The 63835-nt window shown below is 44.4% G+C and overlaps 1 protein-coding gene and 2 pseudogenes across 5 annotated transcripts; 2 read left to right on the top strand and 1 right to left on the bottom strand.

Moving 5' to 3' along the window:
* Positions 1–27400: 27400 nt before the first annotated feature.
* Positions 27401–31017, top strand: LOC140597759 (sialic acid-binding Ig-like lectin 14; annotated as a pseudogene).
* Positions 31018–31144: 127 nt separating this feature from the next.
* LOC140597756 (syntaxin-12 pseudogene) lies at positions 31145–41617 on the bottom strand (annotated as a pseudogene).
* SIGLEC5 (sialic acid binding Ig like lectin 5) lies at positions 41306–61659 on the top strand. Of its 5 annotated transcripts, none has more exons than XM_072757953.1 (9): positions 41306–41775; positions 42090–42470; positions 42696–42977; positions 43179–43226; positions 43776–44033; positions 44117–44401; positions 44619–44718; positions 45518–45599; positions 54164–55787. In XM_072757953.1, exons 1-9 carry the CDS (start codon positions 41724–41726, stop codon positions 54353–54355), a joined length of 1680 nt encoding a protein of 559 aa, XP_072614054.1. In that variant the 5' UTR covers positions 41306–41723; the 3' UTR covers positions 54356–55787. The 5 variants fall into 5 exon arrangements, with proteins under 5 accessions (XP_072614054.1, XP_025869997.2, XP_072614063.1 ...); XM_026014212.2 differs by lacking the exon at positions 41306–41775 and adding an exon at positions 41898–42011; XM_072757962.1 differs by lacking the exons at positions 41306–41775; positions 54164–55787 and adding an exon at positions 61409–61659 and having other exon boundaries at positions 41954–42470.
* The last annotated feature ends 2176 nt before the right edge of the window (positions 61660–63835 follow it).

Here is a 63835-nt window from a genome sequence, read left to right as displayed (position 1 = left end):
AAGTGTGCAGGTGTTAATGAAAACAGTATAGAGGGATACTTGGGTGGCTCAGTCAGTTGAGCATCTGACTTTTATTTCAGCTCAGGTCATGACCTCAGGGTCTTGGGATCGAGTCCCACATCAGGCTTCACAGTCAGAGGGGAGTCTGCTTGAGATTCTCTCTCCCTCTGCCCCTTCTCCTGCTCAGGGTCTCTTGTTTCTCTCTCAAATAAGCAAATAAATCTTTAAAAGAAAATGAAAGAAAACAATATGGAACTTTCTTGACAAATTAGAAGTAGAATTATCTGTGATCCAGCAATCTCACTTCTAGATATTTATCCAAAAATATTGAAATTGGGATCTTGAAGAGTTATACACTCCCATGTGCACTGCAGCATTATTAATAGTCAAAATGTGTTAACGTCCATTGACAGGTAGATGGATTTAAAAAAAACAACTGTGGTATGTACATATGATGTAAAATTATTTGGCTTTAAAGAAAGGAAATCCTACAATATGCAACAACATAGATGAACCTTGAGGACATCATGCCAACTGAAATAAGCCAGTCGTAGAAAGAGAAATACTGAATGATTCCACTTATATGAAGTATCTAAAATAGTCAAATTCATAAAATCAAAGAGGGGAATGATGGTTTCCAGGAGATGAGGAAGGAGGAAATGGAAAGTTATCAACTGACATAAATTTCAGTCAAGCAAGATGAATGAATTCTAGAGTTCCATGGTACAACACTACCTATAGTCAACACCACTGTATTGCACACTTAAAAATTTAAGAGGGTAGTAGATCTCATGTTCAGTTTATTGCAATAAAATAAAAATTTTCAAAACTCAGGAAATTAGCATTGGTACAATACTACCAACATTATTATATATTTAAATAATAATTTTTTCTTTTTTTAAAATATTTATTTATCTGAGAGAAAGAGAGAGCACATGTGTGCACAAGAGGGGGGAGGGGCAGAGAGAGAGAGGGAGAGACTCTCAAGTAGACTCCTCACTGAGTGTGGAGCTGAAGCAGGGTTTGATTTCATGACTGTGAGGTCACAACTTGAGCCAAAACTAAGAGTCAGATGCTTACCCAATTGTACCATCCATCTCTATATACCATCTTTTTTTTTTTTTAAGATTTTATTTATTTATTCATGAGAGACACAGAGAGAGAGAGGCAGAGACACAGGCAGAGGGAGAAGCAGGCTCCCTGTGGGGAGCCCGATGCAGGACTCGATCCCAGGACCCCTAGATCATGACTTGAGCCAAAGGCAAGATACTCAACCATTGAGCCACCCAGGGGTCCAGTACCATCTTATTTTTAAAATTAAAATGTAAAAAAAAATTTTTTTAGAGGTGGATAGGGCAGATGGAGAGGAAAAATGTTAAGCAGGCCCCATGCCCAATGCGGAGCCCTACATGGGGCTTGATCTCAAGACTCTGAGATCATGACCTGAGCTGAAATCAAGAGTCAACCTTCAACCAACTAAGCCACTTCTAAGGCACACTCTAATTCTTTTTCTTTCTTTCTTTCTTTCTTTCTTTCTTTCTTTCTTTCTTTCTTTTCTTCTTTCTTTTAAAGATTTACTTATTTATGATAAAATTTTTTAAATTATTTTATTTTATTTTATTTTATTTATTTATGATAGGCACACAGTGAGAGAGAGAGAGGCAGAGACACAGGAAGAGGGAGAAGCAGGCTTCATGCCGGGAGCCCGACATGGGACTCGATCCAGGGACTCGATCCAGGGACTCGATCCAGGGACTCCAGGATCGCGCCCTGGGCCAAAGGCAGGCGCTAAACCACTGAGCCACCCAGGGATCCCTCTAATTCTTTTTCTAATTAAGTTTGTAGTTTCTTTATAATACTCATCCAATAAGAATCATTATCAAAGCATTAATATATTTAAAATAACAATGAAAAACCCATACACGTCTAGTTAATATATTTAATGAAAAACACATTTTCAAAAATAAAAATCAATGTAAAGAGATGTTTTACATTTTTGCAAGTCTCTTTAATATCTGGCTTAATGAGAGATAACTGAATTTTCATACCTGCTTCTTTATTCAATTTGTTGTGATATGTTTTTTTTTTATTTGCCTTGTATTCAGTGGTATCAGTGTATATATAGTTTATGCAGGTATTATTCAGTTGATGAACATTCCATTTATCTCCAGTTTTGTGGGTTTTGTTTTGTTTGCTACCATGAGTAATGCTACCATAAACATCCTTATATGATCATCCTTATGTATTCCTATTTCTGTCTCAGTGGGATTGAGTCTCTGGAATAGGATGATTGAGATTAAGTGAATGTGTAAATGTAATGCTAATGGATGATGCTGTATTGCTTCCATACGTAAGGGTACTTTTCCTCACATTCATGTCAGCTGAGGGTGTTCAAATTCTTTGTATTTTGCCATCTAAAGTGACATCTTGATTTTACTTAGATATATATTTTTTAAACTTCTGGTTAATTTGAGCAGTTCTTTCATATTTAGCCTTTTGGATTTGCTTTTCTATGAATTCTCTATTCTCATTTTTTAAATTTTTAAATTTTTATTTATTTTTTTACATATTTTTATTGGAGTTCGATTTGCCAACATACAGTACAACACTCAATGCTCATCCAGTCAAGTGCCCCCCTCAGTGCCGGTCACCCAGTCACCCCATCCTCCCCTCCCCCGTCCACCTCCTCTTCCACTACCCCTTGTTCATTTCCCAGAGTTAGGAATCCCTCATGTTTTGTCACCCTCTCTGATATTTCCCACTCATTTTCTCTCCTTTCCCCTAAATGTCTTTCACCTTTCACTATTTTTTATATTCCCTGTATGAGTGAAATCATACAATGGTTGTCCTTCTCCGATTGACTTACTTCACCCAGCATAATACCCTCCAGTTCCATCCACATCAAAGCAAATGGTGGGTATTCGTCATTTCTAATGACTAAATAATATTCCATTGCATACATATGCCACATCTTTATCCATTCATCTTTCGATGGACCCCAAGGCTCCTTCCACAGTTTGGCTATTGTGGACATTGCTGCTATAAACATTGGGCTGCACACTGCACACAGGTGTCCTGCCATTTCACTGCATCTGTATCTTTAGGGTAAATCCCCAGTAGTGCAATTGCTGGGTCATAGGGTAGCTCTATTTTTAACTCTTTGAGGAACCTCCACCCAGTTTTCCAGAGTGGCTGCACCAGTTCACATTCCCACCAACAGTGCAAGAGGGTTCCCCTTTCTCCACATCCTCTCCAACATTTGTTGTTTCCTGTCTTGTTAATTTTCCCCATTCTCACTGGTGTGAGGTGGTATCTCATTGTGGTTTTGATTTGTATTTCCCTGATGGCAAGTGATGCAGAACACTTTCTCTTGTGCTTGTTGGCCATGTGTATGTCTTCTTTGGTGAAATTTCTGTTCATGTCTTTTGCCCATTTCAGATCGGACTGTTTGTTTCTTCAGTGTTGAGTTTAATAAGTTCTTTATAGATCTTGGGTGCTAGCCCTTTATCTGATACGTCATTTGCAAATATCTTCTCCCATTCTGTAGGTTGTCTTTTAGTTTTGTTGACTGTTTCTTTTGCTGTGCAGAGCTTTTTATCTTGATTAAGTCCCAGTATTTCATTTTTACTTTTGTTTCCCTTGCCTTCATAGATGTATCTTGCAAGAAGTTGCTGTGGCCAAGTTCAAAAAGGGTGTTGCCTATGTTCTCCTCTAGGATTTTGATGGATTCTTGTCTCACATTTAGATATTTTATCCATTTTGAGTTTATCTTTGTGTATGGTGTAAGAGAATGGTCAGTTTCATTCTTCTGCATGTGGCTGTCAATTTTCCCAGCACCATTTATTGAAGAGACTGTCCTTTTTCCAGTGGATAATCTTTCTTGCTTTGTCAAACATTAGTTGACCATAGAGTTGAGGGCCCATTTCTGGGTTCTCTATCCTGTTCCATTGATATATGTGTCTGTTTTTGTGCTGTACCACACTGTCTTGATGATCACAGCTTTGTAGTACAACTTGAAAACCGGCATTGTGATGCCCCCGGCTCTGGTTTCTTTTTCAATATTCCCCTGGATATTTGGGGTCTTTTCTGATTCCACACAAATCTTAAGATTATTTGTTCCAACTCTCTGAAGAAAGTCCATAGTATTTTGATAGGGATTGCATAGAACGTGTAAATTGCCCTGGGTAGCATAGACATTTTCACAATATTAGTTTTTCTAATCCATGAGCATAGAATATTTTTCCATCTTTTTGTGCTTCCTCAATTTCTTTCAAAAGTGTTCTGTAGTTTTTAGGGTATAGATCCTTTACCTCTTTGGTTAAGTTTATTCCTAGGTATCTTATGCTTTTGGGTGCAATTGTAAATGGGATTGACTCCTTAATTTCTCTTTCTTCAGTCTCATTGTTAGTGCATAGAAATGCCACTGATTTCTGGGCATTGATTTTGTATTCTGCCACATTGACAAATTGCTGTATGAATTCTAGCGATTTTGGGGTGGAGGCTTTTGGGTTTTCTATGTACAGTATCATATCATCTATGAAGAGGGAGAGTTTGACTTCTTCTTTGGCAATTTGAATGTCTTTTATTTCTTTCTGTTGTCTGATTGCTGAGGCTAGGAGTTCTAGTACTACATTGAATAACAGTGGTGAGAGTGGACATCTCTGTCATGTTCCTGATCTTAGGGGAAAGGCTCCCAGTGTTTCCCCATTGAGAATTATATTTGCTGTGGGCTTTTCTTAGATGGCTTTTAAGATACTAAGGAATGTTCCCTCTATCCCTACACTCTGAAGAGTTTTGATCAGGAATGGTTGCTGTATTTTGGTTCTTGTTTTTTCTCTTGTTGATGTGATCTATCATGTTGGTTTTTTTAAGACTGTTGAACCAACCTCGCATCCCGGGGATAAATCTCACTTGGTCATGATGAATAATCTTCTTAATGTACTATTGGATCCTGTTGGCTAGTATCTTGTTGAGAAGTTTTACATCTGTATTCATCAGGGATATTGGTCTATAATTCTCCTTTTTGGTGGGGTCTCTGGTTTTGGAATTAAGGTGATGCTGGCCTCATAAAACGAGTTTGGAAGTATTCCTTCCCTTTCTATCTTTTGGAACAGCTTTAGTAGAATAGGTATTATTTCTTCTTTAAACATTTGATAGAATTCCACTGGGAAGCCATCTGGCCCTGGACTTTTGTGTCTTGGGAAGTTTTTGGTGACTGCTTCAATTTCCTCCCTGGTTATTGTCCTGTTAAGGTTTTCTATTTCTTCCTGTTCCAGTTCTGGTAGTTTGTGGTTTTCCAGAAATGCATCCATTTCTTCTAGATTGCCTAATTTATTGGCATATAGCTGCTCATAACACATTTTTATTTTTTATTTTTTAAAATTATTTATTTATTCATCAGAGAGAGAGAGAGGCAGAGACACAGGCAGAGGGAGAAACAGGCTCCATGCTGGGAGTCTGACGTGGGACTCGATCCCAGGTCTCCAAGATCACACCCTGGGCTGAAGGCAGCGCTAAACCGCTGAGCCACCAGGGCTGCTCTCATAATACATTTTTAAAATCATTTGCATTTCCTTGATATTGGTTGTGATCTCTCCTCTTTCATTCATGATTTTATCAGTTTGAGTCTGTTCTCTTTTCTTTTTAATAAGGCTAGCTAATGGCTTATCTATCTTATTAATTCTTTCAAAGAACCAACTCCTGGTTTTGTTGATCTGTTCTATAGTTCTTCTGGTCTCTATTTCATTGAGTTCTGCTTGAATCTTTATTATCTCTCTTCTTCTGCTTGGTGTAAGTTTTATTTGCTGTTCTGTCTCCAGTTCCTTTAGGTGTGAGCTTACCTTGTGTATGTGTTTTTTCCAATTATTTGAGGGATGCTTGTATTGCAATGTATTTCCCTCTTAGGACTGCTTTTGCTGTATCCCAAAGATTTTGAACGATGTATCTTCATTTTCATTAGTTTCCATGAATCTTTTTAATTCTTTTCTAATTTCCTGGTTGACCCATTCATCTTTTAGTAGGATACTCTTTAACCTCCACGTATTTGAGTTTCTTCCAAATTTCTTCTTGTGATTGAGTTCTAGTTTCAAAGCATTGTAGTCTGAAAATATGCAGGGGACAATCCCAATTTTTGGTATCAGTTGAGACCTGATTTGTGACCCAGTATGTGGTCTATTCTGGAGAAAGTTCCATGTGCACTTGAGAAAAATGTGTATTCAGTTGCATTTGGATGGAAAGTTCTGTATATCTGTGAAATCCATCTGGTCCAGTGTATCATTTAAAGCCTTTGTTTCTTTGGTGATGTTGTGCTTAGAATATCTGTCATTTGCAGAAAGTATCATGTTGAAGTCTCCTACTATTAGTGTATTATTATCTAAGTATGTCTTTACTTTGGTTATTAATTGATTGATATACTTGGCAGCTCCCACATTAGGAGCATAAATATTCATGATTGTTAGGTCTTCTTGTTGGATAGACCCTTCAAGTATGATATAGTGTCCCTCTTCACCTCTTACTACAGTCTTTGGGATAAAGTTTAATTTATCTGATATGAGGATTGCTACCCCAGCTTTCTTTTGAGAATCATTTGAATGGTAAATAGCTCTCCACCCTTTCATTTACAGGCTGGAGGTATCCTTAGGTCTAAAATAAGACTCTTGTAGACAGCAAATAGATGGGTCTTGCTTTTTTATCCAGTTGGAAACCCTGTCTTTTGATGGGATCATTTAGCCCATTCACATTCAGAGTAACTGTTGAAAGATATGAATTTAGTGTCATTGTAATACCTATTTAGTCCCTGTTTTTGTGGATTATTTCTTTGGGCTTCCTCTTTCTTTTACAGGGTCCCCCTTAATATTTCTTGAAGAGCTGTTTTGGTGATCAAATATTCTTTCAATTTCTGCCTATCTTGGAAGCTCTTTATCTCTCCTTCTATTCTGAATGAGAGCCTTGCTGAATAAAGTATTTTTGGCTGCATGTTCTTCTCATATAGTACCCTAAATATATCCTGCCAGTCCTTTCTGGCCTCCCAGGTCTCTGTGGAGAGATCTGCTGTTAATCTAATATTTCTCCCCATATAAGTTAAGAATCTCTTATCTCTCACTGCTTTAGGATTTTCTCTTTATCTTTGGAATTTGCTACTTTCACTATTAAATGTTGAGGTGTTGAACAGTTTTTATTGATTTGGGGAGGGGGTGACTTCTCTATCTCCTGGATCTGAATGCCTGTTTCCCTCCCCAAATCAGGGAAGTTCTCAGCTATGACTTGTTCAAATATACTCTCTGGTCCTCTGTCCCTCTTGGCATTTTCTGGAACCCCAATTATACATAGATTCTTCCTTCTGAGGCTATCATTTATTTCCCTTAACCTTTCCTCATCGTCTTTTTATTGTTTTTCTCTTTTTTCCTCAGCTTTCTTCTTTGCCATCAACTTGTCTTCTATGTCGCTCACTCTTTTTCCCCACTTCATTAACCCTAGTTGTTAGGACATCCAGTTTGGATTGCTTCTCATTTAACTGATTTTTAATTTTGGCCCGATTAGATCTAAATTCTGTAGTAACAAAGTCTCTAGAATCCTTTATGCTTTTTTCCAGAGCCACCTGTAGCTTTATAATTGTGCTACTAAATTGGCTTTCTGACATTAAATTGTAATTCATATTCTGTATATCTTGGCAGAGAGTACTGTTTCTGCTTCTTTCTTTTGTGGTGAATTCTTCCTTCTAGTCATTTTGCTCAGTGCAGAGTGGCTGTATGAGTGGGCTGAGTCAAGAATATCAACCATGACCTAAGTAAAACCTTTCTCTCTGTAGCGTTCCAGCTGTCCTCTCTTTAAATCTAGGTAGGTTGGTGGGACCAGGTGAGCTGAGGACCCCTACTCTTCTGCCATCTTCCCCTGCCCCTTGGCATTGTTCTTTATTCTCATTCTTAGTCCATTTTCTATTAGATCATCTTTTTTTTTTTTTCATCTGGTAGGAATGTAGATCTTGATTGTTTATCAGCCATCAGTACTGAAAAATCTACTATCCTTGACCCTTAATATACTGATTATGGTTTTGGTACATTTTACCATACAAAAGTTTTAATTTTTTTTAAGTTTTAAGTTTTTTAATTTATTTTTTATTTTTTCAAAGTTTTTATTTAAATACAGTTAGTTAACATACAGTGTAATATTAGCTTCAAGTGTGGAATTGAATTATTCAGGGATGCCTGGGTGGCTCAGCAGTTGAGTGTCTGCCTTCAGCACAGGGTATGGTCCTAGAGTTCCAGGATCAAGTCCCACATTGGGCTCCCTGCATGGAGCCTGCTCTTCCCTCTGCCTATGTCTCTGTTTCTCTGTGTGTGTCTCTCATGAATAAATAAATAAATAATCTTAAAAAAAAGAATGGAATAATGCAATACTTCCATAGAACACCTGGTGCTCATCATGAGTGCCATCCTTAATCCCCATCCTCTATTTAATCCATCTCTCCAATCCCTCCCATCTGGTAACTGTCAGTTTGTTGTCTATAGCTAAGAGTCTGTTTCTTGGCAAAAGTTTTGGGGGTTTTAAAAAATACATTTTACTTGTTTACTTGAGAGAGAATGAAGGAGATCACAGAGAGAAAGGGAGAGGGACAAGCAGACTCTCCACTAAGCAGGGAGTCTGGTGCGGGGTTCTATCCAAAGACCCAGAGATCATGACCTGAGTTGAAAATAGATGCTTAACCAACTGAATCACCCAGGTGTCCCCTGGCAAAAGTTTTTATATCCATATAGCCACATGACTATTTTTCAGGGCTTTGGGTTTCCTTTTTTAAAAAATATTTTATTTATTTATTCATGAGAGACACAGAAAGAGAGAGAGGCAGAGACACAGGCAGAAGGAGAAGCAGGCTCCATGTAGGGAGCCTGATGTGGGACTCGATCCCGGGATTCCAGGATCACACCCTGGGCCAAAGGCAGGCACTAAACTGCTGTGCCATCCAGGGATCCTGAGTTTCCTGCTTAAGAAAGTTATCTCCACACCCACATGATTGCCTTGATTTTCTTCTAATACTCTTATGACTTTTAAAAAATGTTTAAATCCGGCATGCCTGTTTGTATATGATGTGAGCTGCGATGGGAGTCCAGCTTTAGTATATTTTCAGATAGGTCTGTTTAGCCAAGGCATGTTTGTTAAATAAACTACTTTTTCCTATTTGAATAGGACTGTTACAACTGTCATATTTAAAATTCTCATGCCAACTTGGATCTGCTGTGGATACTTTACTGTGTCCTTTGATCTATTTTTCTATTCCTATTCCAATATTATACTAATTTGATAACACTAGATTTATAGTATATTCTTATACCACATTAAAACAAACAAATAAACACACTTTATTACTTTTCTAAGAGATTTGGTAAATGAATGACAGGAAAGAGAAAGGATCCTACTTGCTCTGTCATTGTAGAGTATAAGAACCATATATGCCTAGACCAGGCTGTGACCACCTCCTTGAGCTTCAGTGGAAGAAAATGTCTATATAGTGAATTGAAGATCATTTAAATAAATATGGAGAACTAGGTTCTTGCCATTTCAGTCTCTACAGCAGGAGGTAAGAACAGTAAAGAGAGCAGAGAACAGCTGTGGGGCAGCCAGCCAAGTGTACCAGCCCCACTACAAAACTATGAATTTGAACCCAGTAGTCACCAATCTACTTACCTGTTGGACTCAGAGTAAAGCAATGATGGGGATTGTTGTCACAGAACAGAAGTATTATAAGCCATTTGCCTATAAGAATAATATACTGACAAAAATGGAAAGAATGAAAGATGGAAAGTGGTAGAAGAAAGGATTTCTTAAGTTTTCACAGGAAGAGTAAAATAAAACATTAAAGTAGATCAATCAAACAACAGGAGGATGAGTATTTTAAGATACTCATCTGGTGTCTTTTACTGGTTTAAAAGTAAAAACCAGAAGCACTAAGAAAAACAGTAAAGGGGCAGCCCGGGTGGCTCAGCGGTTTAGCGCTGCCTTCAGTCCAGGTCGTGATCCTGGAGACCCAGGATTGAGTCCCATGTCAGGCTTCCTGCATGGAGCCTGCTTCTCCCTCTGCCTGTGTTTCTGCCTCTCTCTCTCTTTCTGTGTCTCTCATGAATAAATAAATAAAATCTTAAAAAAAAAAAAGAAAAACAGTAAAATCAACTAAAATTGGGTTTGGAGGGAATGAGAGGAAGTGGAAAGATTCTAATTCTGTCATAACTCATAGTGGAGAAAGACCACACAATCACACACACACACACACACGCACACACACACACACGCACACACACACACATCTCAATGCAAAGAAAACATAGACCATATTGTGAAATATAATTTCAAAAGAAGCAATAAAACCAGAAAGCATAACACTAAAATGCTGATAAAACTAAGGTCAAATGTATCTGTCATAGGAATGAATTTAAATGTGCTTATTCTACATATTTTTTTAAAAAGCAATTATCACATCAGATCACACAGTAAAACCCAACTATTTCCTGGCTTTACAAGAGACATGTTTAAACAAATTGACTCTAAAGGTTTGCAAATGAAAAGATGAGCCAAGGCAAATTAGACCAATGGAAAAAAAAAGAAAGCAGGGCTTCAATTTTAATATACAACAAAGTTGAATTTAGGACAAAAAGCCATAAACAGGATGATGAGAGACACTTTATAAGGATAAGAGATGTATTACATAAGAATGATCTAACGGCCATGATATTCTACATACTGTATAACATAGCATCACAACTTAAAGAGTAAAAACTGGACATCTGGGTGGCGCAGTGGTTGAGTGTCTGCCTTTGACTCAGGCCGTGATCCTGGAGTCCTGGGATCAAGTCCTGCATCCGGCTCCCTGCAGGGAGCCTGCTTCTCCCTCTGCCTATGTCTCTGCCTTTCTCTCTGTGTGTCTCTCCTGAATGAATGAATGAATGAATGAATCTTTTTAAAAAATAAATAGCAAAAACCACAGAACATGAGAAATACACAAATATTGACTTGTACTAAAATTTTAATTCAGCTCTCTTGGCCAGGGTAGATTCAATAAATGGGTAGATAAAAATAAATGAAATTTTAGAGCTGTCCTGTCTAATGTGGTAGCCAGTAGCCACCTATGGCTATGTGCATTTAAATTATTTAAAGTGAGAGGTGGCTGGCTGACTCAGTTGGTAGACCATGTAACTCTTGATTTCAGGGTTGTGAGTTTGAACTCCAGGTTAGGTGTAGGGATTACTTAAAAAAATTTTTTTAAAATTAATTTTAAAGTGAAATAAAATTGAATAGTAATTGAGACACAACTAGCCATATTTCAGGTGCTCTATAGCTACATAGAGGACCTATTTCATATATAATGAGTTATTGTATCTATCACAAAATGGTAAAAATCACACATACACACAGCAAAAATGGAAGAAAAACATTCTTTGACAGTAAGCCAAAGAAAAAAGTCAAAATCACTATTTCAGAATATCTAGAAAATAATTATATCAAATCCAGCAGAGCTCAGCCATCCCAAGTGCTAAAGAAATTTAAGAGTCATTAGTGATAATGGTGAAATTCCTTTTTTTTAAAAAAGGTTTTATTTATTTATTCATGAAACACACACACAGAGAGAGAGAGAGAGAGAGAGAGAGAGGCAGAGACATAAGCAGAGGGAGAAGCAGGCTGCATGCAGGAAGCCTGAAGTGGGACTCGACCCCGGGACTTCGGGATCATGCCCTGAGCCAAAGGCAGACACTCAACCACTGAGCCATCCAGGCATCCCAGTGATAATAGTGAAATTCTAAAGTCTTCCCATTTATGCCAGTAACAAGGCAAATCTCACTATTAACATACTTATAATTGCTTCTGAAGTGCTAGGGAAGATAGCTAGATAGGAAATTGAAAGAAACAATGTAAATATGAGAAATGAAAAGACAAAATGGTCTTTTGCAAGTGATATGATGCTTTATCTAGAAAACCTAAGAGACTTCACAGAGAAACAGAACTCATTATCAAGTTCTTTGACTTGGCAAGATATAAGATAAATATACTAATCAAGATCTTATGAAGAATCAACAAGTAAAATTAAATCTGTATCTCACACCAAACACAATGCTATTCTAGCTGGATTTAATATGATTTTAAGGTGATTTGTGTATAAACAGAAAATATTTTCTGATTATCATTTTTGACTGGTTGTTTTTTAGTGTAAAAAAGTTAATGATTTTTATAAATTAACAACCCAATCCAAGTGGAGACAATTTTGCTCTCCCTCCTGGGGACATTTGGCAACATCTGGAGACATTTGTTTGTCCTGAATGCCGGGAGGCTTGCTACTGGCATCTAGTGAGTGGAAGATAGAGATTTTCTAAACATGCTTCAGGGTGTCCTCTCTCCCCACAGCAAGGGATTATCCAGTTCCAAATGTCAATAGTGCTGAAATTGAAAAATTGTAATGTGACACCTTGATGGGTTATCATATTGTTTCTAATAGTTTTTTCAGTTAACCTTGGATTTCCCAGTACACAATCACACTAATTGCAAAAAATAAGGATATATCCTTCCTGGCATTTATACTTCTTATTTGGTTCTGTTTTGTAACTGTGTTTGGCTGGCACCATCAGAACCATGTTTGCACTGAGCAGCTGATTTCTCTCTGTCTCTCTCTCTCTCTCTCTCTCTCTTTGGGAAATCCATTGTTGTTGAGGTCCCATTTCCTACTGTTAAGGACCTAAATGCTAGACATTAGCTTTCCCTGAAACCTCATGGCCAGCATGCAGGTGTCTGACTAAACTCACACTGAGACTTTAAAAAGACATCAAGAATGGGTCAGTGCTCATTTGGATGGCCTTGACACTAAACCAGGCTGTCCCTAGGCAAACTTAGTGATGATTCTCTTTTCATTGTTTCCTTGGGTTCTGACCCATTTTCTAAATGTGGTACTTTAGCTTTCTCATCCAAATTGTCAGCTGCCTCATGTCCTATGAATGAATTCCTTTTTTTTTTTTTTCATTTTAGTTAACTGAAATTGGTTTCCTTTGCAACCAAGAGCCCCACTGTTAGAATGTTAAATAATAATTGTGGTAACAGGTGTTATGCTCTTATTCCTGACTTTGTTGGAACATGTTTTTTGTCCGCACACATTCATTAATTCATTTGCAAAATAAATATTGAAATCCATGTATTCAGTCCTTTACCTGCAGTTCCAATGCATAAAACCATATGCATCATTCTAGTTTCTGCTTTCTGTATATGTAAATCCCTTCTATGAAATTGAGAAATCTGTTTCCCGTTATTCATAATATATTTACTTATATTATGTGGAACTAGCTCTCCCTCTCAGCCACCATTCCTACCCAGTATGGTTGCCCTCCTTATCCTACTTGGTTCTGCTTTCCCTGCTGGGATGTTCCCACCCTATTCCACCTAGGATTCTCTCATCATCCTGCTTAGTTGTTTCAGAGGGCAAACACATGCCCTCCTCATCTTGCTCAGGTCCTGACATTCCTCTATGACATTCTTGAGTGGACACCCTCCTCACTATGTTTGAGATACTCCATTCCCAGCCACCTCTCTGCACAGGTATCCATCTTTCTCTGTCACACCTGAGCCCTACCAATCAGAAGGGAAAGAGAAAAGAAGAGAAGAGAAGGAGAGGAGACAAAAGGAGATGAATCCTGGATATATTCTGAATGCAGAACTGAGGTGATTTCTGACAGGATGTAGGGTGAATGAGGAGAGGAGACAGGGAGGACTTCAAGATCTTTGACCTGAACACCTGCAAAGTGGAGTTAACTTCTCCTGAGATGGGGAAGACTGTGGGAAGAGAGGGAAAGGAGCAGAAATCTAGAGTAAGGCTTGGGCATGGTGAGTTTAAGGTTCATATTAGATACCCAAGCAGGCAATTAAATAGATGAATCTGGAGCTTTGGGGACAGGACCAGAAGAAGGTTACACATTTGGGAGTTATCAATATATTTGATAGTATTTGAAGACTTTGGACTGGAATAAATTGCTTTGGGAATGAGTAAAGATGGCAGAGAGAAGTGGTCCAGGTGATGTGATTTTATGTGTTGTCCAAGAGTGAATGGTCACAAAAGAATTCTTGAGATGTTTTGGTGCAAGAAAGGTGGTTTTGGGATCCCTGGGTGGCGCAGCGGTTTAGCGCCTGCCTTTGGCCCAGGGCGCGATCCTGGAGACCCGAGATCGAGTCCCACGTCGGGCTCCCGGTGCATGGAGCCTGCTTCTCCCTCTGCCTGTGTCTCTGCCTCTCTCTCTCTCTCTCTCTCACTGTGTGCCTATCATAAATAAATAAAAATTAAAAAAAATTTAAAAAAAGAAAGGTGGTTTTATGAAAGTATGGGGACAAGACTTACCGGCAGAAAGAGCTGCACCAGGGTTGTGAGGAGCAACTGATTATATACTTTTTATTTTAAGGTTTTATTTTTATTTTATTTTTTATTTTTAGAGAGCGAGAAAGAGAGCCTTAGATTAGGGCAGGGACAAAGGGAGAGAGAATCTCAAGCAGGCTCCACACCCAGTGCAGAGCCTGATATAGGGCTCAAATTCCTGACCCTGAGATCATGACAGGAGCAGAAATCAAGAGTCAGACTTCTAACCAACTGAGCCACCCACTGAGCCCTAATTGTGTATTTTTAAGTTGCAAGGGGTAGAGATAAAGCAAGTTTCCAAAAGGATTTTCATATGTTAAAGACTTTTATATGTTAAAGACTCCAGAATCCTGGAGGCCTAGCTATTGTCAAGCCAAGGTTGCTTTTTGCCTCCAGCAAAGTATTAACATTAAAACAGTTGGAAGTTCTTGGAGGAAGGTCATTCTCTGCCTACCTCAAGTGTTTGTCAATGGCTTGCAAGTTATAAGGAAATTTAATTTATCTACATTTCCTTTTGTCTTTGTTCTCCTTACCCACAAGGAATAGGCATTAGGGTAGGCCAATGCAGTGTTTTAGAAGGAAGCATTTAAGTTGGTTTTGGTTTTATGTTCCTGACAGGTAAGTAGGTAAGTAGAATTCAAAAGTTTTTTGTTTTTTTTTTTTAAGATTTTATTTATTTATTCATGAGAGACACACAGAGAGGCAGAGACATAGTCAGAGGGAGAAGCAGGCTCCATGCAGGGAGCCCAATGTGGGACTCAATCCCGGGATTCCAGATTCATGCCCTGAGCCAAAGGCAGATGCTCAACTGCTGAGCCACCTAGACATCCCCTAAAGATTTTTTTTAACTTTGCTTATTATTTTTAGTAATCTCTGTACCCAACATGGAACTTGAACTCATGATCCTGAGATCAAGTCACTGCTCTTCCCTCTGAGTTAGCCAGGCACCCCAAAAACATATTTTATCATATACTCTGCAATGATAGTACTAACATAACAAGACTTTCATGAACCACCCCCCCAAAAAACAAAATCATAGGCTGTAGCAGCTTTCCCCTTATAAGGAAATTAAAGAAAACATATAAGCAATGATAAGAAAACAATACAAATGGAACTAATAAATCTAGGGGTAATTATTATTTTTTAAAATATTTTATTTATTTGAGAGAGAGCACACACTTGAGAGAGCGCATGCAAGCACAAGTGGGGGGAGGGGTAGAGGGAGAGGGAGAGGCAGATTCCCCATTGAGCAGAGAGGCTCAGGTGGGCCTCAATCCCAGGACCCTGAGGTCATGACCTGTTCTGAAGGCATATGCTCAACCAACTGAGCTACCCAGGCACCCCTCTCGGGAAATTATTAAAGAGAAAATGATGACAATGAAAAATTAAAATGGGACTTAGAAGCATAAAATATAATACTTGGCCCACAGAAAGTAAAAACTAGTGGAATAGATTCCAAGTTCAGCAAAATCACACAGGATGCAGGGGAAAGAACCAAAAGGTGAAATGAATAATAAATTAAAATACTGGGCAGCCCCAGTGGCACAGCAGTTTGGCGCCGCCTGCAGCCCAGGGCATGATCCTGGAGACCCTGGATGGAGTCCCACGGCAGGCTCTCTGTATGATGCCTGCTTCTCCCTCTGCCTGTGTCTCTGCCCCTCTCTCTCTCTCTCTCTGTCTCTATGAATAAATAAATAAAATCTTTTTTAAAAAATAAAAATACTATTTAAAAGGGGGCACCTGGGTGGCTCAGTTGGTTATGTGTCTGCCTTTGGCTTCCTGGGATCAAGCCCCACATAAGACTCTTCTGCTCAGGGGGCAGCTTGCTTCTCTCTTTCCCAATGCCTGCTGCTCTGCCTACTTGTGCTCTGTGTGTGTGTGTGTCAAATAAATAAATAAAATATTTTTTAAAAAAGATTTTATTTTTAAGTAATTTCTACACCCAAGGTGGGGCCCAAACTCACTCCCAAGATCAAGAGTTACATGCTCCACTGACTGAGCCAGCTGAGCACTTCTCTTTATAATTTTTCCATGCTCTCTTCTTTTTCTCCTTTATTATTTGTAAAAATTGTGTTGAAAGTGAGGGTTAGAGTATTGTTAGCCATCTAAATCGGGAATCCTGTTCACTCCATAATTTACCCACCAAGCATGGTAAGTGCATTTTTTTCCAGCAGGGGGCACGCTTGGGCTTTGAGTGCCTCCCTGCCTCAGGTTGAACAGGATCCACTGTTGAGAAATGAAATTAAATCTCTGGCTAAAGGAATTTTTTGCTTGATGAGACAGTGCTTATATTTTCCCAACAGATGCAAAATTAAACCTCTACAATAGAAAGGCAAGTATAGAAAATGAGTGTAGGAGACATGGGGTAAAGGACAATAATGGGACACATATTCTGACAAGCAGTACCCAGGCTTTGGCCTCATTTCCAGGGAAACCACAGCAATTGCTGGGAGAATGCCCCACAATAAAGCCATACATATCTTGCTCAGCTTCAGCAGGTTGCGGTCTTATGGGAATGTTAGATCATGAACAGTTTCAAGAGAGGGTGGACATTCCAATTATTATGAAAGATCTCCAAATATTAAACTGTGACTAATGAATTAAAACTGTTTTTTTTAAGATTTTATTTATTTATTTGAAAGAGAGAGAGAGAGAGAGAGAGAGCGCGAGCACAACCAGAGGGAGTGGCAGAAGTAGTGTCCTCCTGAACAGGGAGCCTGATGCAGGACTTGATCCTAGGACCCTAAGATCATGATCTAAGCTGAAGGCAGCTGCTTAACTGGCTGAGCTGCCCAGGTGCCCCTTAAGATTATTTTAGAAGCCTGTGTGTAAACTAAATGCAAACTATCATCTGGAATGTTTTGGTGAGTGGCATTGGATCTTCCATACTTACATGGCACTGGTTTCAGTTATGCTGAATAGTGAAATATTGACTGCTATTCCCCTAAGGCCGAGAAAGACAAAGATGTCTATTTTCACCACTTTTTCTTCTTCCTCTTTTTAAAAGTACATTTTTTAAAAAGTAAATGTAGGGGGATCCCTGGGTGGCTCAGCAGTTTAGCACCTGCCTTTGACCCAGGGAGTGATCCTGGAGTCCCGGGATCGAGTCCCAGGTCTGGCTCCCTGCATGGAGCCTGCTTCTCCCTCTGCCTGTGTCTCTGCCTCTCTCTCCCTGTGTCTCTCATGAATAAATAAATAAAATATTTTTTAAAAAAGTAAATGTAATCTCCACACCCCATATGGGGCTTGAACTCACAACCCCAAGATCAAGAGTCACATTGAGCCAGTCAGGGGGTCTCTATGGCTGGATGAAATGATGGGAGGCTGCAGTGAAGCAGAGAGGAGAAGCATTGTGACTGGAAAGGAAGAAGTAATGCCATTGTTTCCAATGACAAGATCATTTACGTAGAAAATCCAAAACAGGGCAGCCCTGGTGGCTCAAGCCGTTTGGCGCAGCCTTCAGCCCAGGGTGTGATCCTGGAGACCTGGAATCTAGTCCCACGTCGGGCTCCCTGGACTGAGCCTGCTTCTCCTTTTGCTTGTGTCTCTGCCCCCGCCCCCGTGTCTCTCATGAATAAATAAATAAAATCTTAAAAAAAAATCCAAAACAGACAAACTACTGGATTAATATGTAGTGCACTAGAGTTACTATATCCAAGGTTAACATACAGAAATGATTTCTGCATCTCTATTATCAAATATCAGAAAGTTAAATAAAAAATACAGTATCATTAAAAAATTTATTTTTCAATATCGTTTTAAAAACACCCCAAAATCACAAATATTCCTATAAGTAAGATTAACAAAATAGTTTCAAGACCTCTAGACCCAAAACTGAAAGTGTTGCTGAGAGAAATTAAAGAAGTCTTCAGGGATCCCTGGGTGGCGCAGTGGTTTGGCGCCTGCCTTTGGCCCAGGGTGCGATCCTGGAGACCAGGGACTGAGTCCCACGTTGGGCTCCCTGCATGGAGCCTGCTTCTTCCTCTGCCTGTGTCTCTGCCTCTCTCTCTCTTTCTCTGTGTGTGTCTATCATAAATAAATAAAATCTTAAAAAAAATTAAAATAAAGAAGTCTTCAGTAAGAGATATGTTATACTCATGAATTTGAATACTTGATATTTTAAGGGTATTAATACTTCCTTAAACCAGGGCCACAGATGCCAAGGGCTTTTCCCCAAAATCAAATCCCTACACAACAAGGCAATGTGGTAAATAACTGGAGCAGACTAGCATAAGGAAAGTATCTGGGTAAGTTTCTGACAAGTAGTACCTGGATCTGGCGTTAGTGGAAAGAGGCAATTGTGCATGGTGGGGTATAAAGGGAGCCAGTTCATGTGCAGCTCCAGCTGATTGCTACCATGAAAGAATACCAGATATTTCAATTTTTCAAGAAATATCTTGAGGGGTACCTGGATAGCTCAGTTGGTTAAATGGCTGACTCTTGATCTCGACTCAGGTCTCGATATCAGGGTCTTGAATTCAAGCCCTGCATTGGGAATCCATGCTAGGCATGGAGACTACTTAAAGAATAGACAAGGAAAGAAATATCTTGAAATAACTCCCAGTATTTAGGTGTCATAAGTTTTTTGTTAAAATATTTCCAAACCAGGAACACCTGGTTGGCTCAGTGGTTGAACATCTGCCTTCGGCTCAGGTGGTGATTCCCAGGTCCTGGGATTGAGTTCCACATCTGGCTTTCTGCAGGGAGCCTACTTCTCCCTCTGCCTGTGTCTCTGTCTCTCTCTGTGTGTCTCTCATGATAAATAAATAAAATCTTAAAAAATAAAATTCCAAATTGGTCCAGCCAAAAAAAAAAAAAAATACAAATACGAACTAGAGCAAGCCTATTCATTAGAAGCTGAGTCAAGGGAAAACTCTTCACAGATGCCTGGTTTTACTCTTAACCCTGGAACCACACTGCTGGTCAAGTGTGGACTCTTGTCATTCCTGTGTTTAATATCTGTGCTAGGTGGAATCTCACAACATTTCCTCCCTGTGCTTCACTTCACTGCATTGGGACACCAATGCAGAGGTTATATCTTTATTCTTGGCCCTTTTGTCCACCTTCAATTATATCCAAATTTCGTTATCAGATTGATATCTTCAGGGATTTTAGCCATCACACATAGCACAAGCCAAAGGTCCCCCAAATCCTGCAGCATCCCAGGACTTTGATATCTAGAGAATATAACTGGAGCCCCCATGCCATAAAAGTACAGTAAATACAAAATTGCCTGCTCTGCATACTATTTAGGAGGATTACTGGGGATGCCATTCTCCTAATTGTCACACACATTGTGATGTCCTTTCTCCCAATATGGGGGAAAAAACCCAACCAAACTTCTTTCTTGCAATCTTTAGCACTTTAATACGAAAGTATTATGCATAACATACCAAACATTTGGAGACAACAGTGGGGAATGGCCCCACAACAAAGGAAGCAAGTAAATGGGACATTAATCCTCACTGTCCATGGGGGCCTCATATCAGCTGCATCTCCTGCCACATGAGAAGTCCAGCTTCAGTCCCCACAACCTCCATGGCCACCACCTCCAGTGCTGCTCTCAGTGTTTATCTCAGCCAGTTTTAGGATTCTATGATTTTCAGGCAGGGAAATATTAGCCTAGTCTTTAGCCCAACCTCCAGATTTCTGTTTTAACACCCAAAAAAGGTCATTGATTTGTTTTGAAAAAATAAGTATGTAGGTCTTCTCCCTAAGACGGGTTTTGTGGTCCTTTGTAAATGTGGACATTGCTTCACCACACGGTGAGAGATTGAATATGCAAATAGGGGAAACTCAGACCATATATAAAAATAGAAGTCTGACACACAACCTGCAGCCTACCAGCCCAGGAAAGCAGCTTACTATCGACAATTCGGACTTGTAGGAAGTCAGATCATGTCTCTGATTCAGGAAGCCAAACACTAACCCCTGTATCAAGCAGACCCACACAGCCAGGATTTGATTAATAATTGATAGCTTCCCTGGTTTTTGTCTCTGCTTCCAATTTAAGACCAACCAGAGTATTTAGCCACATACATGTGGCTTAAATAACCTTAGTCATTTAGGGTGCCTCACTTCTAGCTAACCCTCCTCTGGCTTCCCCAGGCCAACAGCTTCCAACCAGGATATACCTGAAGCCTTCTCTTTTCTCCTCAGTGAAGCTTTCCTAATCCTCTGTGTGCCTTTGAGTCTGTGCCCAAGTGCAAGTGGTGGTGGCCCACTCCCTTTACTATTAGCAAGCTCTGAAAAAATAGGCTTCTGCCCCCTCTCATTTCATTGGTTATAATGTTCGTGTCCCTCCACCCACAAATTCATATGTAGAAGCCCTAACCCCCAGTGTGATATTTGAAGGTGGAGCCTCTGGAAGGTGATTAAATTTGGATGAGGTCATGAGGATGGAGCCCCCATGATGGGATTAATGTTCTCCCAAGAGGAAAAATAGAGACTGGTGGGCATGCTCCCTTGGTCTCTCTCTCTTTTATTCCCCCTCCCTCCATCACGTCCCTCCTTCCATTTTGTTTAAGCTGTGCCTATCTGTGATATTTTGTTGTGGAAATGCAAGCTAAGATTGGTCTTTATTTCTACAGCTGGTTTTGATCATGTTTGTCTTATACTGATGGGCATCAGAGATGGGCTGATTTTTTTTTTTTAAGATTTTATTTATTTATTCATGAGGGACAGAGAGAGAGAGAAAGAGAGAGAGAAGCAGAGACACAGGCAGAGGGAGAAGCAGGCTCCATGCAAGGAGCCCCACGTGGGACTCGATCGCAGGTCTCCAGGATCACACCCTGGGCTGAAGGTGGCGCTAAACTGCTGAGCCACCTGGGCTGCCCGAGATCGGCTGATTAAAAAGCATGAACGCACATCAGTGTCTTTCCCAGAAGTACATGGCAGGCTGATGAGCTGTGAAATTGGAGTCGAGTTTCCTGAGGAGGCTTGGGTGGCTTCAGGGGCTGAAGCAGAGTAGGTAAGGGAGTGTGGGCACCATGGTTAAGAGAGAGGTTGTGTTAGAACTCTTTCAGGTGCATGTAAGATGAATCTAGTTTGGGGGCACCTGGGTGGCTCAGTGGTTGAGTGGCTGCCTTCGGGCTCAGGGCATGATCCCGGGATTGGGAGCCTGCTTCTCCCTCTGCCTATGTCTCTGCTTCTTTCTGTGTGTCTCTCACGGATAAATAAAATCTAAAACAAATAAATAAATAAAACCTAAAAAAAAAAAAAGATGAGTCTAGTTCAAACTGGCCTAATGGAGGGGGGAAAAGTATTAACTCACTACAATTCTCCCTATACCAACATGTGGGTCTTTTTCCTTACACATTTAGGAAATTCTCTGACGCTAGCTAGGTGTCCTACAATTCAGTTTAATTCTGACACTAGCTACCTGGAAACAGTCTAAGATCCCACAGGTTAAGGGCTCAGTCCCATCGTTGGTCCCAGGTTGTCATTTGTGCTTCTGACCCACGGGCTATGGATTAGAGGCCCCCAGGATCTCCTCCTTGGGTTCAGTTAATTTGCTAGAGCAGCTCACATACTCAGGAAACCTGTTTACTCATGAGGTTACCAATTTATTACAAAGGATATGGAAGGATATAATTTAACAGTCAGATCAAAGGTGCATAGGATAAGGTCCTGAACACAGGAACTTTTCTGATCCTGTGGAGTTTGGGACCCTGCCCTGTGGTACCTGGGATGCCTTCTGGTTCACTCATCTGAAAGCTCTCTCGGGACCTCCTCCATACGGGTTTATACAGAGGCTACATTATATAGGCTTGAGTGCTTAAATCATTGGCCCTTGGCATTTGAATTTGACCTACAGCTCCTTTCCCCTTCCTGGAAGTCCCAGCATTCTTTCTTTCTTTCATTTTCTTTCTTTCTTTCTTTCTTTTTTTTTTTTTTTTTAGATTTTATTTATTTATTCATGAGAGACACAGACAGAGGCAGAGACATAGGCAAAGGGAGAAGCAGGGTCCCTGCGGGGAGCCCAATATGGGACTCCATCCCAGGACCCCAGGATCATAACCTGAGGCGAAGGCAGATGCTTAACCAATGAGCCACCATGCGCCCCAAGTCCCAACATTCTAATAGTATGGTTGTTTCCCCTGGCAACCAGCTCCCATCCTTAGGTGTTTTCCAAGTAACCTTGTTAACACAGCAAAAGGCACCTTTATCTGCTCTCATCACTTAAGAAATCCAAGGGTTTTAGGACATTTGTGCCAGGAACTGGGACAATAACCAAATATACATTTCTTATTATAAATCACAGTATCACACTTTGTTAGCTGAAGAGTTTTGAAATACACTGGCTTCTGGCACAGAGGGTTCTAGAGCTTAGTCAATGTCACCGAAATCCTTTATAAAAATTTGCTACCCCTTGTCGCTCTGCTTTCATCTGTTGGCATTGTTCTCAGGCAGGCTCTAGCCTGGTATTGGGCTCTGACAGCTCCAGGCTTGACTCTTCCCCATTCAAAGACCCCAGGTAAAGGAGGGCAGCTATTTTTCCCAAAGGTAGAGCAAAAGTCCTAGAAACTCTTTAAAGGAAAATGGATATAGGCACATCCAGGAGCTAATAAGTTGATCATGGGTGTTATCAGTGATAAAATATGCCAACTGATCAGTGTTGGCTCATAGGCTCACCCCTGAAGTAGAGAACGGGGTTGATGATGGGAGAATGATCATTCTCCAAAAAGAAATCAAGATGTTACTTAAATTCTTTTTAAGATTTATGTATTTATTTTAGAGAGAGTGCACAAGGGCAGGGGGAGGGGCAGAGGGAGAATCTCAAGCAGACTCATCACTGAGTGAGGAATCCAACGTGGTGCTCGATGCCATGACCCTGAGATCATGACAGGAACTGAAACCAAGAGTCGGACACCCAAGCAATTGAATCACCCAGGTGCCCCAAGATGCTGCTTTGAGGTAAAACCAGGGTCTGGACAGTCAAAAAACCAACCAACCAACCAACCAACCAACCAACCAACCAACAAAACAATAAAACAATACCATAGGAAGACAGTCATGAGGGAACCCCGGAGAATCTGGGAATGTAGGGGAGGCAGTGGGAGTGAGGACGAGCTTTCCTAGGGCTATAAGATGTATGGGTTGGATTGAAGCTTGGAGGTGCAGATCTCACCCTGAGAACTTGTTTTCCCGCACCCACCTAGGTGCCCTCAGAGGGCTGCTGAACCCTTAGGCTGGGACAGAGGCTTCCCATCAGTCCATGTCCTGCGGGCCTGGTGGTTGTCAGGTCTGACTTCATCCTTCCTTGGAAATGCTATGGGGAAACTTCCTTTTCTGTTCAAACAGGGTCCTTATATCTATATATTGTGGTCTCTGATGGGAACTTCCTTCCCACTCATGGGTCTTGTCTGTATTCACATTCCTAATAGATGAGTCAGAGCAGGAAGGGCAGGGTCTGGACCCCCAGCCTAGAGATGCTTCTGCCCTCTCTGCTAATGATGGGATAACCCCAGAGGGTGAGTGGGGTTGCCCTGCTCCAGCTTGTCCCCAGAAAGAGCCTGGGGGTGTGCAGGGAGTTGGATATGCACACAGGTCCTGAGCCTTCCCCACCTGACTTACAGTCTGACTTTGATCCTCAGGACAGTTAAGTCCCAAATCCATGTTCAAAATTCCCTCAAGGATGGGCAACTGGGTGGCTCAGTGGCTGAGCATCTGCCTTCGACTCAGGTTGTGATTCCATGGTCCTGAGATGGAGTCCCCCATCAGACCTATGTCTCTGCCTCTCTCTGTGTCTCTCATGAATAAATAAATAAAATCTAAAAAAAAAAAAAAATTCTCTCAGGAAATGTGTAGCTTTGGTGCCTCTGTTCCCTATCTGGGTTTCTATCCTGTCCTCAGTTTCACAGTGAAAATTCTCTTGTCAGCCCTTCAGTGGTTTTCAGATTTACCATGATTTTCCCTCAGGGTTTGGTTGTTTTCAGCAGAAAGGTTGGTTTGATGCCCAATGGAGATGGTTCTCACCTCCTCTCTGTTTTAGCTCGTGCCATGTGTGATCTCACTCAGGCCCATGGTTAAATACGATCTGTGTGGTGACACTCCAAGTTCATGGGTCTAGCTGGAACTTTTTCTAAACTACAGACCCACAGAGCAAATATTCTGTTGATTTTCCACTTATATGTCAAACATGCATCTCTAACCCAACATGTCTGAAATTGAGCTCCCAATTTTCCTCTTTAAAAATCTCTTCAAGGGACACCTGTGTGGCTCAGTGGTTGAGCGTCTGTCTTCAGCTCAGGGCGTGATCCTGGGGTCCTGGAATCAAGTCCTGCATCGGGCTCCTTGCAGGGACCCTGCTTCTCCCTCTGCCTATGTCTCTGCCTCTCTCTGTCTCTTAAGAATTAATGAATAAAATCTTAAAAAAAAAAAATCTCTTCAAGGCTTTCCCTTTTCCAGCAATGGCAGTTTGGAGCTTGCAACCACTCAGGAGAAACACATCAGTGTTGTTGATCTTTCTCTTTCTCTGTCAATATGCATCTGATGCACCAAGAAATACTGCGAGCCATCAGCTTTCCACCAATCCACCATGTCCACTCAGACCCTGGCGCTCCCATCTCACAACCCGGGCACCACAACAGCCCTGGAGGAGTCTGGGCTCCATCCAGCAAGCAAGGGGTCAGGGAATAGCAAATCACACCCTGTTCCTTTTCAGTTCAAGTCCTGTACTGCCATCCCTCCGCACTTGTGATTTATAATAAGAAATATGTATATTTGGTCCTCCCAGTCATGCTTCTGGCACAGAGCTCCTAAAACCCCCTTGGGGATCCCTGGGTGGCGCAGCGGTTTGGCGCCTGCCTTTGGCCCAGGGCGCGATCCTGGAGACCCGGGATCGAATCCCACGTCGGGCTCCCGGTGCATGGAGCCTGCTTCTCCCTCTGCCTGTGTCTCTGCCTCTCTCTCTATCTCTCTGTGACTATCATAAATAAATAAAAAATTTAAAAAAAAATTAAAAAATAAAAAATAAAAAATAAAACCCCCTTGGAATTTACTAAGTGATGAAAGCAATAAAGGTGTGTTTTTTTATGTTAATAAAGCGACTTTGGGATAGCTTTTGGGGATGGGGGCTGGTTTTTAAGGAAATCAACCTTTGAGTGAAATGTTGGGACTTTCAGTCCTGCTCCTTTGACCTCCAGAGAGCCCAGAGGGGCTGGAAATTATTAAATCACCAATGGCCAATGATTTAAATCAGTAGATTGAGTAAAGCAGATTGTCCTTCCCAGTGTAGTCATCCTGATCCAATCAGTTGAAGGCCTGCATAGAAGAGAAGGGTTGACCCTTCCACCGGTAAGGGGAACTCTTCCTGCTTCACTGCCTTTGAGCTAGGAATCAGTTTTTCTGTGCCTTTGGACTTGAACTGAAATGTCAGCTCTTCCTGTGTCTCAAGCCAGCTGGTCTCCAGACTGAAACTCACCCTCAGATGTCTTGGGTCACCAGCTTGCCAACTGCATATCTTGGGACTTGTCAACCTCCGTAATCACAGGAGCCAATTCCTTACAATAGATTTCTGTGTCTATGCAGAGGATGTGATCCTCTGGGTTCTGGAGAACCTTGACTAATACACCTGGAGTAGAAGTCAAATTCTTACAGTAGCCTCCAGAGCTCTTCAGAAACTGACCTGAGGTACCTCCCAGACCTGGTCTCCTTCCCATATTCCCCATGGCTCACTCTGCTACGCTGTCATCCAGCTGTCTGTCAACACACCACATCTATTCCCACATAGGACTTCTGTGTGCACTCTTCCTTCATAACCGGTTCCTTTATTGTGGATGCCCACAGGCTCTTTCTCGCTTCTTCTGTGTCTTCACTCAGATGTCACCTTCTCTGTGAGAAGGTACAATTTTTTTTTTTTTTTTTTTTTTTAGTTTCAGCAGTCTTCAAAGATTCCTCTTCTGTTTTACTGTTTGGGTTTTTCCCCCCCCCTTAAAATATATCACTCTTTAAGAGATAGTGCATTTTAATTTTTTTATTAACTGTTTATATTCTAACTAGTTTCTGACTCCTATTTTCCATCCTCAGAACTGACCCTTTGCTGTATCTCTAGCCTTAAAATAGGGCCTGGCACATGCAAGGTGTCCAGGAAACATCATTTGGATGAATTAATGCTCAGTGCCAGACACTGTCCTAAGCCCGGTCACTACTACTTTCCAAGTGCCCCGCTCTCAGGTTAATCCTGCGTCAACACCAAGGCCAGAGTCTGAAGCTGCATGGCATGAGCACAGTGGTGGGAAGGGGGACCCAAACCCATGGGGTCAGGAGGCCCCAGGGTCACTGGTGGGAACCACATCTCTTGTAACTACTGTGGACCAAGTCACGTTTACCTGATGTAATTGTCCCTGAGAACTTACCTTCTGACAGAGGGGCAGACCCTGCCACCTGGCCCCTCAGCCTGGGAGCCTCTCCTTAGAGCTCCATCATGTGATAATGCATTTGCTTCTGATCTCTTCCAGCGCCCAGAGGCTCTGATGCCAGGGAGCTGGTCAGGTAGTGTTCTCTTCCCTGTGCAAACATGGTGCATGAGGAGGGGTGCCTGAGTGGCTCAGTCCATTAAGCATTTGTCTTCAGCTCAGGTCATGATCCCGGGTTCCTGGGATAGAACCCCACCTCCATCTCCCCACTCACTGGGGAGTCTGCTTCTCTCTCTCTCTCAGCCCCTCCGTCTGCTTGTGCCACCCCCCAAAATAAATAAGAAAACAAAAGAAAAGAAAAGAAAACCTAAGGTGTATGAGAAAGGACTGCAGTTCTGGGGCCTTATCCCCCTAGACAAGCCTCTCACCATCTCAGTAGATCACAGGCTCCACCTGCAAATGACAGAGAGGCGAGATGGGATGATTTAGCCCTCACCTCACCCCCCTACCATGGCTCCTGTTGCCCAAGTTCCCCATCCATGGTGACCACAGCTCTGTCACACACTGCTTCCTGTTGGGGCTTCCTCGGCCTCACCCCCTCCTTCAGGGCATTTCCTTCCCTGACAGAGGGATCTACACCCACGTTCCTGCCCTGGTGGCTGCAGACATGCTACCCCTGCTGCTGCTGCCCCTGCTGTGGGGGGTAAGTGGGCCAAGGGAGGGGGGTTGGGCAAAGGTGGGAGTGGGCTGGACCCACCGCCGAGCCTCTGTGTCCCCCCAAGATCCCTTCAGGAGGATGCAGAGTATGAGCTCCGAGTGCAGGAATCAGTAACAGTGCAGGAGGGTCTGTGTGCAGACGTGCCCTGCTCTTTCTCCTACCCCTGGAGCTGGTGGTATTCCCCTGGGATCCCATATATGTACTGGTTCCGGGATGGGGACAACATATACAATTCCCAGCCTGTGGCTACAAATAACTGAAGGATAAAGGTGAAGACAGAGACCCAGGACTGATTCTACCTCATCGGGAACCCCCCAGACAGCAACTGCTCCCTGAGAATCAGAGAGGCCAGGACAAGTGACCAAGTGACCAGGGAGTCTACCAATTCCGAGTGGAGAGAGAGAACGTGAGATATACTTACAGAGATAAGAAGCTGACGCTGAAGGTGGCAGGTATGGCAGTGGCCTTAGGAGAGGGCTCTGGGACCTGGAAACTCCCATCTTAGAACAGGAACAGGACACTGGACACTGCTCCAGGTCTGGGGGTTAGGATGGTGGGAAGAGACATGCGGGCCTGGGGTCAGCTGGTGCCCTGAGGCCCTGGTCCCTCTCAGGGTCACACTCTGAGGCTAGGGTCCCCACTAGCCCAGGGCCCAGGCCCCTCCTCTCTCCTCCTCATCCCTGACACAGAAACCGGACATCCACTTTCTGGAGCCCCTGAAGTCTGGCTTCCCCCAAAACCTGACCTGCAGTCTGCCGGGATTCTGCGAAGGGGGAAGACCTCTCACCTTCTCCTGGGTAGGGGGTGCTCTGGACCAGCGGCTGGACCCCCAGACCCTGTCCTCCTCAGTGCTGACCCTCACCCCGAGGCTGCAGGACCATGGCAGCAACCTCACCTGTCGGGTGTCCCTGCCAGGAGCTCAGAGCACCGTGGAGAGAACCATCAGGCTCAATGTGTCCTATGAGTGCTGGAGGGATGCCTGGATCCCTCAGGGCAGTGGGGGAAGGAGAGGTCAGTCCTGGAATCTTTTTTCTGAAGGAGATTGGGGGAAGCTGGAAAGCCCCATCCCTTCACTTAAGGAGCTCCTGTAAAGGGCAAAAGCCCACCCTGCCCCTCATCACATCTTTCGTTCTCAGACGCTCCACAATTGATGACCACCCACATTTTTTCAGGGAAACTACACAGGTAGGAAAGACACTCTTATTCCCTGGGACTGTGATGGGAGCAGGGTCTGCCAGCACAGGGCTCAGGGCTTGGGGATGAAACCCTCCCTCCCTCCTCAGCCCCCGGGGTCTGTACCTGCCGCTACCCACCTCACCGGTGTCTCCCAGGTGCACCCAGGATTGCTTCTGGCTGCTGCTGCTTCTTTGCTCTAGCCTGTGTGTGTTATGTATGTTTTATTTTAATTGAGTTCTAATCGACACATACCAGTGTATTGGTTTCAGGTGTACAACATGTTTTGGTATTTGTGTGTATTGCAAAACGGATCATCACAATAAGTCTACTTAACACCCCTCACCACAGTTACAAAGTTTTTTTTCTTGTGATGAGAACATCTAAGATCTACCCCCTTAGCAACTTTCAAATATACAACACAGCGCGATTAACTGTAGTCACTGCGCTGCCCGTTACATTCCGTGACTTACTGATTTTATAACTGGAAGTTGGTACCTTTTGACCTCCTTCCTTTTTTCATTAGCTTTAGAGTTTGTTTAATTGTAATAAGACAGATACAACATAACACTTACTGTCTTCACCATGTTTAAGGCTAGAGCTCAGCGGTGTGGAGGGCTTTCACAGTGTTGTGCAATGGGTCTGCAGAGCTCTCTCCATCTTGCAGAACCGAAACTCCGTGCCCATCACGCACTGACTCCCCAGCCCCTGGCAGCCACCCTTCCACCTTGTTCTGTCTCTGATTTTGACTGCTCCGGGTTCTGCTCCCTGCGCTTGAATTTCCATCTGCCCTCCTTCATCACTGATCTTTCCCATTCCCTGTAGCCCCACCCTGGACACCCACTTTGCTGGGCCTCCTCATCCTGTCCCAAGTCTTCACCTGTGGCCCCATCCCTCTCCTGTGTCTTCCACAACTTTCTATTCGGCCACAGATCTGCACAGGTAGCTGTCTCTTGCTCATGCCTCTCAACTGTCCCTGCTTCTGCTACTTATCTTTAGGGGATGGTCTGGACAGGAGGCTAGATAACTCCTCTTCTCACCAGCTGCACTCCATGAGTCAGTGAGTCTCTAGAACTTCGTTTCCCAAATCATTTCTTTTCTTGCCTTTGGCCCCAGACCCAGCTCCAATCTTATCCTGGACCCTGGACCATTGCCTCAGCCTCCTCCTCAGCCTCCTTACCTCCTGTTTACCCTCTCTGGCACAGGTCCCCACTTGGCCCAGCATGATCTTTCTAGACCCAGCATGATTCTGCATTTTCCCTATTCATATCCCCTGCTGCTTCCCAGTAACTTCAGGGCAAAGCCCAATGCCCTGAGCCTGGCACTCAAAGCTCCAAAATTTCTGATCCTGCCTTCTCTCCCACCCTGATCATGTCTTTTGTGCTCCCAGTCCTCCCTGCCAAATTATAGGTACAAGAGCACTTCTCCTCATCTGTCAGCCTGTCTCCATTCTGGATACATCTCTGCCAGAGCTGCCCACCCACCACTCACCCTCCCCACCTCAGTGCAGCCCTCTTCCTTCTTTTTTTTTTTTTTAAAGATTTTATTTATTTATTCATAAGAGACAGAGAGAGAGGCTGAGACATAGGCAGAGGGAGAAGGAGGCTCCCTGTGGGGAGCCTGATGTGGGACTCAATCCCAGGACCCAGTAATCAATATCTGAGTCACAAAGGCAGACACTCAACCACTGAGCCACCCAGGTGTCCCAGCCCCCTTCCTTCTGGTGGCCTGACTCAACCACCAGGGTCATTGCCCCTTCAGGCATGATTTGCCTACCCTTTTAGCTCTTGTCACATGACCTGTCTTTTCACTGCTGGCTCTGTGGGAAGATGAGAAAGAGACAGATCTCTCAGTTCCACCCTCAAAGTGGTAAATCTCTTACCCAGTCCTGAAGACCCTGACCAACCACTTGTCATTGCCTGTCTTGAAGGGCCAATACCTGCCTCTGGTCTGCAGTGCTGACAGCAGCCGCCCTGCCATGCTGAGTTGGTCCTGGGAAGGAAAAGCCCTGAGCCCCTCCCAATCCTCAGCACCAGGGGTCCTGGAGCTGCCCCATGTAGGGTTTGAAGATGAAGGGGAATTCACCTGCCAGGCTCAGCACCCACTGGGCTTCCAGCACATTTCCTTCAGCCTCTCTGTGCAAAGTTGTAATAAGGTTCAGGGGGTGGACAGCTTGGTCAGGTGTTTGGAGTGTGGAAGGGCCTGGGGCTTGGGGACAGAACTTCATCCTCTGTACCCCCTTCTTCAGGAAGCCCCTCTTCCTGCAACTGTGTGATTGAAGAACAGGAGAGCTCCTGGCCCTGGTCCTCACCCTGATCAGAGGGGCCCTCATGGGGGCTGGCTTCCTCCTCAGCAGGTGCTTGGGCCTGTCCCTCTCCAGGGAAGTCTGCTGATGGGTCCCTGCACTCCAGGCGGGGCTGAGCTGTCCCCCCCCCCCCCCCCCGCCCACCTGTTGGAGTTGGAATTAAAGTGGCGGCTGATTGGAGACCTATGTCAGTTGGAGTGGCTCTGATTGGAGACCTATGTCAGTTCTGCAGGTGTGGAGGCCCCAGAGAGTGAGGCGGAGGGACTGACAGAGGCTTCCTTCTTCTCAAGACGGGAGTGACCTGGAGCCCAGGGGGCAGATATGGGGATGTCATAGCCAGCTTCTCTTTGGAACCTCTCAACCAAAACCTTCTCAGTTGTACCCCTGGGGGTTTAATTTGGGGAAGTGAATGAGTGATGACATGCCCAGGCCAACACCATCAGAAGTTACTACTTATGTTTCCCAAGGAAATGTGGTGTGCCAGGCCGCGCAGGGCCACAGGGGATCTGTAAGCACCACGTTCTGGATGGGAGGCAGAAGCAGGTGCAGGGGAAGCCTTGCAGGAGCCTTTCCAGGGGTTTCTGTGGGAAAGGCAAGGCCTGGAGAGTTGTTCAGGATCAGCTAGTTTGAGTGATTCTGGGGGACTTTGGCCCATAGGGGTGGTTCTAGTTGTCTGGCCCCTGTCCTGGGTGATTTAGGGCAGGAGAGATGGTGGTCTAGTGTGTAAGTTAGAGACAGAGAGAAAAGGGGTATTTGTGGGACCCTGGCTGGGGATTGGTTGGTTTGATGTGAAAGATGTGCTCCTGGCAGAGCACTTTGCCATCTTGAAGAACTGGCTGATCCTGGGAGGGGTGGTCTCTCCCCGGACAGCAAGGTTTTTAAGATACAGGAAATAAAAAGCCGACTAATACACACCCCCACTGACGCCCCCTTGTTTCTGCCTATGCCAGACTCCATCTGTTTAACCTGCTTCCCCTTTCCAGTACTGCCCACCCCACCCCTCTCGCCCCTCCCCCTCTCCATACCCAGCCCTGCCCCTGCCAAGGGAGTTGGGGACTTACTTCCCACGACCCAGAAGTTATCTGCTTAACCCCTGTGTTTCTGGTCTCCCAAACCTCCCTCTCAGTGTAGACATCAGTACACGGTAAGTCAGGAGTACAGCTTTTCTTTCCCGGATGAAAGACGCCTACCTCCCAGTAATCGCTATAAACCCTCACATTTAATTACAAATGAAAGCTTTATTAAAAATGCAACATACAGTGATCCCTGGGTGGCGCAGCGGTTTAGCTCCTGCCTTTGGCCCAGGGCGCGATCCTGGAGACCCAGGATCGAATCCCACATCAGGCTCCCTGCATGGAGCCTGCTTCTCCCTCTGCCTATGTCTCTGCCTCTCTCTCTCTCTCTGTGATGACTATCATAAATAAAAAAAAAAAAAATCCAAAAATGCAACATACAGGGGATCTCTGGGTGGCTCGGTGGTCAGGACCTACCATTGAGACAGGAGAGATGGGCAGTGGCAGGCAGCTCCAGTAGAGATGTGCCAAGGATGGAGACAGGCTGGCAGATGAGAGGAAGCGCTCTTATACCTATAACTTGGCAGGAAGAACCAGCAGCACGATGGACATGATCATGGCGGGAGAGAAGGCAAGGTCAGAAATTTTGGAGACTCGAAGGACCTGGGAGGCTCAGTCGGTTAAGTGTCTGCCTTTGGTTCAGATCATGATCTCAGGGTCCTGGGATCAATCCCCTTGTCAGGCTCCCTTCTCCCACTCCTTCTGCCTGCCTCTCCCCCTACTTGTGCTCTTTTTCTGTTAAATAAATAAGTAAAATATGAAAGAAAGAAAGAAAGAAAGAAAGAAAGAAAGAAAGAAAGAAAGAAAGAAAGAAAGAAAGAAAGAAACTTGGAACCTTGAATGCCATGCTGAAAGTATTGGGCTTTCTTTTGGGCTCCTTCAAATCAACATGGTCACAGAAGTACCGACTCCCTCTTTCTTTTTAATACAGATCTGTACTGTCAGGTTTGTGCACTGTGTAAGTGGCCTCAAATGTTATATGTTCTTTAGGGTCTGACTTCTTTCTTCCAGTTTTACATTTTTCAGATTTATCCATGTTGTTACATGTATCAAAAATTCATTTTTGGTTTCAGTATGTTTTTGCTTTTACTTTTTTAAATCCAATGAATTAACATATAGTGTACTATTCAGAGGTAGAGGTCAATGATTCATCAGTCTTATATAACACCCAGTGCTCATTACACTACCCAGTTACTCCATCCCCCCACTCCCTTCCACTCCAGCAACCCTGTTTTTTCCTATGATTTAAAAGTCTTTTACGGTTTGTCTCCCTCTCTGATTTTGTCTTATTTATTTTTCCCTTCCTTCCTCTATGATCCTCTGTTTTGTTTCTTAAAACCCACATGTGAGTGAGATCATATGATAATTGTCTTTCTCTAATTGACTTATTTCCCTAAGCATAAGATCCCCTAGTTCCATCTATGTCATTGCAAATGGCAAGATTTTACTTTTTGGTGGCTGAGTAGTATTCCATTGTATAGATATACCACTTCTTTTTTATCCATTCATCCGTTGATGGATATCTGGGATCTTTCCCTAGTTTGACTATTGTGGACATTGCTGCTATAAACATTGGGGTGCAAGTGCCCCTTCAAATCACTACATTTGTATCTTTGGCTTAAGTAGTACCCAGTAGTGCAATTGTTGGGCTGTAGGGTAGCTCTATTTTCAACTTTTTGAGGAGCCTCCATACTGTTCTCCAGAGTGGCTGCACCAGCTTGCTTTCCCACCAGCAGTGTGAGAGTGTGAGGTGGTATCTCACTGTGGTTCTGATTTGTATTTCCTTGATGCTGAGCAATGTTGAGCACTTTTCCATGTGTCTGTCACCCATTTGTAAGTCTTGTTTTTGCTTTTAATTAGTATTCCATGTGTGAACATTGTGAACATCCTTCCAGTTGTTTATTCTAAAATACAATGACTGTATTTGTTTCCAGTTTGGGGCTTTTACTTACGATTTTGATATGAATTTTCTTTTCTTTTTTTAAAAGATTTTATATATTTATTTGTGAGATAGAGAGTGAGAGAGAGAGCACAAGCAGGGGGAGTAGCAGAGGCAGAAGGAGAAGCAGACTCCCCACTGAGCAGAGAGCCAGATGTGGGCCTCGATCCCAGGACCTCGGGATCATGACCTGAGCCAAAGACAGATGCTTAACTGACTGAGCCACCCAGGTGCCCCAATATGATTTTTCAATGAAAATAAGAAGGACCAGCACTTTTCTTCATGGTAGATATGGAATGGCTTCGTCATGATTTGGCATATAGTCAGCTACAGAGGATAGTATTCAAGAGTTCTCCAGAATACCCAAACGAGGGATCCCTGGGTGGCGCAGCGGTTTGGCGCCTGCCTTTGGCCCAGGGCGCGATCCTGGAGACCCGGGATCGAATCCCACATCGGGCTCCCGATGCATGGAGCCTGCTTCTCCCTCTGCCTGTGTCTCTGCCTCTCTCTCTCTCTCTCTGTGACTGTCATAAATTTAAAAAAAAAAAATTAAAAAAAAAAGATTAAAAAAAAAAAAAGAATACCCAAACGAATTCACTTTCCCACCCTCATGTTCATGTTTGAAACTCCTAATTTCACCACATCCAGTGGTTCCTCTTTTAGGTAGACCTCCAAATGAACAGAAAGCAGGGACTCCAACAGATCTTTGTGCACCCATGTTCATAGCAACTTCATTCTCAACAACAAAAGCTGGAAGCAACCCAAGTATCCATCAGTGGATAAATGGATAAACAAAATGTGGTGTATACACACAATGGAATATTATTCAATTGTGAAAAGGAAGGAAATTCTAATACAGGCTATAGCATGGGTGAACCTTGAGGATACTATGATAAGGGAAATAAGCCAGACACACAATAATAAATGCTGTATGATTCTACTTAGATGAGGTACATGGAGCAAAGTCATAGAAAAAGAAAGTAGAATAATGGTTGTCAGGGGCTAGGAGGAAAGGAAATACAGAGTTATGTTCATTGTTTACAGAGTTTCGATTTGGAAAGATGAAAAGTTCTGGAAATGGATGATGGTGATGGTTGCACAACAGGGTGAATGTACTTAATACCATTGAAATGTATACTTTAAAATGATCAAAATAGCTAAAATGGTGATTTTTGTGTTATGTTTACTTTACCAAAATAGAACATTTATTTTTTAAAAGACTTTATTTTATTTCTTTGTGTGAGAGAGACAGAGAATGAGCAGGGGGAGGGGTAGAGGGAGAGGGACAAGCAGACTCCCCACTCAGTGTGGAGCCTGATGTGGGGTTCAATGACAGCTGGACACAGAGCTCCAAGTGAGACTGCATCCCAGGATACTGGGATCATGACCTGAGCCGAAGCAGATGCTTAACCAGCTGAGCCACCCAGGGACTCTTTTAATGGGTCTTAATGAGAAATGTGACATATATTTCAGGATTTTATTTTCTATCTTCTCTCTTTGGGGAAGCCATGTCTTAAGTGCTTTCAGCTTATTTTTAAGTTTATTCATTGCATCTTGTAGCTTGTTTCTGACTTGGTTTTGAGTTGATCTTCCTATTCTATTTATTAAGAAACAAATTTTAGGGATGCCGGTGGCTGAGCGGTTGAGTGTCTGCCTTTGGCTCAGGACATAATCCCAGGGTCCTGGGATCTGTCCTGCATTGGGCTCCCTGCAGGAAACCTGCTTCTCCCTCTGCCTATGTCTCTGCCTCTCTCTCTGTGTCTCTCATGAATAAATAAATAAAATCTTAAAAAACAAAAAGAAAGGAAACAAAATTTAGAAGACTTTGTTTCCAGCATAGTTAATCCTCAGAAAGCAGATGGTAAAATAGAAGTGGTCTCAGTACTGTTTTATATAACTGATACATTTGGATACACTTAGTTACTTTTTTTTTACACTTAGATAATTTCACAATTATTTTAAACATCTGTAAGCAGGGAGTGCCTGGATGGCTCAGCCAGTTGAGCCTCTGGCTCTTGGTTTCTGCTCAGGTCATGATCTCATGGCCCTGGGATCAAGCAGATTCTGCTTCAGAGTCTCATTCCCCCTCCCGCCCCCCCCCCCCCGCTCCTCCCTCCACTCAAATAAGAAATAAAATCTTTTTTAAAAACCTATGGGGGAAAAAAAATAAAAAAAAAACCTATGGGGCACTTGGGTGGCTCAATCGGTTAAGTGCCTGCCTTCAGCTCAGGTTATGATCCTGGGATGCTGGGATGGAGCCCCACATTGGGCTCTCTGCTCAGCTGGGAGTCGGCTTGTCCCTCTCCCTCTATGCTCTCTCTTTGTTACTTAAAAGATAAATAAATGAAGTCTTTTTTAAAAAACCCCAAAACCTGGGATCCCTGGGTGGTGCAGCGGTTTGGCGCCTGCCTTTGGCCCAGGGCACCATCCTGGAGACCCGGGATCGAATCCCACGTCGGGCTCCCGGTGCATGGAGCCTGCTTCTTTCTCTGCCTGTGTCTCTGCCTCTCTCTCTCTCTCTGTGACTATCATAAATAAATAAAAAAAATTTAAAAAAATATTAAAAAAAACCCCAAAACCCAAGAGGACTGAGTTCAGAGAACTGCCATGTTGGTGAATCCATGCAGGTGCAGGAGAGTGCCATGCCTGGAGAGAACATGGAAGCTGCGCGTCTTCTCTCCATACCTTGCCTTGTGCATTTCTTCTGTCTGGCTGTACCTGAGGTATATCTTCTTATAATAAGGGAGTAATCCAGCAAGTTAAATGTTTCTCTGGGTTCTGTGAGCCACTCTAGCAAATTAATCAAATCTGAGGATGAGTTCCTGGGAACTTCTGATCTGTAGCCAGTTGGTGAGAAGTACAGGTAACAACCTGGATTTGCAACTGACATATGAAGGGGACTGTGGGGATAGGAAGGAGGCTTGTAGGACCGAACCCTTAACCTATGGGATCTGATGCTATCTCCAGGGAGAAAGTCAGAATTGAGCAGAAGTGAATTCTCGGACACTGTGCTGGTGTCTGAGAACTGCTTGTTAGTCGTGGTGGGGGGAAACTCTTCCCCACCTCTACATTGGATTTGGTCTCAGAATACCAGAATAGATTGTTTACATTCATTTTTCTTGTACTAAGCCTTCAGAAGTGGTGTGCCTCACCCTTATGGCACATTGTAGAGCCATTTACAGCACACATCCTTATAGCTACCTTTCAAGTGGTCAATCCACATATGGTGACAGGCTGCCGTATTGGACAGCATGGCTCTAGAACATAACTCTACAGGTGGAATGCCGGGTCATGGTTCAGCACTTCCTCAGTTTATTAGCAGATGCTATTTTCCCGTAAAGGATTTATATCAACTTATATTGCCAACAACCGTTACTCCACACTTTCACTAACACTTGGTATTTTCATTTTTTAAAAAAGATTCTTATTTATTTATTTATTTACTTATTTATTTATTTATTTGAGAGAGAACGAGTGGGGAGAGAGGCAGAGGGAGAGGGAGAAGGAGACTTTCTACTGAGCTCAGATCCTGATGTGGGGCTCAATCCCAGGACCCTGAGATCACGACCTGAGCCAAAGTCAGATGCTTAACCAACTGAGCCACCCAGATGCCCCAACATTTGGTGTTTTCAGATACTTTAATATTTACCAGTGAGGAGCATGTATGAGTACAATGAGTGTCCTCTTGTGGTAGTATCTTAATTCCGGTTGCTAATGAGGTAGAGTAGCTTTTCATTCATTTATTGGCTAATTGTATGCTAACTTTTATGAGGCACCTGCTCATGGGAGCCCATTTCTGTCTGTATTTTCTTATTCTTATGAATTTGTAGAAATTCTTATATTACAGACAGTGATGGTTATATGCATTGTAAATTTCTTCTCTCACTTAGTGGCTGGTGATTTATTACTGCTGTTGTTCCATCTCTCATAAAACAATTAAGTCTTCCATCCATCAGCACTTGGTTTGGGGCATGATATGAGCTAGGGATCCAATTTCATTTGACTGCATTTAGATCCCCAGTTACCCACATACAGTATTGAAAAGTCTATCTTTTTGTCACTTCTTTGTATCTCCTCCTCTGTTATACAGGAGTTTCCTGTGGTTAGGGACTACTTCTAGCTTCCCTATTTTGCTCTATGGGTCTATTGGTCTATCCCTGTGTCAGTACAACACCATCTTATTTTCTATAACATTGTAACATATCCTGATATCTTCCAGATTCCCTCCTTGCAGGTTGTTCTTCATAAGTGCCCTGGGTACACTTGGAAATTTCTACCTCAATATAAATTTTTAAAAGATTTTTAAAAGTTTTTGGGACACCTGGGTGGTTCAGAGGTTGAGCATCTGCCTTTGGCTCAGGGCGTGATCCCAGGGTCATGGGATCAAGTCCTGCATCGGGCTCCCCTTGGGGAGCCAGATTCTCCCTCTGCCTTTGTCTCTGCCTCTCTCTCTGTGTGTCTCTCATGAATAAATAAATTCGGGATCATGCCCTGAGCCAAAGGCAGATGCTCAACCTCTGAGCCACCCAGGCATCCCTGATTTTAAAAATTTTTAAGTAATCTCTGCACCTAATGTGGGGCTTAACCTCACAACCCTGAGATCAAGAGTCTCATGCTCTACCCTGAGCCAGCTAGGCACCCCTTCAATATAAATTTTATAATGAGGTTATCAAGTTCCACAAAAAATCACCCGGGGGATTGGGTAATTATATTGCTCTGATTCTGCATATTAATTTAGATTCACTTGACATTAATACAATATTGGGTTTTTTAAATGATTTTATTTTATTTTTTTAATTTATTCATGAGATCATGACCTGAGCCAGAATCAAAAGCCAGCTGCCCAACGGTCTGAGGCATCCAGGCCACCGTATGGCATCTTTTATTTTTAATTAAAAAAAAAGATTTTATTCACCTACTTGAGAGAGAGAGTGAGATAGTGAGAGCACAAGCCAGAGGAGAGGCAGAGGGAGAGGGAGAAGCAGACTCCCTGCTGAGCAAGGAGCTCAATGCAGGGCTGGATCCCAGGGGTGTAAATTAGTGCAGTATGGAAGTTCCTCAAGAAATTAAAAATAGAACTACCATATGATCTAGTAATACCACTTCTGGTATATATCTGAAGGAAATGAAAGAACTAAGTCAAAAAGATATATGAACCCTTGTGTTCACTGCAGCATTATTTAAAGTAGCCAAGACTGGAAACAACTTAAGTGTCTATCCGTAGATGAATGGATAAAGAAGATGCAGTTTATACGTACACGATGGAATATCCTTCAGCCATAAAAATAAGGAAATCCTGCCATTTGTGACAACACAGATGGACCTCCTGGGGAGTATGCTAAGTGAAATAAGTCAGACAGAGAAAGACAAATACTATGTGATCTCATTTATAAGTGAAATCTAAAAAACAAAAAACAAAAAACAAAACAAAACTTATAGATACAAAGAACACATTGTTGGCTGCAGGCCAGGGGTGGGCAGAATGGATAAAGGAGGTCATAAAGTAGAAACTTGCAGGGCACCTGGCTGGCTCAGTCGGAAGAACAGGTAACTCTTCTTGATCTTGGGGTCATGAGTTCAAGCCCCATGTTGGGTGTAGAAATTACTAAAAATACAAATAAATAAAACTTGGGGGAGGAGTACAAATTCCCAGCTGTAAAATAAGTCCTGGGGATATAATGCACAGCATAGTGACCATAATTAATAATGCTGTATTGTATATTTGAAAGTTGCTAAAGGAGTAGATCTTAAAAGTTCTCATCACAAGAAAAAATGTTTAACTATGTATGGTGATGGATGTTGACTAGACTTAGTGTGGTGATCATTTTCCAATATATACAAATATTGAATCACTGTGTTGTACACTCAAAACTAATGTTTTTTAATATTTTAATGTTTTTAATATTTTATTTATTCATTCATGAGAGACACAGAAAGAGGGAGGCAGAGACATAGGCAGAGGGAGAAGCAGGCTCCTCACAGGGAACCCGATGCAGGACTTGATTCCCAGACCCTGGGATCATGTTCTGAGCCAAAGGCAGACACTCAAACTCTGAGCCACCCAGGTGTCCCAAAAACTAATGTTATATATCAAAAGTATTTCAATTTAAAAAATCTTTAAAAAGACTAAAAACAAACAAACAAACAAACAAACAAACAAACAAAACCCTCAAGCTGGGTACTTAAAGTGGTCCAAGATTTCTAGGCAGGGCTCCATTCACCTCCCAACATCTGGATAACAAATCCTTCATGATGAATTCCCTCTGCTGAAACACATAGTATGGCTTCATTTTTCATGATTGGTCCTTGGCCGATTAAATCTCAAGAGATAAAAATTATTAAGCATTGATTTCAAGCACTTTCATCATAAAACTCACAGCTAAATGGAAATAAAAAGCTTCCTGGGCAGCCTGGGTGACTCAGCGGTTTAGCACTGCCTTTGGCCCAGGGTGTGATCCTGGAGTCCAGGGATGAGTCCCGAGTCCCGAGTCTGAACGTGGGCTCTCTTCCTGTGCTCTCTTCCTGTGATGTTTGTTCTGGCAAGACTCCAATTAGCACTGGCCTCTGAAAACAGCTCTGCAAAAGCTAGCTCTGAGGCAATTGCCTCAAATTTGCCAGATAAGTACCAAGATTACGGTAATCACAAACAGGAGAAGCACCAGAATACAGATGTTCTTGTGAGATTTTTTTTTTTTTTCTGATAGTAAAGCAGCTTGCTGTAACTGACCAGTGGCTCTGTCTGCAAGCACCTTGAGCTTTCCACATTGGCTTTTCTATGCATGCTGCCAATTGGGTCATCTTGGTCATGGATCATCATGGCCAGATCTTTAAACATCTGATGGGCATCCAGAATGTCAGTATGCAGCTGCCAAATTGCCTTTTCTCACTCTTTAATAAATTCCAGATCCTGCTCCCTGATGACCCACCTCATTCTCCTGGCTCTCTGTGTCTGGTCCCACTCCTGTGGCCATCAAACAAGGGGAGCTGCTCTCTCTTTGCCTCTCCTCTGCAGAGAGAGGACATTCACCTCTCACTCTGGCTATACTCTTCTTTTCTTTTCCAGATCCGTTCCCTGCACAGCCTAGAAATCCTTCACAGCCTCAGATAAGTCATTCCAGAGGCCATGTTTCTCAGGTTCTGGGTTATTCATTTGTTTCCCCAGCCAGCTGATTTGTGGAATATTGCAACTGTTGCAGATTTTCCTCTGGTTGCTTGAGTCCTGCTTACTTCCTAGTTGGCTCATCAAATTCTTTATCAGGGACGCCTGGGTGGCTCAGTGGTTGAGCGTCTGCCTTTGGCTCAGGGCATGATCCTGGAGTCCTGGGATTGAGTCCTGCATCAGGCTCCTCCGCAGGGAGCCTGCTTCTCCCTCTGGCTGTGTCTCTCTTTGTGTCTCTCATGAATAAATAAATAAAATCTTTAAAAAAATTCTTTATAGAGCCGTGGCTCAGCAGATCTGCTGCATGTGGTTGCAGTGGGTCTAGATGAAATCCTGGAGCTGAGGCTCAGAGGGCTACAGGTTTGGTACATGTCTAAGGGACTATAGGACATGATGAAGAGCCAAGACCTACTGCCCTTGCCTGGCATTCCCCGAAGCAGCCCCTGGACTGGACACAGAGACTGATGGGGAACTGGGAAGAGAAAGAGCTGGGGGAAGGAGTTGAGGCTGCCTGCATACTCCCTGTTTCTCTTTTCTAGCGTCTCTGGCCCTTTGCTGAACTTACTCTTGATTTAAACATCATTTGGAAGGCAATCACTGTCCAGACTTACATCTGGACAAGCATGCCAGCCTCCAGGGGCCTCGGTATTTTAACCTGCTGTGTCAGATGCAGAGGTGAGACATAATAATTTCTCAGCCCCCACCTCACCACCCACCATGGCTCCTGTTGCCCAAGTTCCCCATCCATGGTGACCACAGCTCTGTCACACACTGCTTCCTGTTGGGGCTTCCTCGGCCTCACCCCCTCCTTCAGGGCATTTCCTTCCCTGACAGAGGGATCTACACCCACGTTCCTGCCCTGGTGGCTGCAGACATGCTACCCCTGCTGCTGCTGCCCCTGCTGTGGGGGGGTAAGTGGGCCAAGGGAGGGGAGTTGGGCACAGGTGGGAGTGGGCTGGACCCACCGCCAAGCCTCTGTGTCCCCCCAGGGTCCCTGCAGGAGGATGCAGAGTATGAGCTCCGAGTGCAGGAATCAGTAACAGTGCAGGAGGGTCTGTGTGCAGACGTGCCCTGCTCTTTCTCCTACCGCTGGAGCTGGTGGTATTCCTCTGCGATCCTATATATGTACTGGTTCCGGGATGGGGACAACATATACAATTCCCTGCCTGTGGCTACAAATAACCGAAGGATAAAGGTGAAGACAGAGACCCAGGACCGATTCCACCTCATCGGGAACCCCCCAGACAACAACTGCTCCCTGAGAATCAGAGAGGCCAGGACAAGCGACCAGGGAGTCTACCAATTCCGAATGGAGAGAGAGAACGAGGGATATACTTACAGAGATAAGAAGCTGACCCTGAAGGTGGCAGGTATGGCAGTGGCCTTAGGAGAGGGCTCTGGGACCTGGAAACTCCCATCTTAGAACAGGAACAGGACACTGGAACATTCCCTGCTCCAGGTCTGGGGGTTAGGATGGTGGGAAGAGACATGCAGGCCTGGGGTCAGCTTGTGCCCTGAGGCCCTGGTCCCTCTCAGGGTCACACTCTGAGTCCCCACTAGCCCAGGGCCCAGGCACCTCCCTCTCTCCTCCTCAGCCCTGACACAGAAACCGGACATCCACTTTCTGGAGCCCCTGAAGTCTGGCTTCCCCCAAAACCTGACCTGCAGTCTGCCGGGATTCTGCGAAGGGGGAAGACCTCTCACCTTCTCCTGGGTAGGGGGTGCTCTGGACCAGCGGCTGGACCCCCAGACCTTGTCCTCCTCAGTGCTGACCCTCACCCCGAGGCTGCAGGACCATGGCAGCAACCTCACCTGTCGGGTGTCCCTGCCAGGAGCTCAGAGCACCGTGGAGAGAACCATCAGGCTCAATGTGTCCTGTGAGTGCTGGAGGGATGCCTGGATCCCTCAGGGCAGTGGGGATTGTGTGAATTCGTGAATACCCTTTGGGAGGGTAGGTGAAGAGTCAACAGGGACAGTCATCCCCACCTTCCCTGTGTTCCCCAACCCCTCCCTGGGTGCTGGGTCTACTTCCATTCCAATCTTCACATCTGAAGCAGGGCCATATCTTTCCATCCTAGACGCTCCCCAGAACCTCACCATGAGCATCTTCTTCAGTGATGTTGCAGGTAGGAAATAATCTGTCTCCTTGGGGGGCTGGGACCTGGCCCTGACGTGGGGGTAGGGAGTCAGCTCCCAGCAAGAGGGTAGGGATCATAGATTGAATGGGATCAGATATGGGGAAAGCAAGGTTAAAAATCAGCACCCTCCCTCCTCCACATCCCATGGGTCCATGCACCTCTACTGTCATGTGCAAGCATGCACAAACACACAATTCAAAGCCCATTTCACTTTACCAATGGCATTGCTCTGGCGCTCTTCCTACCCCTCCACCCCTATTTCCTGCTGTGTTCACTGAATGAAGCCACCGGACAGTCCAGGCATGTCCTAGTGGGACACTGAGTCTCCCCTGAATATATGAGGCCCAGATACTTGAGGTCAACCTCTTTTGGGTGATAAAGCTCAGCTTTTCAGCCCTGATGGAATCAACTCAGTGGGTCAAGGAAGGAAAGGGAGATGCAATGGGATCCTGAGAAGGAGGGAGGGATGGAGACCGAGAGCCTCCTACAGCTGATGCCCTGTCTCTCCCTCTCCCTCTCTTCATCTCTCTTCCAAAGCCCTGAAGATTCTGGAAAACACCTCATCCATTCTCATCCAGGAGAGCTGGGCTCTGCAACTGCTCTGTGCTGCTGACAGCAACCCCCCTGCGGAGCTGAGCTGGTTCCAGGGGTCCCCCGCCCTGAATGCCACCCCCATCTACAGAAGTCCCATCCTGGACCTGCCTCAAGTAGGGACTGCAGAGGAAGGAGACTTCACCTGCCGAGCTCAGAACTCGCTGGGCTCCCAGCACGTCTCCCTGCACCTCTCTGTGGTCTGTGAGTGAGGGGACCCCTGGGGGCAGGATACCGGGACCTGGGGAGCAGGGGCACCGCTGACCCCTTCTCTTCCCTCCCCCCAGACCCCCCGCGGCCGCTCAGCCCCTCCTGTTCCTGGGAGGGCGAGGCACTGCAGTGCACCTGCTCCTCCAACGCGCGCCCGGCCCCCACCCTGCGCTGGCGGCTGGGGGAGGGGCTGCTGGAGCGGAACCACAGCAATGCCTCCTTGACCGTCACCTCCAGCGCTGAGGGGCCCTGGGCCAACAGCTCCCTGAGCCTCCGTGGGCCGCTGGGCTCTGGCCTCAGACTCAGCTGCGAGGCCTGGAATATGTACGGGAAACAGAGCGCCGCTGTCCTGCTGCTGCCAGGTCTGGGTGCTCTGGGGGGCAGAGGTGTGGGAGGAGGGAGTCCGGATCCTAGAAAAAAGGAAGCCTGAAACTGAGGCGGGGGCCTGGACAGAAGGTGATTGGTGAGTTATGGTCTCCCATCTCTGGGGCCCAAGCAGTCCCTGCAGCACGTTCCGCGAGGAGGTAGGAAGGCAAGAGACTGAGTGCTGGTAGTGAGTTTCACACCTCTTCTCTGCAGGGAAATCGGTATTCCTGGCAGGAGCCGTGCCTGCAGCTCTTGGAGGTGCTGGTGCCACTGCTCTGCTGTTCCTATGTCTGTGCCTCTCCTTCTTTTGCATGTAAGTCTATGTTGGGGAACTACAGGGAGTGCAGAGAGAGGTCTCTTAATCCCAGAAATGCAGGGTTGAGTAGAGTAGATCCAGAGGGGGTCTTTTTTGGGGGTTGGGGTGGGGGTGCGGGATGTAACAATTTCATTGAGATGTAATTCCCGCACATTTACAGCGTACAGTTCAATGGCTTTTAGTGCATTCAGAGTTGTGCACGCATTACCCCAATTATAGGACTCATCAGCCCCAAAAGAAAAAGAAACAAATGAAAGAAACCCTCCACTCCCTAATTTTCATCCTGCCCCCCCCCCCAGCCCTAGGCAATCTCTTTTGTCTCTCTACATTTGCTCATTCCAGACACTCTGTATAGGTGGACTCCTACAACACATGGTGCTTTGTGACTGACCTCTTCCACTTAGCATGATGTTTTCAGGGTTCATGCACGTTGTGGCATGCATCAGTATCCTGTTCCATTTTTATTTCCATATACCATCCCATCACATGGATGGAGCACATTGTATTGGTCACTCATGTGTTGGTAGACATTTGGGTTGTTTCTACTTTTTGGCTATCACGAATAACACTGCAATGACCACCGGGGCCCAAGTTTTTACGTATGAGAGAGTTCTTTAGTGATGGACATTTGGTCTGGCCAAATATCCACTCATCCAGGGGATTGGAGTGCTTACTTGCACATCAGGAAGGTCTGAGGCTGGTTCCGGGGTTTGGGTGCCATTTCACCAGGGAGCGGGCAGCCTGCCCATGTGTACCTGAGCCACCCTGGCTACAGGGTGCTGGTTTCTCCCTTTAGAATGAAAGCCCGCAGGAAGCAGACATCTGGGAGTGGAGACGGCATAGATGATGAAGATCCTGTCATGGGTACCGTTGCCTGGGTGAGTGATGCTGGTGTCTTCTTTCGCATGGGGGGGGGGGGGGATGGGGGCTAGGTTTGTCCATTCAGAGTCCAGATGGAGCTCCTCTGCATTTCCCCACCCCTGCTCCAGTCTGGCCACCTGGGCAGAGAGCTGGGGATTGACTTCTCTTCTGTTCTTCCCCTTCATCTCTCAGACCCAGTAACCCTCTGGTCAACTCTTGTTCCACTCCTACTGATCACTGAGCCCACCTCACCTCTTTGCTAGACACAGCCTGACAGAGCCTCTCCCAAAATCGATTGCTTTCCAGCCGTTGCCCGTCGCTTAGAGAATCGAGTCACGTTTCTTGGTCTGATGTTTATTTATTTATTTGTAAAGATTTTATTTATTTATTCATGAGAGACACACAGAGAGAGAGGGAGAGACACAGGCAGAGGGAGAAGCAGGCTCCCTGCAGGGAGCCCCTTGCAGGACTCGATCCCAGGACCCTAGCATCACAACCGAAGCTGAAGGCAGCCGCTCAACCACTGAGCCATCCAGGTGCCCCTGCCCTTCTATAAAATTGAGCCCATGTTGCCCTAAATGGAGTTATCCAAAATACTTTATTCATGGCCAAGCTCTTTTCATGGGAACAAGCATTGTTCACTTGTACTTACTCGTTTTATTTGCAATATGATAAGCAACTGTGAACCCACCAAACACTCACCTCAAACACTGACCATAACTTATATCTGCTCGTGTTGCTCTGTGACATATCCCTTTAACCATTGCTCTGAATCTTCATTTGCTAGCCTTATCCCACATATATATGCCTGAAATATCTGCTATTCAGTTTAATTGCTTCTGAACCTGCAAAGGCTGTCACACTCTGTTTACTCCTCTTGGACTAGCTTTGCAGACTCACCACTACTAGTGACGTCTCGGAGATGCATCCATGTTGCATGAAGTTACAGTTGCCTGTTTCATTTTATGATTATGTCTATTGCCTAAGTTCCTGTGGGTGGACATTTGAGTTGCTCCAGATGTTTCTGTTCATATCTCATTGCATTCACATGCAAGAATTTTTCTTCGGCATTATTTAAGAATTTGATTACTAGGTCAGGGGTATGTGAATGTTCCAATTTACAAGATCATGACAAATGGGTTTCCAAAGCAAATGAATGCATCCATTTATATACCCATCTGTGCCTATCAGATCCTGTTGATCTATAATATCTGCAGCACTTGATTTTCGGAATTTTTTGTTATCTCACTATATAACTATGGTATTGATCTGCACTTCATTCGTTCCAGTGAGGATGAAAATCTCTGTCTTCATTGGCATATGAACACCTCCTCTCTAAAGTGCCTGGTCCTATCTGCAGCCCATTTTCCTATTGGGTGTTTGACTTTTTTCTTTCTTTCTTTCTTTCTTTCTTTCTTTCTTTCTTTCTTTCTTTCTTCCTTCCTTCCTTCCTTCCTTCCTTCCTTCCTTCCTCCCTCCCTTCCTCTCTCTCTCTCTCTCTCTCTTTCTTTCTTTCTTTCTTTCTTAGATTTTATTTATTTACGTGAGAGAGAGAGAGAGAGTGAGTGAGAGCACATGAGCAGGGGGGAGGGGCAGAGGCAGAAGGAGAAGCAGATTCCCCACTGAGCAGGGAACCTGACATGGGATTCTGGGACTCGATCCCAAGACCCTGGGGATCATGACCCAAGCAGATGCTTAACCAACTGAGCCACCCAGGAGCCTAGGTGTTTGACTTTCTTACTGAATTTATTGGAGAGCTTATGCATCTTCATACTAATTTTTTTCTTGGTCATACACACTATAAATAACTTTTCTCAGTAATTTGCCTTTACTTTTTAAAGGTGATCTTTGATGAATGTACGTTCTTAATTGTAATATAACCATATTCCCCAATCTCCTCTTTTTTGTTTAGTGACTTTTGGGTTTCATTTAAGAAAACCTTTCTTATTCTAAGATTAGAGGGATATTCAAGTGTAGTTTTTTTTTTTTTTAAGATTTTATTTATTTGGGATGCCTGGGTGGGTCAGAGGTTGAACATCTGTCTTTGGCTCAGGGCATGATCCTGGGGGCCCAGGATTGAGTCCCACATCAGGCTCCCTGCATAAAGCCTCCTTGTCCCTCTGCCTATACCTCTGCCTCCCTTTTTCTCTGTGTCTCATGAATTTATTTATTTATTTATTTATTTATTTATTTATTTATTTATTCATGAGAGACACACACAGAGAGAGGCAGAGATATAGGTAGAGGGAGAAGCAGGTTCCTTTCGGGGAGCCTGATGCAGGACTCGATCCCAGGACTCTGGGATCACAATCTGAGCCAAAGGCAGATGCTCAACCACTGAGCCCCCAGGTACATCCCTCAAGTATAATTTCTACTAAAAGTTTTATGTATTCCTTTGGACATGTAAAGACTTAATCTACTTGGAGTTGATTTTTGTGTAGGGTGCAGCGTTGACCTATATATGTTCCTCCTTCGTGTATGGAATAACCTTTCTCTTGCCCCTCTGCTGATCTGCCACACCACTCTGTCATACATCAAAATTCAGTACACGTGTGGGCCTCTGTCTGTGGCCTCTATTCTATTCCAGTGGTCAATTTAACTGTCTGAGCCAGAACTATCTCTAGAGGCAAGGCAACCGATCTGTAGATTCAAGACCAAGTACTGATATCTGATAGAGCAGGATCCCTTCCTTAATTTTCTCTAATAGTGTCTTGGCTATTCTCAGCCTTTTGTTCTTCTATTTAAACATTAGAATCAGTTTGTCAAGTTCCCAATAAACACCCCTGTTGGTATTTTTACTGGAATTACATTGAATCTATAGATCAACTTGGGAAGAATTTACTTGTTTGTGAATTCAAGTCTTCTTGTCCACAAAAACAGGGATCTATTAGTTTAAATTTTTTTCAAAAAAGATGTAGGACTCCTTCAGACAGGTCTTCCTTTTGTTATTTTACTTCCTTAATGCTAGTTTTGTTACTATTATAAATGTTATCTTTTTTAAAATGCATTTTCTGGGATGCCTGGGTGACTCAGCCATTGAGCATCTGCCTTTGGCTCAGGGTATGATCCTGTGGTCCTGGGATCAAGTCCTGCATGGACCTCCCCCCGGGGAGCCTGCTTCTCCCTCTGCCTATGTCCCTGCCTCTCTCTCTCTCTGTGTCTCTCATGAATAAATAAATAAAATCTTTTTAAAAATGCATTTTCTGATCACTCATCAATGATATGCAGAATTAAAATATTTTTTTCAGAATTAAAATATTGATTAAAAATATATAAGCTTTGGGACTTCTGGGTGGCTCAGTTGAGCAGCTGGCTCTTGATTTCAGCTCAGGTCATGATCTCAGGGTCCTGAGATGGAGCCCTGTACCAGACTCTGTGCTCAGCGCAAAATCTGCTTATAACTCTCTCTCCCTCTCCTTTTGCTCCCTACCCCAATTTGCAAGCACACACACTCTCTCTCTCTCAAATAAATTAATTAATTAAAAAAAATTTACTACGAGGTGTTGGGATGCCTGACTGACTCAGTGGGAGGAGCATGCAACTTATGATCTCTGGGTCATGAATTCGAGCCCCACATTGGGTATAGAGATTACTAAAAAGAAGAAGAAGAAGAATTAGAAGTAGAAGAAGAAGAAGAAGAAGAAGAAGAAGAAGAAGAAGAAACTTAAAAATTTTATAAAGTGTTTTAGAATTTTATAAAATTACAAATTGGCCTTAGGTGTCATTTAGATTCTTGTTTTGGTAGCTGGAGTGTTTTAGATCTATTCATAAGTGTACTGCACCATGCTTTTACAGAGATAGAGATACCATCTGAAAAATTTGTGATATTCTGGTTTTTAACTGTCATGGCTTGCTGAACCAAGCAGCTGAATTTGATGCAAATATAATGCCATCATTATATTGAATTATATTAAATCAACTTGTCCTTTTGGATTACACAACAGATACTACACAAGAAACGCCTGGCCCCATGCATCCTCTGCAGATATATTTTTCTTTTCTTTTTTCTTTCTTTTCTTTTCTTTTCTTAGATTTTATTTATTTATTTGAGAGAGAGCGGCAGAGAGAGAGCACAAACAGGGGGAGGGGCAGAGGGAGAGAAAGAGAAGCAGGCTCCCTGCTGAGCAGAGAAGTGCGATGGGGGGTGGGGGGTGGGGCCTCTTTTAAAGGACCTGGGGATCATGACCTGAGCCAAAGGCAGATGCGGTCTAAACTGCTTAACCAACTGAGCCATCCAGGCACCCTCCTGTATTTTTCTCCTAAAAGATTTTGTATTTCAATAAATGACTCACTCTCCTGAATCAGTGATGGAGAAGTGAGCACACTCAGACTCCGTCCTCTGGTCACAGATGTTCCTGTAACATGGACTGTGGGCGGTAGGTGGTAAAAGATTGAGCAGTAGCCAGTTCCTTAATTTATCTATACATCTTCTACTCTCTACCTTGGTGAGGCCCAACGCCCCTGCAGAGTTCTTCTGAGGCTTTACTGTAAATGTTCATCTCCTCACTGTGACACCACCTCTTCAGAGTGCTGATCTGGGTGCTCAGAATTGTCTTCATTCTCTCAGTAGATGCAGCAACGCATGAAAAGCAATGACAAGTTTATTGATCTTATATTTTCCCAGCTTGCTAAGCGCTCGTTAGTTTTTTTTTTTAAAGAACTTATTTATTTATTCATGAGAGACACAGTGAAAGGCAGAGGCATGCATAGACAGAAGAAGAAGCAGGCTCCCTCCTGGGAGCCCGGCAGGAGACTAGATCCCAGGACCCCAGGATCACGACCTAAGCCAAAGGCAGATGCTCAACCACTGAGCCACCCAGATGCCCCAGTTTTGTTTTAAGATTTTTTTTTAAGGGGATCCCTGGGTGGCTCAGCGGTTTAGCGCCTGCCTTTGGCCCAGGGTGCGATCCTGGAGTCCCGGGATCAAGTCCCACATCAGTCTCCCGCATGGAGCCTGCTTCTCCCTCCTCCTGTGTCTCTGCCTCTCTCTCTCTCTCTATCATAAATAAATAAATCTTTAAAAAAAAAAGATTTTATTTTTAAGTAATCTCTATACCCAATGTGGGGCGTGAACTGATCAAGATCAAGAGCCACACGCTCTTCCAACTGAGCCAGCCAGGTGCCCCTAAGCTCTCTTGTTATTCTAATAATTTGTATATAGACATGGAAGTATTTTTAACAGTTTTTTCTTTTTTTTTTTAAAAGATTATTTATTCATGAGAGACAGAGAGAGAGGCAGAGACATAGGCAGAGGGAGAAGCAGGTTCCTTGCAGGGAGCCGAATGTGGGACTCAATCCCAGATCCTGGGATCAGGCCCTGAGCTGAAGGCAGGCGCTCAACCGCTGAGCCACCCAGGCATCTCAACAGGGTCCCCCCCCCCACCCCCCCCAATTTAAAAAATATCACAGGGCATCTGCTGGCTCAGTTGGAAGAGCATATGACTCTTGATCTCAGGGTTGTGAGTTTGAGCCCCACATTGGATGTGGAGCCCATTAAAAAAAATTTTTTTTTAAAGTATCTTAGGGGCACCTGGCTGGCTCAGCAGGTGGAGCATACTACTTTTGATTTCTAGGTTGTAAGTCCACCTATTTTAGAAATATTGGATCTTCTCAGTGAATTGAACATTTGATCATACATCATGATCTTCTCCATTGAGACTTTTTTTTTTAAATTTATTTATGATAGTCACAGAGAGAGAGAGAGAGAGAGAGAGGCAGAGACATAGGCAGAGGGAGAAGCAGGCTCCATGCACTGGGAGCCTGACGTGGGATTCGATCCAGGGTCTCCTGGATCGCACCCTGGGCCAAAGGCAGGCGCCAAACCGCTGCACCACCCAGGGATCCTCTATTGAGACTTTTTGTTCTAAAGTCTATTTGGTTAGATCTTAATATAGATACAACAATTTGTCATTGGCTAGTAAGATGTCTGTTATATGTCCATCCTTTGTTTCTCCAGCAACATTTTATTTATGCTTCAAAAGTGATTTTTGTAAACAGTAGTATAACCAAGTTTTTTAAAAAAGAACTTTTCATTTTTAAAAATTAAAAAAAATTTTTTTAAAGATTTAATGTACTTATTCATGAGAAACACAGAGAAAGAGAGGCGGAGACATAGGCAGAGGGAGAAGCAGGCTCCATGCAGGGAGCCCAATGTGGGACTTAAAAACCCAGGAATCCCAGGATTACGCCCTGGGCTGAAAGCAGGTGCTCAGCCGCTGAGCCACCCAGGCATCCCTAAAAATTTTTTTGAATTTTAAGTAGGCTCCACACCCAATGTGGGGTTTGAACTCACAATCCTGAGATTAAGAATCTTCTGTTCTACTAATTGAGCCAGCCAGGTTTTTACAAATCCAATTTGACTTCCTTTATTTGTGTTTACTATGGTTATTAATACATGCGGTTTTCATTCTCCTATTTTACCTTTCCCTTTTGCTTGGTTCCATTTTTTTCAATATTTCATTTTCTCCTCTCTTAAAAAAATCAATCTCTCCCTTATACCCAAGAAAGAACTTTAGTGTGCTTTTTATATCTCTCATGCTTCTTTCCCCACACTTTCTACAACGTTGCTGCTTTTTCTAGATCTTCATTTTTCACTCTGGATTATTATGAACATACCTAATATTTTTCTATTCTTTGGTATTTTGTTTAATACACAGTCACACATTTTACTGAGTCACACCTTTGTACCCCAGATTTATTGCAGCATTTTCAGGTTTTGTTACTTTTATCTTTTTTTTTTTTTTAATGATTTTTATTTATTTATTTGACAGAGAGAGAAAGAGCACCAGCAGAGGGAGCAGTAGAGGGAGAAGGAGAAGCAGGCTGCCGGCTGAGCAGGGAGTTGGATGGGGGGGCGGGGGCTTGATCCCACCACCCTGAGATCATGTGACCTGAGCTAAAGGCAGATAGATGCTTTAACCGACTGACCCACCCAGGTGCCCCTGTTAGTTTTATTTGAATTCTTCCTCCCAATGTGCTTTCAATTTGGATTCTCTTGTATTAAGATTTCTGAGGACTTACGTGTTTGAAATTTTATGTAATGGTCCTATATTTGAGTTTCATTTGGCAGGATATAAATTCTAGGATCAAAATGATTTTCCTTCAATGCTTTATTTTATTATTTTATTTTCCTTATAAGTAATCTTTATACCCAACATGAGACTCAAACTCATAGCCTCAAGATCAAGAATCGCAAGCTCTACTGACTGAGCCAGCCAGGCACCCCCTTCTTCCAATGCTTTAAACACTATATTTATTTTTCTTTTTAAGATATTGCTTATTTATGAAAGACACAGAGAGAGAGGCAGAGACATAGGCAGAGGGAGAAGCAGGCTCCCTGCAGGTTGCCCGATGTGGGACTCGATCCCAGGATCCCGGGATTATGACCTGAGCCAAAGGCAGACCCCCTCAGTCACTGAGCCACCCAGGTGCCCCAACACTGAACTCTATTGTTTCTTTTTTTTCTTTTTAAGATTTTATTTATTTATTCATGAGAGATACACAGAGAGAAGTAGAGACATAGACAGAGGGAGAAGCAGGCTCCTCATAGGGGGCCCGATTTGGGACTCAATCCCGGGACTGAGATCATGCCCTGAGCCAAAGGCAGATGCTCAACTGCTGAGCCACCCAGGCATCCCTACTCTACTGTTTCTTGAAACTAGGGTTGCCATTAAGAAATGTAATGTCTGGGGGCTCCTGGGTGGCTTAGGTGATTAAGTATCTGACTCTTGATTTCAGCTCAGGTCATGATCTCAGGGTGGTAAGATTGAGCCCCATGTCAGGTTCTGTGCTCAGTGTGGAGTCTTCTTGGGATGCTCTCTCTCCCTCTGCTCCCTGCTATCTTGCATGCTCCTTGTCTCTCAAAAAAAAAAAAAATAGGAAGAAGAAGAGATTTTATGTCTGTCTGAGTCTTGCACATTTGTAAGTAATCCACTCGTTGTCCCTGGAAACTTTTACACTTTTCTCTTTGAGTGCTCTCTTCGGCAGCACATATACACCTTTCTCTTTGGTTGTGATATTCTTAAGATTTACTATGCTGTATTAGAATATGCGGTGTCCCTGGTCTTTTTTCTTGTATTTGTGGGGACCTTTTCAGCTGAGGTAGTTTATCTTTCTTCAGTTCTGGGAATTTTATCTTCATTATTTTTGTTCAAGTATTTCCTCCTTTTTAAATTTCCAATAACACAGCAGGCCTGAGTTTCTTTTCTTTCCTGGCTCTGCCAAGGAGTAACCTTGGGCAAGTAACTTCACCTTCCCCCACCTCAGTCTCCCTATCTGTAAAATGGGGAGAATAGATATTATTCCTACTGGGCTGTGGGGTTTTTGTGTGTGTGTGTGAGGATTAAATGTGATTAATAAGCTTCAATGTGGCCTAATAAGTTGTAACATTAAAGAATTTTTATTTTATTTTATGATTATTTTTTGCCTTACAGAATTTTAAATGGATGAGTGAAGAGTTGAATTCATAGGAAGTGTGTGTGAATAGGAGGATGAGTGAATAAATGTCCCATTAGCCCAACTTCCCTTGGGGACTACACCTGCCTTATTCCTTCTCTTACTCCTTTATTTCTCCTTTACTTAGGGTTCCAGGCAAAAGGCCTGGCCAGACAGCACCCAAGACCAGGCAGCTCCTGCTGGGGATGCCCCTCCCTCGGGGGATCAACAGGATCTGCATTATGCCTCCTTCAGCTTTCATGAGATGAAGTTGAGGGAGCCTCAGGATGAGGAGGCCACCAGCACCAACGAGTACTCAGAGATCAGGACAAGCAAATGAGGACTGCTCAGAGCTTGGTGCTGGTCTGGGGAATCACAATCCCTGGGGGAGAGGAGTCAGGCGCGAAGTGGTGAAGCGTGTGGAGCCCTGTGGCAATATGAACAGGAAAAACTGTCCATGTGTCTCCAGGCAGAGCTGACTTGGGCTCAAACATAGACTATCCAGCAAGTTGCTCCATTTCCCTGTGCCTGTTTCCTGTTCTGTAAATCAGAGATCATGCATCCTGCCTCAGAGGTGGTTGTGGACATTAAAGAAATTAACATGCGGAAATCAACCCACAGAGGTCCTGTCTCACCATGTGTGCTCCATGCCTCCTACTGCTATCTTCTGTGGACAGAAAGGTCCTGCTGGCAAGTTACCCTGAGGCTGGGGATGACCAGGCCTAGGGCTCGCTCATGCTCCTTCCCAGAACTCTTCAAAGCCTCCCAGGGAAGGACCAACCCCTTGACCTGCCATTTGCTTCATGATACAGCATCTTATCATCTCTGTCAGGTCTTCTCCTCGTCCACTTGTACCTGTCAATTCTTCCATCACATTCCTTCACCTCCTGACCTCCAGTCCCTTCCCTATGTCATTTATGGGCCTCACAGGGATCTGTCCAACAGCCAGAGAGCTGACCCTGGATCCCTTGCACAAACCCCTTCAAGGCTCCCTAGCCTTAGACAATACATAAGCATCTGGTACCCCTGGCATTTTTTAAGAGATTTTATTTATTTATTCATGAGAGACACAGAGAGAAAGGCAGAGCATAGGCAGAGGGAGAAGCAGGCTCCCTGTGGGAGCCCAATGTGGGACTTCCTCCCAGGACCCAGGCTCACAATCAGAGCCAAAGGCAGATGCTCAACCACTGAGCCACCCAGGCATCCTTGCCCCTGGCATTTAAAGTCCATCATGACCTGACTGCTAGCTACTGTTGAAAAAAGAAACAACAGATGCACCTGGGTGGCTCAGTTAGTTGAGCGTCTGCCTTCGGCTCAGGTCATGATCCTGGGGTCTTGGGATTGAGCTCCTTGTCAGGCTTCCTGCTCAGTGGGGAGCCTGCTCCTCCCTTCCACTTGTGCTCTCTCCTTTGCTCTCTCTCTCATTATCTCTCTCTCAAATAAATAAATAATATCTTTAAAAAAAAAAAAAAGGAAAGGAAAGGAAAGAAGAAACAGAGCCAAAATGGAGACACTTGCCTCCATGACAGCAAACCAAGACTAACAGTGGTTTCAAGCTCTCCCAGAAATGTGTTCTTTAAACAGTGGATCTGAGGGGATTCCAGGGTGGCGCAGCGGTTTGGCGCCTGCCTTTGGCCCAGGGCGTGATCCTGGAAACCCGGGATCGAGTCCCACGTCGGGCTCCTGGTGCATGGAGCCTGCTTGTGTCTCTGCCTCTCTCTCTCTCTGTGTGACTATCATAAATAAATAAAAATTAAAAATAAATAAATAAAGTTAAAAAAAATAAAAAATAAATAAACAGTGGATCTGAAATGTCCTGATCAGCACTGGTGAGGTCACCTGCAAGTTAATACCCTCCCCCAAAAAGGATGGCCCAATCTGAAAATACCTGCTTTCTTTTGACAATAACTCCCTTGCCCCACCCTCCTGCCTCTATAAACCTTCCACTGTGTACAGTTCCTCGGAGCACCTGTCTCTTTGCTGGAAGGGATGCTGACCACCTCATAAGTCATGGAATAAAGCCCGTTACATCCTCCAATTTACTTAGCTGAATTTCCTTCATTAGCACTGCTCATTTGCACTTCTTTCTGCTGTCTTTCTTACAACATCTGTGTTGTTCTGACCCTCTCCTGGAGACCCAGCCTCTCTGCTTCACCTGGCCAACGCTGGCTGGTCCTTCACACCTGAGTCCTTGCACAGATCCCAGTTGAGAGCCTGGACCAAAGAAAGAGCTCACTCTCTCCCTTTCTCTAAAGTGGTACTAATGTATTATTTCTTTTCCACAAAGCACTAGAACAAAAACAGCCAGAACTTCACCAGTGGCACTGCAGTGCAAATGCCCAGCAACAAGCTTTTCTGATTGTAAGTGCCTGACATTAAGCTTTTCTACTGAGGTACAAAATGCAAATTTTTCTGGAAGGAGATGGGACAAGAAAACTAGCAAAAGAAAAGGATTTGTCCCGGCTAGGCTGCTTTCCCTGGTGCTGGGAATTGAAGGTACGGGGTCTTCTGCACATTACCTCATCTTCCTTTGGGGATGGAAGGAAGATCCTTGTGGCAGATCATTGGTGCTGATAAAAAATTTCCTGACTGACCAGTTAAGACTACATTTCTGGGGGGTAGAGGGTGACCCACCCTGACCTTGACCTCTGTCTAGGTCAGGGTGACCTTTTTTTTTTAAAAGATTTTATTTATTTATTTGACAGAGAGAGCACAAGCAGGGGGAGCAGCAGGCAGAAGAAGAGGGAGAAGCAGGCTCCCTGCTTAGCAGGGAGCCCAACTCAAGGCTCAATCCCAGGACATGACCTGAGCCAAAGGCAGCTGCTCAACTAAGCCATCCAGGTGCCCCACCCCCGCTTTGTTGTAAGTAGGCTCCATGCCCAGTGTGGAGCTCAATAAGGGGCTTGAACTCACGACCCCTGGGTCAAGACCTGAGCTGAGATCAAGAATTAGACCCTTAATGACTGAACCACCCAGGTGCCCCCTCAGTACTTCTAATTGATTCAGTTCGTCCTTGCAGCTTATCTCTTAAGCAAAAGACCTTGTGGGCAAAGCATCCCATGATGGGAACTGAAACTACTCCCTCAAGCAATAAAAACTGTCCTGAGACTGTAAGACCTGGCATGACTGACCCGAAGACAATGATCCACCTGTCTTTTACTGCCCAGCGGCATGTCCTCACTGTCTTTTCCCTACATTTTCTTCCCTTTCCTTTTTTTTAGAGAAAGCTCAGAGATATGCTGGGGTGGGGATGGATAAAGGGATGTGGGGTGGGGGTTTTTGTGGGTAGGGGTTGGGGAGGGGAGAGAGAGAGAGAGAGAGAGAGAGAGAGAATTTCCAGTAGACTCTGTGCTGAGTGTGGAGTCCAATGTGGGGCTCAGTCTCACGACCCTGAGATCATGACCTGAGCCAAAATCAAGAGTCAGACACTTAACCGGCTGAGCCACTTAACCAGGCACCACCCTGCCCCCACTTTCTGTATAGGAACCTAGGAATATTTTCAGCATTCTGGAGACAATCTTTGAGATGCTAGTCTGCTGTCTTCCCAGTGTTGGCCTCCTTCAAGTAAATCCCTTTCTTGTTTCACCACTGCTTGTGTCTCTGCCTTTGGAGTCACTGAACCTGGTCTGTTTGGAGCTCCCAGAGCCCCTGCTCCCTAGTTATAGGAGGTTGAAACTGTAGTGAGATTATGTGTTAAATTTCATTTTGGGGATTAAGCATAAATGACACTATTTTGTACCTGTGGCCTTTTTCTTTTAATTCCAGTATAGTTGGGATGCCTGAGTGGCTCAGTGGTTGAGCGTCTGCCTTCAGCTCAGGGTGTGATCCCGGAGTCCCAGGATCAAGTCCTGCATTGGGCTCCCTGCATGGAGCCTGTTTCTTCCTCTGCCTGTGTCTCTGCCTCTTTCTCAGTCTCTCTCTGTCTCTGTGTGACTCTCATGAATAAATAAATAAAATCTTTTTAAAAATTCCAGTATAGTTAACATATGATGTTACAGCAATTTCAGCTGTACGATACAGTGATTCAACAATTCTATACATTACTACGTGCTCATCATTGTAAGTGTGTTCTTATTCCCTCACCTACTTCACCCATCCCCCCATCCACCTCTGCTCAGGTAACCTTCAGTTCTCCATATTTAAGAGTCTGTTTTTGGGGGGCTCCTGGGTGTCTTGGTTGGTTGAGCATCTGCCTTCAGGCCAGGTCATGGTCTCAGGGTCTTGAGATCTAGCCCAGAGCTGGGCTCCCTGCTCAATGGGGAATCTGCTTCTCCCTCTCCCTCTGCTTCTGCTATCTCTCTCTCACTCTCTCAAATGAACAAATAAAATCTTTTTTTTAAAATCTTTTTTGGTCTTTCTTTTTTCTTTGTTCATTTTTTTTCTCTCAAATTCCACATGAGTGAAATTATATGGTAATTGTCTTTTTCTGACTGACTTATTTCACTTAGCATATACCCTCTTGACCCATCAATGTTGTTGCAAATGGCAAGATTTCATTCTTGTTTATGGCTTGTATTTCATTGAGTGTGTGTGTGTGTGTGTGTGTGTGTGTGTACCATGTCTTCTTTATCTATTCATCTATCAGTTGGGCTGCTTCCATAATTTGGCTATTTTAAATAATGTTGCAATAAACATAAGGGTGCATGTGTCCCTTTAAATTAGTGTTTTTGTATTTTGGGGGTACTCAGTGGTCAGTGGTGGAATTACTGGATCATATGGTATTTCTATTTTTAAATTTTAAAAATATTTCATTTATTTATTTGAGACAAAGAGAAAGAGAATGAGTGGGGAGGGGAGGGGCAGAGGGAGAAGCAGACTCCTTGCTGAGCAGAAAGCCTAATGTGGGGCTTGACCACAGAGCCCCAGAATAATGACTTGAGCCAAAGGCAGACACTTAACCAACTGAGTCACCCAGGTGCCACTATTTTTAATTTTTTTGAGGAACCTACATACTGTTTTCCAAAGTGGCTGCACCAGTTCACATTCCCACCAACAGTGCATGAGGGTCCCTTTTTCTCCACAGCCTCTCCAACACTTGTTGTTTCTTGTGCTTTTTGGTTTTTGAGGGAGAAGCAGGCTCCCCACAGGGAGCCTGATGTGTGACTCAATCCCAGGACCCTGGGATCACGACCTGAGCCAAAGGCAGATGCTCAACCACTGAGCCATCCAGATGCCACTGTTGGTTTCTTTTTAAGCTTATTTTGTTTTAGGGGTACATAGGTGGCTCAGTCAGTTAAGTGTCTGCTTTCGGCTCAGGTCGTGATCCTGAGGTCCTGGGATGGAGCCCCATGTCTGGCTCCCGACTCAGTGGGGAGTCTACTTCTCCCTCCCCTCCCCCCAGCTTGTATTCAATCTCACTCTCTCAAATAAATAAATAAAATCCCTGAAGGAAAATGTTTATTTTGTTTTAGTAATTTCTGCACCAAACATGGGGCTCAAATTCATGATCAAGAGTTGCACACTCTCTGACTGAGCCAGCCAGGCGCCCGTTTTGTATTTTTGATTTTAGCCATTCTGACAGGTGTGAGATGAATTTTTTTTTAAGATTTTATTTTTACATAATCTCTGCACCCAAGGTGGGGCTCAAACTCACAACCTGAAATCAAAAGCCACATGCTCCACCAACTGAGCCAGCCAGGCGCCCTGGTTTTTTTTTTTTTTTTTTTAAACAAATTTCTGCACATTCTTCCCCCTCATGCTCTGCTTCTTCCCCAGTCCCCTGCTTCTCCATAGCTGGCCTAGAATTCTCAAAAACTACCCTCTCTGTAGGTCACACTGAGACCTTAATTCTCAGTGGAGGCCTGATGAGCTTGGAAGCTTCCCTAGGATATGAAGTTCACTGGGGAACTTTCTCTTCTAGAGACACTCCAGTGGCAAATGCTAAGTGAAATCTACTCTGTCACTACTGGTGAGCATGCTGCGTGTCTATTAGCAGCAGAGTCTCCTGAACCAGTTGGAAGATGGCATAGAGGCTGGTCCTTGGAGACATGATCTTCATCACTTTCGATTCCCCCTCCTTTTTTTTTTAAAATAAGAGTTTATTCATTTATTCGTGAGAGACAGAGAGAAAGAGAGAGAGACAGAAAGAGACAGAGAATGAGAAGGAGAGAGAGAAAGGCAGAGACACAGGCAGAGGGAGAAGTAGGCTCCATGCAGGGAGCCTGACGCGGGACTCCATCCTGGGTCTCCAGGATCAGCCCTGGGCTGAAGGCAGGTGCTAAACCACTGAGCCACCGGAGCTGTCCTCAATTCCCCCTCCTATGAGGGTTTCACCTTCTGCTGTCTGCTGCCATGTGTTCTGATTATCGTATGATGGTCTCTATCCCTTATAAATAAAACACCTCCCCAGTGTGGGTCATCTGCTTTTCTGAGACTAGAATACAGTGGATTCAGGAGTCACTCTATGGCATCAAGCACGTGTAGGTCGCAGCCCCAGCCTCCAAAGGCGCATTAACAATGTGAAACCCTGTGAAGATTGCTTAGCACCTTGAGTTGCAGTTTCCTGCTCTGCCAAATGAGGAGAACTGTTAGCCAGTCCTCTCTAGGAATGGTTGTGAAGGCTCACTGGGCCAGTTTGTAGAAAGGCACAACCCTGAGTCCAGCACATGAGGAGCTCCGGTGAACAACCATCTCTTTCCTAATCCTCTACTCGAGGGGAGATTGGGGCACAGATTTCCTACTTGAAGTGTGGTCCAGGGGCCAACAGCATGAGCATAACCTGGAACCTCAGAGAAGACCTGATCCTATGCTTCACCAGGCTGGCATCAATGTTAAGGCAACAAGAGGGTTGAGGGGGAAAGCACAGAGATAAGCCCAGCCCACTCCCACCCCTTCTTCTGGATCCTCCTTCCCAGGGGGAACCCAGACTTTCTCAAACTGCTCTGACTTAGGTGCCCTGCTGACCTAGGGCTCGGGACCTTGTGCCTGTGGATTAGGGTCCCTGGCAGAGTTGGGGGACCCTACTGAACTGAACTCACTCAGCTTTGCTCCAGAACCACGGACAGCGCCAACCCTAGGGCTGGGAGGTCCCCAGGTCGGGCATGATGGGTGGAGCACCCCCTGGAGGCATAACCCTGACCTGCCTCAGATGGAGAAGGAGGAGGGCTGGGGAATGGGACTGGTGTGAAATTCTGTTCTAGGGGACAAAAGTGGTGGCTGGAGGACATCCAGGCTTCTCCTTAGTCTCTCTCTGAAAACCTCCTCACCCTGGTGGCTTAGTTAACTTCAGAGACATAATGCATTTCCCACAAAACACAAGATGCCTTGCCCCCCAGGGCTGCCTCTGCCTTCACCCCCTCCAGAAAATTCTCTCAGTGTCTCATTCCTCCCCTTCCTCCCATCACTTTCCGGTGGGTTGATATTCACTATTGCTTTTAATCCCTTCCTTGTGCAGCCATGGAATTCTGGATGACAGCATGACTTGTGATCCTGCTCTGTGCCTGGTGCTATAGGAAGCCCTGATTCAGCTCAGGTGAAGGAGTGAAGCATCAGAAGCCTGGATGAGGGACGCCTGGGCGGCTCAGCAGTTGAGCGTCTGCCTTTGGCTCAGGGCATGATCCCATAGTCCCTGGATAGAGTCCCACATCAGGCTTCCTGCGTGGAGCCTGCTTCGCCCTCTGCCTATGTCTCTGCCTCTCTCTGTGTGTCTATCATGGATAATTAAATAAAATCTTAAAAAAAAGAAGCCTGGATGAGATGTTATATTGGGAGCCGGTGGGTCACAGAGATAAATTCTAAGTTTTCCTTCATTTTATCTGAAAGTTAAATATTCAGATGAGGGGAAGGCCTTAGTCAGGCCCTGAGGTTGGTGGGGGGGGGGTAGTAGGGAAGGTGGTGGGGGGGAATGGTGGGGGGTAAGGAACTGTAGGGAGCAGGAACCACTATTAGGTGCTGTGGTAATCTAAACAGCCATAATCTGGGAAGAAGATGCAGCTCGGGGACAACTGTGGTGACAGTGAGGAGATGCTTTTTTTTTTTTTTAATTTTTATTTATTTGAGAGAGAGAGAGCAGAACATGAGAAGGAGAAGCAGACTCCCCACCAAGCAGGAAGCCCGATGTGGGACTTGATCCCAGGACCCCAGGATCACCACCTGAGCCAAAGGCAGACGCTCAACCACTGTGCCACCCAGGTGCCCCAGATCCACTGCTTCTGATCTCCAGCTGGAAAGGATTGATCTGGCGGTGTCGGGGCCCAGACCTGCCCCATCCAAGCCCAAGCTACTGCTGCTGCTCCCCTTGCTGGGACCGTGGGGCAGGGGGGTGGTAAGAGGGCTGTAGGACTTGTGATTTCACAGAAGAGCTTAGGTCTCCATTTGAGGCACAACTTGGAGAAGCATGCAGGGTAGGAGCTGCAAGTATGAGAAACAAGAACATGGTGTAGGACAAAGTGGATCCTCATGCTCCAACCTTCTTTCACCCTGAGATTTCTGTGTTTATTCTAGAATAGCCTACATCTTCTGATTTGTGGAAGGAGCCAATACATACCACACTCCTCCTGAGCCCATAAACAGACCAGGTGTGAAGCTGCAGGAGAGGACCCTGGACCTTGGGCTATTTCCTTGGGGACCTCCACCTGTGACTGTTCTGTGAGCAACAGAAGTACTAGGATGAGGGAGACTAGGATATTGCTCCTTGGAGAAGAGATTTCTTGAAAGATACCATCACAAACGGAAAACACGATCTCCGGCTGTGACAATTAGGGGAAGGGCCTCAGCCAGGGGATTGGGTTGGCTTGAGAGATTCTCCTTGTGTCATTTTTCTGAGCTCTGGGCCTCTCCCTCTCCTCCTCGGTGCTAACCCAGATACCTAACATCCTCACCCTGGGGACCCTAGAGTCTAGGTATGGGGGGAATGTGATCTTCCCATGCCAGGGCCCGGTGAAGGGGGTAGGACACCCCACAACTTTTACTGAGAAGGAATTATCCTGAGTTACCCTCCCTCCAACACACTTCTATGGTTGTGATGACGCAGACGGTTCTGTGTGTGCTTGAATCTTCTCCACCTCAAGATAGGCTAAGGTAGGCCCAGATCCAGTGCGTGGCTATTGGTTCTGGGAAGGAGGATCCTCACCTGGATGCTCCAGTGAGCACACATAACAGAATCTAAATGTGCAACAACAGGGCCACAAAAATCCACTTCCTCTGAGACCTCCAGACCAGCAACTGCTCCCAGAGCATGAAAGGTGCCCAGATGTGGGATGAGGGGACATTCAAGCTGTTTGTGACAACAGCAGATACCAGCTGGAGCTAGCACTAGAAGAGGACATGAAGATGGGGTGCATGGGGATATAGGGGGTGGGGTGTGTGTGGGGCCTAGAGCAGGGAGGCATACGGACTCCTGATCCATCTATTGGGTGACTTGCTCCAGAGCTGGTACAGCTTCAGAGCAAACAATACTGTGGTCTGGCTCATGAGTTGGGGGTGGTTAGCTGGTTTTGGGAGAAACAAGACCTGTGGGGAGCCCCTCAGTGGGTGGGATCCCAGAACCTTCTGGTAATGGCACTTAGCACACATAGGAAGCTTGGCAAACTCTCTAGTTCAGGTGACACGATTCTGACAGTGGCCTGTCAGGGTATTTCAAACCAACCTTCCTTGTGGAAAAAAACAAATATCAGACAACCTGGATACAATTTTTCCAATGTTTGGAGTTGACAGAGAAAATTGCACAGTGAAGATGGAAGAAGCAGAAAGTTAAAAGACATGAGCCACGTATTTAAAGCCCCCTTTCCCCGCTAGATTGCCGATTCTAAGCAGTTACTGAGAAGCTACGTAGAACCTTACGAGTGTCAGGAGGGCTAAAGAAAGACAGTTGAGGGTTTGC

Source organism: Vulpes vulpes, chromosome 1 (assembly GCF_048418805.1).
Source record: "Vulpes vulpes isolate BD-2025 chromosome 1, VulVul3, whole genome shotgun sequence".
NCBI classification, from domain to species: Eukaryota; Metazoa; Chordata; class Mammalia; order Carnivora; family Canidae; genus Vulpes; species Vulpes vulpes.
The sequence above is the reverse complement of the archived record's forward strand: the minus strand, read 5'-3'. Positions and strand labels throughout refer to the sequence as shown.

Excerpts from the sequence above, each read along its gene's own strand:
- SIGLEC5 (XM_072757947.1), top strand. The coding sequence starts at position 41,975 with ATGCTACCCCTGCTGCTGCTGCCCCTGCTGTGGGGGGGTAAGTGGGCC. Across the intron at positions 43,227-43,775 it reads CTTCTTCAGTGATGTTGCAG|CCCTGAAGATTCTGGAAAAC; the intron begins GTAGGAAATAAT and ends TCTCTTCCAAAG. Across the intron at positions 44,719-45,517 it reads TGCCTCTCCTTCTTTTGCAT|AATGAAAGCCCGCAGGAAGC; the intron begins GTAAGTCTATGT and ends TTCTCCCTTTAG.